The 72,089-nt window shown below is 42.9% G+C and overlaps 2 protein-coding genes and 1 long non-coding RNA gene across 3 annotated transcripts; 2 read left to right on the top strand and 1 right to left on the bottom strand.

Moving 5' to 3' along the window:
- Nucleotides 1-24,198: 24,198 nt before the first annotated feature.
- Nucleotides 24,199-32,276, top strand: LOC103717979 (protein DETOXIFICATION 27-like). The gene is made up of 8 exons (XM_008806575.6): nucleotides 24,199-24,544; nucleotides 25,553-26,094; nucleotides 26,949-27,035; nucleotides 27,685-27,741; nucleotides 30,542-30,780; nucleotides 31,030-31,148; nucleotides 31,649-31,735; nucleotides 31,843-32,276. The coding sequence occupies exons 1-8, from the start codon at nucleotides 24,293-24,295 to the stop codon at nucleotides 31,888-31,890; spliced, it is 1,431 nt and encodes a 476-aa protein (XP_008804797.1). The 5' UTR covers nucleotides 24,199-24,292; the 3' UTR covers nucleotides 31,891-32,276.
- Nucleotides 32,277-39,026: 6,750 nt separating this feature from the next.
- On the bottom strand, nucleotides 39,027-41,062 carry LOC103717978 (E3 ubiquitin-protein ligase ATL31-like). The gene has a single exon (XM_008806574.6). The coding sequence runs from the start codon at nucleotides 40,463-40,465 to the stop codon at nucleotides 39,311-39,313; it is 1,155 nt and encodes a 384-aa protein (XP_008804796.2). The 5' UTR covers nucleotides 40,466-41,062; the 3' UTR covers nucleotides 39,027-39,310.
- A 5,309-nt stretch (nucleotides 41,063-46,371) lies between these two features.
- Nucleotides 46,372-47,283, top strand: LOC149753494 (uncharacterized). The gene is made up of 2 exons (XR_016395584.1): nucleotides 46,372-46,672; nucleotides 46,860-47,283. It is a non-coding gene; the product is annotated as an uncharacterized LOC149753494 (long non-coding RNA).
- Nucleotides 47,284-72,089: the final 24,806 nt, after the last annotated feature.

The following is a 72,089-nucleotide window of genomic DNA, read 5'->3' as shown; positions in this document are numbered from 1 at the left end:
TCCCCTTTTACATATTTTACCATATTTTATACATATTTCTCCCCCTTTTTGTCATCATACCAAAAAGGAGGTAATCACACACAATCAATGGCACAATCAACAAATGGCACATCAAATGGCACATAATTGAAGATAAAATGTCTACTCATTGTATTGTTATGAATGTGAATACATTTGAGAATACAATAAGTAAAGCAAAACAAGACAAAACACAAAAACATCTATGGCCTCCTCGAGGATGAGGCTCCCCCTCTCGAGGATGCATTTCCTCCTCTGGAGGATGTGGCTCCTCCTCTCAATCGGCTCTGCTCCATGAGGAGGGTGACTGCATCTGTCACATGTCCGAGCTGCGTGATAATAGACGTGGTGGCTCTGCTATGTGTAGTGGAGAGCTCTGTCACCGACGCCTGAAACCCAGTCACCGATGTCTGAAGTGCGTCCAGCTTGTCGATGAGTACATTCGACAAGCGCTCGGCCTCCTCGGTGGTGGTGTGCATGTCACGACCTATCTCCTCTCGCATCTGTCGAGTGGAGCTCGTGACCTCACTCATGCTGTGGAACTGGGCCTGGACCAAACTCCGGATATTGTAGATCTCTTTCCGTACATGAGCCGTCATGTCAGTCACGGCTGTCAAGGAAGGGACCAACTGAGAAGATACGGGTGCAGGAGTGGGAGCAGGCACCGCACCTCGGAGCTCCCGAAGCAGTTCGTCCCTCAGATCTCGGACGATCTCCTGCCGCAGCTCCCGGAGCTGCTCTGGATCAATCCAAACCTCCATAGATGGTGTAGCTGAGGAGGAAGGTCCGGCAAAGGTGGTAGGAGCAGGAGGAGTGGATGGGAGGTCTGGATGGTCTGGAAGGTCTGGGAAGTCTGAATCTGGCTCAGGACTGGGTGATGGTCTGGTGGTCTGAGCAGTGAGAGTAGACTTCCTAACCCAGATCCCTTCTCTCTTCCGAAATCCCATCCTGTGCATAGTCCCCGTACACAAGCGATCAGTCCATCGCAAGGCACGAGAGGGTTCCCTCTCAGGAATGGGAATCTCGTACTGCCTAAAAAGAAGAGTGAATAACATCCCGTATGGGAGTGAGAGCCTAGGTCTATCTAGGGGCTCACACATATACCTGTAAATGAGCTTTGGGAAGTTGATCGGGGTGTCCTGAAGGATATAAGACATAATAGCTAAGTCCCTCTCATTCACAAAATCAAATCTCCCTGTCTTAGGGAAGATGGACCTGGACAGAATGCTCAAAAGGATTCTCACTTCAATAGGAAGTGAGCTAGCAGATACCTCATCTAGGGGGGACTGAGGTGGATGCCCTAAGACGACCGTAAGGGCCGCAACTCTATCCTCAGGGTGTGCGGGAGCCACCCCTACTAATGGAAGGTGAAGGATATGGGCAATGAGGTCCTCTGTGACACGCAACGGGACACCTACTACCGTACCCTCGATACCTCCATCTCCCCGATGGACGGTACTGTAAAACTCTTGAACTAGGCCAGGATAGGTGGGAAGGTCCAAGGTGAGGAAGTACTCTAGGCCCTGGGCTCTAAGCCTATCGCCTATGGTGAACCCCTTCCGGGAGAGATAGTCGAAATCGACAAACCTCCCGGAGGTGACGGCCTTCCCGGCCAACGGCCTAACGAGAACCACCCTAGGCGGGGACCGATCCGGAGGTGGTTGCCTCGCGGGATCGTGCCGCGCCTTGGAGCGTCGCTCGGGACCGGCCTCGGGACGGGACCTCTTCCTAACGACGGTCTTACGAGTCATCTTGACTTAAACGGGAAGAAAAATACCTAGAGGACGGTGAAGAACCGACAGAGGAAGCTCGGGACGGACCGAAAATGACCTAGGAACGGACGGAAACTCAATGTCCGGCGAAGAATCGACGGAAAAAGGGCTTGGAGACGATCGGGGATGACCTAGGAGTCGGCTCTAGGGCTTTGTGAACAGTGGCGGCTTGAGGAAAAGTGTTTGCGAAACGACAAACCTAGGGTTAAAAAGTCGGATCCCGACTGCGAGTCGACTCCCCTGAGTCGCGAGTCGACTCGACCTCGAGTCGACTCCAGAATATGCGCGAGTCGACTCTCCCTTAGGAGCCGGCTCTGAAACTTACTCGAATCGTCTCTAACCTTGGCACGCACCTAAAAACCATGCCATAATCGTGCCAAATGAGGGAAAATCACCTAATTAAGGACTGATTTGATGATCACTGCATAGAAACTCTATTTTAACCTCATTCTAATCATCAAAATCAATTAATCTAGTGAAAAACTCCCACTAGGATGGATCAATCACTCCTAATCCCCTTCTAAGCACACTAAACCTCTCTTCACTTAGGGGTTTTGTAAAAATATCTGCTAATTGATTATCAGTACACACAAATTGGAGTGACACATCACCATTCAATACATGATCTCTTATGAAGTGATGTCTTATCTCAATGTTTTTAGTTCTTGAGTGTTGAATTGGATTTTTAGTTAGATTTATGGCACTTGTGTTATCACAATTAATGGGAATTTTATCTTGTTTAATGCCATAATCTTCTAATTGTTGTTTAATCCATAAGATTTGAGCACAACAACTTCCGGCTGCAACATATTCAGCTTCTGCAGTGGATAATGCAACCGAGTTTTGTTTCTTGCTAAACCATGAGATTAGGTTTTCTCCTAGAAATTGACAAGACCCGCTGGTACTTTTTCTATCAAGCTTACATCCAGCGAAGTCTGAATCTGTGTACCCTATTAAGTTTAGGCTAGATTCTTTAGAGTACCACAGCCCTATGTTCTTAGTTCCAATTAAGTATTTAAAGATTCTCTTAACTGCAGCTAGGTGTGATTCTTTAGGATTAGCCTGATATCTAGCACACATGCACACACTAAACATAATATCAGGCCTACTTGCAGTAAGATACAGTAAAGAACCTATCATACCTCTATAAAGTTTTTGAGCTACAGATTTACCTGATTCATCTTGGTCTAACTTGCATGATGAGCTCATGGGGGTGCTGATTGACTTGTTTCCCTCCATATCAAACTTCTTGAGCATCTCCTTGATATATTTTGCTTGATTGATGAAGATGCCTCCTTCAGATTGTTTGATTTGAAGCCCGAGGAAATAGTTCAGCTTTCCCATCATGCTCATCTCAAACTCACTCTGCATCAAATCAGCAAATTTCTTGCAGAGGCGATTGTTAGTAGCACCGAAAATGATATCATCAACATAGATCTGTACTAATAACATATCCTTATTTTTTTTTTCAGAAATAATGTTGTATCTACATTTTCCCTAGAGAATTCATGTTCTAATAGGAATTTACTAAGTCTCTCATACCATGCTCTAGGTGCTTGTTTTAGTCCATAAAGCGCTTTGTTCAGTTTATACACATGATTAGGGTATTGATGATTTTCAAAACCAGGAGGTTGTTCTACATACACCTCCTCATTAATAAACCCATTTAGAAAAGCACTTTTTACATCCATTTGATATAGCTTGAAGTCCTTAGAGCATGCATATGCTAATAGAAGTCTAATCGCCTCAAGTCTAGCTACGGGAGCAAAGGTTTCATCAAAATCTATGCCTTCTTCTTGATTATACCCCTTTGCTACTAGTCTAGCCTTATTCCTTATAACAATTCCATTTTCATCTAGTTTATTTTTATATATCCATTTTGTACCTATTATTGGATATTCAGAAGGTCTCTCTACTAGATCCCACACTTTGTTTCTAGTAAATTGGTTTAGTTCTTCTTGCATTGCATTTATCCAATTTACATCATTCTCGGCTTCTTCTATATGTTTGGGCTCAAAGTGTGAAACAAAAGCTAGATGGTTATTCAAATTCCTAAGAGATGCTCTAGTCCTAACCGGTTGAGATGGATCATCTAGAATGAGTTCCTTAGGATGCCCGTGAGCATACCTCCAAGCTTTTGTTAACCCATGATCCACAATAGGCTCTTGGCTTGATGATGCTTCTTCAATCAATTTTTGATTATCATCTTGTAATCCCATCTCATCTATCTTTTCTTCAAGTATTTCAATATCATCATCAAGATTGGCTTTCTTACTAGAGGAGATGTCACTAAAGTCATCAAATACAACATGTATAGATTCTTCTATAACTAGTGTTCTTTTATTAAAGACTCTATAGGCTTTACTAGTTGTAGAATAACCTAAGAATATTCCTTCATCAGATTTAGGGTCAAATTTCCCTAGATTATCTTTTCCATTATTATGTACAAAACACCTACATCCAAAAACATGAAAATAGTTAACCTTTGGTTTTCTGTTTTTCCACAGTTCATAAGGTGTTTTCTTTATGATGGGTCTTAATAGAACTCTATTTAATATATGGCAAGAAGTATTAATGGCTTCTCCCCAAAAGTACTTAGGGAGGTTACTTTCACATAACATCGTTCTAGCCATTTTCTCTAGTATTCTATTTTTCCTTTCCACAATTCCATTTTGTTGTGGTGTCCTAGGTGCAGAAAAATTATGGGTTATCCCCTTTTTACTACAAAATTCATCAAATAATTGATTCTCGAATTCGGTACCATGGTCACTTCTAATGGCTATGACTGAAGACTCTCTAGCATTTGTTACTTCCTTATGGAACTTTTTAAACATGGAAAATGCTTGGTCCTTATGTGCTAGAAACATGACCCATGTGTACCTAGAGTAATCATCTACTATGACTAGACCATATTTATTTCCAGCTAGGCTTGTTGTTCTAGTTGGACCAAATAGATCCATGTGTAATAATTCTAGAGGCCTAGAGGTAGAGACACATTTTATGGATTTAAAAGAGTTCCTAGATTGTTTGCCAAATTGACATGCCTCACATATTTTGTTCTTTTCAAATTTTAATTTCGGCAAACCTATCATGGAGTCTCTTTTAACTAATTTAGTTATTGTGTCCATGCTTGCATGACCTAACTTACGGTGCCATAACCAACTAGCATCATTATCTTTAGTTTCATTAACAACTAAACATTGGTTATGTTTTGCAAGGTCTTCTAGGTCTACCACATATACATTTTCACGTCTAATCCCTTTAAAAACTAAACTATTATTATTAGTATTTGTTATAATGCATAGTGATGGTTTAAACATAACATCATACCCTTTGTCACATAATTGACTAATGCTTAACAAGTTATGCTTAAGACCATCAACATATCTAACATTATCTATAAAAGTAGAAGGGGTGATTTGAACTTTACCAATACCAATGATGTGACCTTGGTTGTTGTCTCCAAACGTCACAGCACCTTCCTTCTTAGCTTCAAGGGTGAAAAATTGGTCTTTATCATCCGTCATGTGCCTTGAGCAGCCACTATCCAAATACCAGCAATTTTTGTTGACCTTGGCTGCAAGACACTCCTACACAAGCAAATCATGTCATCTTAGGTACCCAAGTTTTCTTGGGTCCTTCATGGTTAGTCAAGTTGGTTCCTTTTGGAACCCATACCCGTTTAATTTTTCTTTTAGTTTTCCTTTTCCTATAGTCACATGCATTTGCCTTATGTCCTATATTTCCACAACAAAAACAGGTCATTTTCTTAGTTTTATTTTTCCCAGCTTTGACAAAGAAGTTACTAAGAAGTTTTTGTTTATTTTTCGGTTTATACCCTAAACCCGCTTTATTGAATACGGCTCGTTGACTGTTAAGTATCATGTTTAACTTTTCAGAACTATATGTGAATTTTTCAACTAAGGGTTTGTATTTGTTAAGTTCTTTAGTTAATGTTTGATTTTCGGCTTTTAGATCATTTAGTTCTTTTGTTAGATCCTTGTTTAAGACTTGTTTATGGTTTTTGAGTTCTGAAAGTTCCTTAGTTAGTTTTTCATTATCTTTAGTTAAGGTATTAGTTTTCTTAATTAAGAGTTGGTTGCTTGTCTTAAGTTCTAGATTTTCTTTGGTAATAGCATCTTTATCCTTAATTAAAGAATCATACTTATGGATATAAGTTTGGTTAGTTACTTTTAGTTCCCTGTTTTTAACATTAACATCCTTATATTCAATCATTAGTTCGTTAAACGCATCATAAAGTTCATCAAATGAAAAATCATAGTGCGTATCGGAAGTTACCTCATTTTCGTTAGCCATGAAACAAAAATTGGCCTTCTCTTCTTGTTCTTCATCCGATGATGAAGATGATGCGTCGGAGTCCGATAGGGTGGTGACAAGGGCTTTCTTCTTCTTCTTGTACTTGCTGCTCTTCTTTAGTAAGGGACACTCAGCTCGGATGTGTCCCGGCTTTTTGCACTCATAGCAGCCGATCCCCTCACTTTCCCTTTCCTTACCTTTGTCCTTGCGGTAGGAATTTGAGGGTCCTCTCCTTTGATGATAGGACTTCTTGTGGTTGATGAATTTCTTGAACTTGCGCACAAGAAGAGCCTCACCACCATCTTCCTCATCTTCTTCTTCTTCACTGCTGCTGCTGCAAGACAAGTCCTTGTTAGAAGAAGTAGATTTAAGGGCTATTACCTTTTTCTTATGGGAGGACTCTTCCTCGTTGTGTTGTTTCATGGTGAGCTCATGCGTCATGAGGGATCCAAGAAGCTCCTCAAGTGGTAGCTTGTTCAAGTCCTTGGCTTCTTGAATTGCTGTCACTTTAGCTTCCCACGACCTCGGTAGACACCGAAGGATTTTCCTGACAAGCTCACTGTTAGTATAGTTCTTGCCAAGGCTTTTTAGGCCATTGACAATATCAGTAAACCTAGTGAACATGGATGTGATTGTTTCATTTGAATCCATTTTAAATAGTTCATATTTATGAACCAAGATGTTTATTTTGGATTCCTTGACTTGATTCGTGCCCTCATGGGTCACTTCAAGTCTGTCCCAAATTTCTTTTGCTGAATTACAAGTTGAAATCCTATTGAATTCATTACGGTCTAAGGCACAATAGAAGACATTCATTGCTTTAGAGTTTAATTGTGCCTTCCTCATGTCATGTTCATCCCATTCCATTTCAAGTTTAGGTACCTTAACACCATCTACGTATATGGATGGGATGTATGGCCCATTTACTACAATGGACCACATCTCATAGTCTTGGGCTTGGATGAATATTCTCATCCTAGCCTTCCAGTATGAGTAGTCAGATCCATTGAAGAAAGGGGGTCTTTGGGTGGACTGACCCTCAATGTGAGAAGATCCAAATGGGGTTGTCATTTTGATCTTTTAACTCTTGAGTGGAAGAGTTCTTGGCTCTGATACCACTTGTTGCCCAGATAGACAACCCAAGAGGGGGGGGGGGTGAATTGGGTTTTTAATATAATTTGGCTAATTAAAACTTAGTGGATGATTAATTAAAAAACTATAGCAAGTTATTTAATTAAAGCCTAGTGCTGTGAGTAATGTGCGGGGAAGAAGATGAGAGACAATGCACTACAAACACAAAGTTTTATAGTGGTTCGGAGCTAACCCTTGCTCCTACGTCCACTCCCCAAGTCTCACTTGGGAATTTCACTATAACCCCCTTGGATTACAGCCGGTTGTTTTGCAAGCTCACAACCAAACTTGTTGTTTTACGAGCTCACAACGAACTCGGTCGGTTTTCCCAGGCTCACCGACTAGAACTAACCCCGATTGTTTCTCCGGGCTCATAATCAAACCCTTACACACGTTGGTTTTAACTTGGCTCACCAACCAACCTTAAACCCCTTGATTCAATCCCCCGATTGAATCAAGTAGATACAAGAGATAGAAGAAAACAGAAAGTAGCTTCTCAAAAAGCAGATTTAAGACAATATAATCGTAAGGGAGTTAGAAGCCCTCAAACGCTTTTAAGCTGGTGAAGAGGTATGGCTTCTGGAACTCCGGTCTCCTCTTGAAAGAGTGGTCGACTTGAATGCAGGAGGAGGAAGCTTTGATTGTTGGGAAGAAGTTGTTGGAGCAGTAAATGCAGATCTCCCCTTTTTCGTTTAAGAGCACTTGGAGAGCTTGAAAACTTGAATGCTTGGAGTGGAATGTCTGTTCTCTACCTTGCTACAGTCCTCTGTGGCTATTTAAGCCAATCCCCACGGAAACTAGCCGTTACTCTGCTTTTTCTGGCCATTCTGCACACTCTGCGCAGCCTGACAATATGACCGTTGGTGGGTTGGAGTCGACTCGCGCGATCAGGAGTCGACTCGGCTGTAGCAGGAGTCGACTCACGCTTTTTCGGAGTCGACTCGGCAACTGTTCCAAATTTGAATTAAAGTTGCCGTCTTGACTGGGAGTCGACTCGTCTTGACCTGGAGTCGACTCGCCAACTTCTGGAGTTGACCTGGCAATTTTTGGAGTCGGCTCATCCACTGAAGTCCGTGGATCCAAATTTGAATTTTGTCCACTCGAGTCGACTCGACTGTCCTGGGAGTCGACTCGAATCTCAGAGCCCGAACTCTCGATTCTCTGTCGTTTGGCTCATCCAGTCTTGGAGTCGACTCGAACCTCCTTGGAGTCGACTCGGCTCTCAGTTTTCGAAAGTTGGTCTTCTGCCTTTTGACGTGAAGCTTGTCTTGGAGTCGACTCGAGCTGTCTGTGAGTCGACTCGAATCTCAGAGGCAGTAACATGGTCTTCTGTCTGTTGATGGTCGCTCAGTCTCGGAGTCGACTCGTGTACTGCGGGAGTCGACTCGAATCTCAGAGTCCGAAAATCGTTCTCTGACTTTTTCCTTGTGTTCCTCTGAGAGTCGACTCTTACCTTCTTTGGAGTCGACCTGCCAACCATCGGAGTCGACTCGCGTTCCACTGGAGTCGACTCGAATCTCAGACCCGAAAACTGCTCTCTGACTTTTCTGCCTGTGACTGCTTGGAGTCGACTCTTACTTCCCTGGAGTCGACTCGGTGAACATTGGAGTCGACTCGCGCACTTCAGGAGTCGACTCGTTGACAGGTTCTGAGATGAAGCTTTCTGTTCTTCTTTCTGTTCTCAGTCGGAGTCGACTCGTACTAATCTGGAGTCGACTCGAGCTCGTGGCAGTGAACTTGATACGCTTGAAGTCGACTCGTGATACTCGGGAGTCGACTCGAGTCTCAGACATTGGTTCATGCAGACTTCTTAACTTATCCAAAATACTATGAACCAAGTCTAGAAACACTTGGACAGGATTTTCACTGAAACACTCAATTGAATTCATTAGTAATCACAAGATATACTCAATTGCTTTGAGCTCATCAAAATCAAATGGGGTTTTAATCAATCACTCCACACGGTCTCCATCAAACATCGAGTTCGGCTTGATCTCCATCAAAATACCTCGACTACGGTCGGGATGCCCCGATACTTCGGGATGACGGAGCACCTACGTGGTCTCCCTGAAGATGTTCGTGATCAGTGAAACATTCGTGATTGGCGACAATCTCTGATGGCAATTGGCTTCTATTATGCCGGCGTCCCCAAAGAACGGACTCCGAGCAGAAGAGCGTCCTCAAAATCGCCGAGCAAAATTCACAGTCTCGACGTAAGACGCTCAAGGTACCAGGTACCCATTCGATTAATGTCTTTACATTATTTCATTTACTTCATTTACTTCATTCCTGATTAATTAATTACCTGAACGAAACCCCGACCAGCGTCGAGGTACCTGGTCGGGCCAATCATTGCTCGGCCTCGCCCATCCCACATGCACTGTTCGACAGCGAGCTATAGCCTAGTTTATACCGGCAACTCGATGAATTTTCATCCCGAGCTTCGGGACATCCGATTCGATTTTGTCGGAAGAAGTCCGACAATCCGCCTCGGCAACCTAAGGTCCGAGTTGGAAGTCCGAATAAAATCCGAGTTTAGTGACCTTTGGTCCTGGGGCTCGGCCGAATTCTGAGCTAAGCTCGAGAAGGCTTGCCGAGCCTAAGCGTATCCTCTTAGTCATAAGCATCGCGATATCACTGGTCGAAGGTCCGAGCAGCGAAAATTCATACCTAAGCTCGGACTAGACAAATATGCCAAACTTGAACGCAGGTCTAACTACATAACGGACGAAGCTGGGGCAGCAGAGCCCAGGTCCTTGGAACCTAAAGCGGATCCAAGTGAAGAAACCTAGGTCTACCGAAAATCAAAATACAAGCCAATTGCGAGTCACGAAAAAATATTTATTCAAAGGTATTCATTTAAAGGAGCCCGTAGGCAAAGTACAAAGTTTGGGCTCGGCCTTAACAATATGGAGGCCATCCCAATTTACAAAAGTAAAGAAAACGAAGAACTTTAAGGCTCGGCTCTACTATCCTCGGCGACTTCAGGTATGGCTGGTTCCTCTGCGATCGAGGTTCCTACCTCAGCCTCGGCGGCCTCGGGAGCAGCCTCGGCGGCCTCGGGAGCAGCCTCGGGCGCCTCGGCCGGGCCCTCCTGGGCGGCCCCATCAGATGCCGGAGCTTCCGTCTCCGCCTCCGACTCCTCGACCCCCGCTCCTGGTTGAAGCAGGTTAAGGTCGAAGTCTGGAAGAAGTCGCCGCAGTTGGTTGCGGAAGTTCTTGAAGCCCTGGATGAGCCCGTTTACGCCTTCCTCTTCCAGTAAGTCGCGAAACTCTTCCGATTCACGAAAGAGTTTAACGGCGTCCTGGGCCTGCTCCCGAGCCTCCTTCTCCCGAGCCTCGTGGTAGGCGGCCTTCCGCTCCGAATTTTTTATTTCCCGTTCGCGATCGACGAGCAAAGATTGCGCGTCGAGCAAACAGGCCTCGAGCTCTTGGGCCTTGAGGTGAGCTTCCCCCACCTCCTGCTCGCGGATAGCGAGCGATGACTCGGCCTCCGCCAGACGAGCCTCCGCGGCGCGCACTTCAGATCTGACAAGTGCGTGCGCGCCCTTCTCCTCTTCGAGCTCGGCGGTCAGAGCCCGAATCTCGTCCTCGGCCGACCCCATTCTCGCCTGGAGCTCCTGGCGCTCGGCCTCGGACGCGAGACGCCTCGCCTTGGCCTCCTCGTGCCCCCGCTGATGCCTTCGGGCTCGCTCCCGATAATCCTGATTATATGCATCAGCGTCTCCGTCTCGTGCAGATGCTGTAAAAAAGAGACGTGAGAAACGAATTTAAAATAAAACTTGCACAAATATAGTTGCACGAACGAAGAGATGAACTTACCCGGACAACAGAGCAAAGGGCAGAGTCCATGAAGGCGCCATAATTCATGGACCGGATCTTGGCCTGGTCGGCCGGGAGCAGCGCGACCCGAAGAACCTCGCGCGCTACCTGGGGGTTATCGAGGGCCGAGTCGCCCTCGAAAACCGCCCACCCGGGAGCGTAAGGCACCCGCTCCCGAGGGCCCGACGAGCCCGGAAGGCCGGCCTCGGCTGGCCTGGGCGGAGCCGACCCCGCAGCTCCTTGACTATTCCCCGGCTCGGGACTGGGGAATTGGGGTCGGACAGGCGGCCGATCTGACTGCCGCAAAGTTGGGGCGGGGCGCGCAAGCGCCAAACCCGCCGAAGAACTCCTCCCCCCCTAGTCGGCGCTCGGGGCTTCCTGCCGACCAGGAATTTGTGAAATTGGCGCCGGACACGGGAGCGCTATCGTAGCCCCACCGGAGCTCGCGCCCCTGGAACCTGGGCCCTCCCTCCGACCAGCTTCAGAGTGCGCGGTGCTGGGAGCGCCCGTCTCGGCCGCCGCGGTCGCCGAGACCTTCGCCTTCTTCTTCGGCTCGGTCGGCTCCCCCGCGAGCTCGGCCGCCCTCTTCTGAAATCGGGCGTATAGGACCTCGCACTTGGTCACCATTTTTGCGATATCTGCAAGGGCGAGCAGGATTAGAACACAGAATAATAGCAGAATAAAAAAGTGACTTTCTATTACTACCCTTACCCTGAGGACGCGCCGAGCTCAGGCCAACATTCACTAAAGCGTCCTAGCTTATGCGGCCACTCAGCAGAATACCGTCCCCGAGGCTGCGAACGGTGTCAAGGATCCCCTGCTCGCGCATAGAAAGCTTGGGGACTTTGTTGACGGTCCTAAGTCGGCTCAGCCTCCACCTAGGGTCAAACCCCCATGTCCGCTCGGAGCCCAGGAAGAAGAATTTCTTCTTCCACTCATGAATGGACGATGGGGCGCCCTGGAAGAGTGGCCGACCCGCGCGAAGGGCAACGTAGAACCACTCTCCGTCTCCCGGGTTCGACTTCAACACGAAAAGTCGCCGAAAAACATTCATAGAGGTCGGAATCCCGAACGCCAAACACAGCGACAGGAAACCGACGATTGTCCTCCAGGCATTCGGAGCGAGTTGCGCCGGGACCAACTGGTACTCCGTAAGCAACTCGTTCACGAACCCGTGAAAGGGAAAACGTAGGCCGGCCCAGAGTGCCTCCACGTACACTCCGATCCGGCCTACCGGGGGATTCGTTACTCGATCCCCCAATCTCGCGGGCTCCAAACGGAACCCTCGTCGAGGAAATAACCATTCCTCGACCATTTCGACCTCCAACTCGCTCATAGTGGACTCGATATCATTCGGACCGGGACCCATTAGGAAGAAGAAGGGTTCTGAGAAAATAGAAAAGGAAAAAAAGGGGGGGACCTGTGGAGGATGCCGGAGATAAGAAGCTTCGGACTGAGAAAAGCTGGAGGAAGAAGACAATAAGAGAGTAGCTGGAGGCCAGGTGAGGATTTATATAGATCCCTCCAACGGCCCAGATCAGCGAAAAAAACGCTGCTCCCCGTTCAGATCACGACGCGTGTTGGCCCGAAAGACGAAGCGCCACATTCAATTCGGGCTGACGCCTCGAACACAGAAGCGCCTCGTCGGATCGTGCGGCCCTATCATGAGCCCACGACGCGAGGACACTTCGGAGAAGGCACCCTAATAATGAGGCGTTTCGGGAAAGAAGAGACGCCGCCTATTAAAAGCACCTCGAAGCGCGCGATAATTCGAAATGCGCGATAATTCGAAATTTTCTTAACTCATAATGGCCCGACTAAAACTACTTCCCGCGCTCAAGCTGGTGGCCAGCTGGAACTCGGAAGTCGGGGGGTAGTGTTGGGGGGAAAACCCAAGTCGTGCCAGTTCGAAGGCGCTCGGCCAGGGAGCGCCGACCAGAAAGGCGCTCGGCCTCACAACGCTCAAGCTGGAGGCACCCCGATGAGCAACTGGCTCGGCTCGGCACCCGTGTCGAGCCCCTGCCTTAACCAAATATCCAACCCCCGCCTAATCCTCTAGAGGATCTGACAACTAGATACCCGACTCCACCGTACTCAGTTACCGTCATCAAACCATTAAGGCACGTGACATCCGCAGGCCTTCGGCACGCCCTATCATTAATGCGTGTGACCCCTACGGGCCTCCAATGCACTCAACCATTAAATGAACATGGCTCAAGATGATCTCCGGATCACTAGACCATCAAAGCGTATGGCTCTCCCTAATCACCGGTTCACTCAGCAATCAATGCACTTGCTATCTACGAACCCCAGGCCCACCACGGCCGGCGGTTCAACCACTCCAACAGGTCCGATCAACCATGACAGTTCGCTGACTCCGGTCTGATCCGGTCTTATTCTCCACTACGCCATTAATGAGCATGATCGTGCCCAATTATCACGAAAAAGACAATCTACCCTGTCACCTCTCAGGTAACATAATATCCTTCTATAAAAGAGAACCTGGGGGGAAAGAAAACGGAAACACACAGGAACAAACATTCTCCTCTTTTACTCCACTCATATACTAGCCCCCCTCTGACTTAAGCATCGGAGGGCCGGCGCCGGAGATCCCGGCCACCGGCTTTTTTGCAGGATCCTCCAGGAGGACGCCACCAGCCGACGCGCCGCCATCTACCGTTCCATCAGCGGAGCTCCTCCCCTCTCGGCTCACGGTCGCCCCCGGGTCCAATTTCCAGCAACACCCCCGATAAAGATTTTTAGTTTTTTCAATTAATTTTTTTATGAAGCAAAATGGTGATATGGGTCCTTTCTCTGCACATGCACAAGCGTCTTAAAATAATTTTTCAAACTTTTGCGGATTTTTTTTTGTGTGGTTAAAACAGATATTTCATGCATGCATTACGAGTACTGATACATCCAATAAAATTAGTAAACAATAGATTCCGAAGTGTTCTAAGTAATTTCTTTTCTTCAGTTCACAGAGTACCTTCTGAGTGGCTCTTCGTATATACAGCTATCCAATCTACTGTTTTATTGGCTTTTTATACATATGTTGGGCCTGAATTGCTACAAGTCGAGAAGGTTGCCCGATGATTGTGGTACCATTAATTGATGTATGCCGGACTTGTCATTTATTTTACAACAAATTCAAACCTTTTTGGGGCCCACTATATTGGCAGGTCATAATCTATACATCATGAACGAGGCCTGCCATGAACAAGACGACTTGATTGGCATGGTAGAATATAATTTTTTTACTATATTTAAAGTTAGTTTTTTTTCCTACAAAAATAAGGAGGCAATAAGAATTAGATAGAGGTTAGCACCTCTAGTACGGCCCAAGCCTGTCGTTAGAAATGACAAGCTGCCTATAATATAATCCTCCGGTGCCATTGGGCCTCCTAACACTTGATTTGTTCTAAATGGAGGCCCAATTTCTATCTTTTCTCCTCGCACTTGCATTCAAGTAAGAGCAGAACCAACTCAAACAACCCTTCAGAGTTATCATCTATATTATTTTCCGATGCTCATAGATATATTTATTCTAGAATTGATTTAATATATCCATTTTTATGAAAAATACAACAACTCAATAGAGATCTTAGGTGATGCAGAATTAATTGTCCCTGAGGAGAATCAATCTATGATCGTGGTGCAATTTTTACCTCGTCAATGTTCATAATATTATTGGATTCTCTAGTTAGAGTAACCTTATTACCTTAGCCATGCAGCTTCTCTTTATTCAAATATGTGTTGCAGTCACTTAATTACATAATTGTATGTTATTAGCAAAAAGTCATCTCTCAAATAAACTTTTCCCCCTTTTTTTTTTTTTTTTTGAGAGAGAGAGAGAGAGAGAATCTGCTTATAATTGCTTCTAGTGAGCTTAAAGATATAGAATAAATTGAAGGCCCCTCTTTGATTACCAAAGCGTTGAATTATTTTTGTTCCTCGCCATTAGTGGATAGGATTTGCCAGTAACTAGATTTCTCGATGCATAAAGATTCCACAACATATTGTTCTTGGTGCGTAGTATAATAATTCAATACCTCACTCAAAAAATAATAACAAATATTATTTAAAATTTTTAATTTTATATAAATTTTGTTAGTATACTGTTGGAAAAAAATACAGTCAAGAAATAATGATGCTGCAAACTTTTTTTTTCTCTTTGTGTAATTAAATGAGATATTACTCACAAAGCAACAATAATCTCTACAATGTGTTCAAGCAATTAATAGGCAAAATAATCAAACAATCCAGAAACAAGAGACGATACAATTTTTAACGTAGAAAATCTTTCTATATGAAAAAAAAACTACGGAACCTAGTCTAGCAAAAAATTTTCACTATTTAGAATAATAAGAGTATAATAGATTATCTCTAGATTAACTAAAGGTTACAGAAATATCAACAAAATTTAATCTTAGCTCCCACAACAAGAATATTCATCACGAATAAGATAGATTTTATTAATAAACAGCAAAATAGAGGATAGATCTCACCAAGTATTGATATTTGAAATAATTAATGGAAAAGACTTTTCAACGGTTCAAATTGTTCTATTTGTAGTTGCCGGTGCCGGATACAAAATCTGAATTCAATTTTCTCACTGAAGCGGCGATTTTTTTTCTTTTTTTTGTTTTGTTAAATCAAATAAAGTGGGTTCTATAGGAGGAGGGACCACGCCAAACTATGCATCGGTCCTCATCCACGGCAACGTGCTTAAGCGGGCATTTTATAACAATTTGGCGTCGTACTGTGTGCAGCGTTTCAGCCACATTGCTGATGCAGAGTTGGATCGCGTGGATTGTTGTTTCTACAAGTCGATATCTCCTCTCTCATCACTGTAAGCGATTGCTTCGCTCTCATCATCAAATCTTATGAAAGATCCGAGGATTTTAGAGGCGGAGATGTCATGGGTCATGGGAGAGCGTAAGTGGCAGATATGAACTTAATGGGAGGAAATTATTTACTTGCCACAATTTGGCATCGTACTGTGTGCAGCGTTTCAGCCACATTGCTGATGCAGAGTTGGATCGTGTGGATTGTTGTCTCTGCAAATCGATATCTCCTCTCTTATCACTGTCGGCGATTGCTTCGCTCACATCATCAAATCTTATGAAAGATCCGAAGATTTTACAGGCGGAGATGTCATGGGTCATGGGTCATGGGTCATGGGAGAGCGTAAGTGGGATTTCCTGTGCCAAGCAATGACCCGCGGTCAATACTTAATGGGAAGAAATTATTAACTTGCCACAAAAACTTAAAAGCTTGAGCTGTTGGAATGCGATGGCTCACATAAACCAAGCCGTGGCAGATATAATAATACATCACGGTGTCATCTTGTCGGCTCCACGTCACGGAAAGGCGGCAGCCATTATAGAGAAGTTATGGTCCCAGTTATCGCTACCGTTGAGGTAATTGGGAAGCTCGCATCCTCGTCGGCGGGAGACTACATTATTTCTATGTACTACCTTTCTTGCTAGCCTCTCTGCAATTCAAAACGGTAAAAATAGAAAAATAAGTAAAAACTAAGATAAGCAAATAGGGTGGACGGTCATTCTAACTTTTTAAAAGAAAATTATGAACGGAGAATGTTTTTGCTTAAAAAAAAGGGAAAAAAAAAATCTGAAATAGCTAGTCTGCATTATTTGCTATCGTGTTGGTAAAGTGACAGCTTTATTTTAAGATTAACGATCGAGGACATGCTACCTTTTCTGAATCAAATTTGCGATCTCTCTCTCCACAACATGCATCATATATTGATACATAGGTATATATAAGTTACTTTTTCCTACTTACATTAAACCGGGCCTAAAAGGGACGGTTTCCTGCACGCACGCGCATGCGCACGCACGCGCATGCACGCGCGCGCGTGCACGCACACACGCTAATCAAACCAATGTCACAAGCCGAAGGAAGTTCAGAAAAGTTGGTAACCTCGTAAGTTTTGGTGATGGCTCAAGTGTTCCGCGACTTTCCTCTTAGAACTTGTTTGGTCTATTTTAAAAAAATAAAAAAATATGGTCAATAAAAAAATAAAAAATATATATTTAATAAGAGTTTAAAAAAGAGAAAAAAAAGTATTTTTATGAGAATATGATTTTTATATTTTATAGCAAAGAAAAATTTATGAGAGACATAAAATAGCTACTCTCCTGATTCAAAATTGAGGTTTTTTTTTCCTAAAAGTACCTTTACGCCATCAAAATTCGTAAGTAAGATCTTTTCTTTTATGAAAAGTATAATATGTATTTTATACAACTTTTTTAAAAAAGTAGATGCTCAACTAAACATTTCCATTTTGAAAATTGCTGCCAAAATTATTTTCTCAGGCATCAGAATCATCTTTTCAAACTAGTCCTTAGTAGTGATGCATGTCCCTCGCATGTAAAATGGATGCACATGGGGCCATGTGAGGTCCTTGAGCTGTGTTATTGTCAAATATAAATTATTAAAAATGGGGTGATGACATAAATCACTTGTAGCACGTTGTGTCTAAGTAAGAGATCTTTTTTCGTAAAAGAGAAATTACATCTTACACCAAATGTGGCAGCGATAGTGCACCATAAAAACAATTCAAGATGAGATGAAAGAGGCAGCAATTCGAAATGAGCTGCATAGTGAATAAAATTTTTAGGAATGAAAAATTTGATTGATGTGTTGCACCGATAAAGCCGTGCATCCCGTGTAAGGTATTTACCCTTATAAAAACTACTTTGGATTTTTTTAATTAAAAAAAGGATAATTGATGTAAAGTGTCTATGGTTGAATGCGAGTACACGTGGTGCTAATTTAATCATGCACCCATAGTGGCAACATCTGATGTAGATTTGCCCAGCACTAAGATATGACACTTGTTGGTCCTGGAAATTGGTAGTTTCCATGTGAGCAACCTTGCTAGTTTTCGTGGCTGTACTAACCAGATCATATCAATGATCGTAAAACACCAAACAATGAAGACCACCAAATACAACTTGATGGCGTCACGAATGATGCGGTTGGTGATAAATTGGTTATTAAATAATCAAGTGATTATAGTTGTTCCGTCTGAGAAAAAAAATTACAAATATTTTTGAGGTAAATCATCATGGAAAAAAAAGAAGAGAAAACAAGAGTAGTAATAGAGGTATTTGATTTTGGGGGTTAAGCTAGAAGATGTGTATATCGGAGGGAATTCCTTGTGTGTATGGATTGAGCATGTTGTTCACATTTGCGAAAGTTATAGACTAAATTTTGCATGCAAAATATGGGGGAAATGAACTTGCAATGACAGGCAAATTTTGCTAATAATATTGACAACATGCTTGTTTGCCTTGGGACTCCTAAAAGCAAGGCTCCAAGTATAAAGCTATAAGTTTAGCTACAGATCTGCTCTCGGAATTGTAGTCCAATCATAGAAATCTCCGAATTTCATATGGTTCCAAGCTACTTCATGGAGCTTGTCCTTCATATTTTCCTAGCCTTCAGTTCGATGAGACTTGGGTCAGGCACTTGCTTCTTTAACATCCACTCTATGCTGAAATCACCGCCACGGTTGCCATATACAAACTAAGCTGAATGGACATTTATTGATGTGATTGTGCGTTGGGAGGAAGAAATCAGCTGTTGGCTTTACATGAGGTGGTTGTTTCTTTTACGAAAGAAATGAGTTGGTATTTCGTGTTTAGTGGAAACTTAGTCGTTGTTCTTTACATCAGAGTTTTTAAAACAATTACAAGGCCATGGTTGTTGAAGGTATGCCTATCAAACCGAGTTATAATTTTTTCAGACTAGGAAGAGCCAATCCCTATCTTTCCCTATCTTTCAATCAGTATTCCCAAACTATTATATAAGGGTGACTTCAATTAGAGCCGTAGCCTCAACCTCTTCGTAAAGATAACGGGAGATGTTACCATCCAAATTAATATATATATATATATATATATATATATATATATATATATATATATATATATATATATATATATATATATATATATATATATATATATATATATATATATATATATATATATATATATATATAAAACCAAATTATAATATTAATATTTTTTTTTTATTATTTAGAACCATGATTCACTTCTTTCTAGGCCTTTTAATAATAGAGTGCAGAGTAGTTGTCCTGGGCATTGTTTCGGGTGACTCCATTCTAGACCAATATTCTATACAGAACATTTATTAAGAAGATACATTCCCTTGATCCAATACTTTTTCATTCACTAAAGACGTCTGGCATGTACAATCATTAACAAACTGCCATTAGTTATTTTGGCGATAAATTTAAATAAAGATTCCTTATTGATTTGTCTCTAAATTGCCTATAATTTATAAGAAGGTCCAATCAATTAAAATACACTACGACGTCAATATATGGTGGATTGAGAGCGACCACTGAATGGATCCAGTGTCTTATCTCGAGCTTGTATATCGGGAGCTTCCCAAAATTCACCGCATTCTAATCGAGAGATTCAGTGATCATCTAGATTCTACCAATATGACAGAGAGGACGTTATCTGCGTGCGAAGTATCTATGCCCAATATCCAGGCCGTACTCAAGCCAGTCACTTCTGGTCGATCAACATATCATAAACCTCTAGTGGTATGAGGCTCCTCCACCGGACATATACAAAGAGGGGGAAGGGGGGCAAAAAAGGTAAAAATGAGAAACATCGTAATAGGCAACGGAGGGTTCCTCGTCAAATACGTCCTCACTAGAGGACTTCTTTGTTATATGCTGTTTCAAATCGGAGGACTACTATCCGATGAGGATCTTGGCTGCATCAATCGAGTGCTGTTTGCTTCCTTCAATTTCGACTAGGGCAGCCAACCACCGAGTTTTCAGTGTCATCGTACTTCTCGCCATGATTCTGGGGTCGGTCAGTTCCTAGCAGCAACAATATCTCTCGTGCATATCACTTTGATAATTTTGCACGACTGCTTTAATGGTTTTAGAAATCTCGTACCTCAAACATGTTGTGATGGTTACAAGTTGCTATAGATGGATGCTTAGAGACCCAACCTTGAAATCAAGAGGGTGAAGAATGTTTTATCAAGGCTCGTTTTTCCAATTTTTAGAGAGAGAGAGAGAGAGAGAGAGAGAGAGAGAGAGAGAGAGAGAGAGAGAGAGAGAGAGAGAGAGAGAGATTTATTTGTGCTCGCTTAACTTAGATCATCTAGCTGGCGTTTTACGCAACTACTCTATTTCCACCGGTTCTACCAATTGCGCGTCGCCAACCGCTACCGGGCACCGCCATGTTACTTGCCTCAAATTTTCCGTACTTCAGCCTTTTTTTTATCATGAGAGAACAGTGATTCGATACTTGATGTAATAAGTGCGATGCCCTGTAGCTGTACCCCACGCTGCTTTCAGTGATGCCGTCCATTTGTACCTATCCTCTGTATTTTCTGGTACAAGAAAGAAAAGAAAAACAGGCCATTTGTACCTTTTTGCAGGTGAATTTTTGGCGCATGTGAATCCCCGTCAAAATACGCTTCGTCGCTTAACTATTCGGCCACCTTTTGTTCTCTGAAAAGCAAGGGCAAATGCATGGACAGTATTCAAAGCACTGAACAGGCCATGATATTTCCTGTGAGTCAGCTATTGTTGTGCATGACAAGTGTACCAGGTTACATGAGATTCGCTGTCCGTTCCTAAATATGTCCCGGCCCATCAATCAGTCTATCCGACATCTCCAGAAACTCCTAAAGTGGATATCTTAATTCTATATATAGATCACATACATTCGTATATAAATTATAGATCACAAGACATGGTTTGTACTGATTAGCTAATTAGAGGGAACAAGTATTCCGGTGTCTCCGTTGAATGCTACATCCTTAGGTAGATTAACACCTTTGAGGCAGAAAATGAGTCCTTGGATCATCAAAATTTTAGCTGAAGACTGCGACACAATTTTAAAATGCCATGTTGAGATTCAGTCTGTGATGATAAATAATTTTTAGTGCATGTGATGCACGTGAAAGAGCACAAAGCGTTCCGGGGGAAAGACAGAGTGGAGTGGGCTTCGGCAGGGATGCCCGTTATCTCCGTATCTATTTATTATTTGCTCTGATGTCTTGTCTCGGGCATTGCGGGCTGCGTGTGCCGCCGGTGAGTTGGGGGCCTATGTCCCAGCTCCGGGGGCCCAGCCGATATCACACTTACTATTTGCCGATGATTGTCTCCTCCTGACCAAGGCGTGGCGGGTGTGACCATCCCTTGCTCCGTGACATTTGGATTATGGCGAGGGATGGATGGGCCTTTCGGGCCAAGCATATTTACCGTGAAGGTAATGGTGCTGCGGATTGGGTAGCTGCGTATGTAGCTTCTCACTCCGGAAGCACCTTATGGAGTGGCGATGGGGAGTTGCCTTTGGCACTCCGAGGTATTTTATTTTCTGACTTTATTGGGTGTATCCGGTCTCGTCAGGTCTGATCCACCCGCATTAGCAAAAAAAAAAAAAAAAAAAAAAAAAAAAAAAAAAAAAAAAAAAAAGACAGAGTGGAGTGCATCATTCCGTTGTCGTGAGAAGTTTCTAGTTGGCAAAAGAGCCAAAATATATAAAAAATAAAAAAAAAGGTGCCAAAGAGTTCGAGTGTGGTAGGTTTGAAGATGGAGAGGATTCGACGACAGAGTTGCACCTCCCAAACATCTTCCATATATTAGTGCACAAATATTAATTTCTAGCATCTAATTTTGGACCGTCAGCTAAGGTGGAATACTTTATGTGGGACCGTGCCAAAAAAGTATGTGAGGAGCCATACAAGCGTGTGTTTAGTTTCTACATCGGCTATTCGCTGGATAGATTTTGAGTACTTATACTGGATCAAAAAATCTAAATAATATCTTCCGACTAGCCATTTTAAGTGAGGTCTTGGATTATTATAAATAGTATTAGAGTGGATCGTAGCCGATTATAGTGTTTATTGTTAGATTTGAATAGACTTGAATTCGTAGTCTGACGAAAATGTTAGGACATAGATGAAGAAAGTATGTGAGGATTAGAACTGATCACGGGCCTTCTGCCCCGCCCAGCCCCGAATTTTTCGAGCTTGGGCATTAAAAAAAGGCCAATGGGTCGGGCCTGGGCAGAAAAAGTGGTCCGACCAAAAAATCGGCCTGAGCCTGGGAACTTTTAAAAATGGCCCAGCCCGGTCCGGCCCGGCCTGTGTTTTATATAAAATACATCCAGTTTTAGAGAGCCCATTAATCTGTTGGGCCATTCTGACTCATTTACAGATTCCAAAAAAAAAAAAAATTCGGGCCTGTTAGGTCGGGCCTGGGACCAAATTTGTAAAGTCGGATCGGATCGGGCCTGGGCATAGCCATCGGGTCTAATTTCTGCTGTAGAGCCCAGCCCGAGTCTGATCCGGTGCAGATTTTGATCAGCTCTAGTAAGGATCGCTTATACTGGGGAGAGCCTTTTCTTCTTTTACTTTTTTTTTTTTTTTCAGGTTCAGAATATCTTGGCCTCTTTCATGGATACCATTTTACGGCGGCTAAGAGCCATTTCATTAGAAACAGGAGCAAAAAGACCTCTCAACGAACTCGCAACGGTCCCAACTCTGAACGCAGCGGAGGGAAGCACACACCGGAGCCCACCGAGATGGGTCTCTTCCAGAACCTCCGGAACACTTCAATTTGAACACGAGAATGGCCAGCTCATGGCTGACGGAGGCCTTGTGTTCTGAATTTTTCAGCCACATCCCTTTCTCTCGTCTTATCCCAAAACAACCTCCTTTTATATTTACAAAATAGCTTAAATTTTTTATTCAAAAGCTAATACAATTTTTTTTTTCTAATTCGAAGCTAATACTGGTTATAATGGAGCATTCTTATCATTATGCTAAAATTTATTCTAATCAATTTGGATGTTAAGAAGCTCTTTATATATTTCCTTCTGTTATAAACTCTTTTTTGAATAATTCAGTTTTTTAACTAAAAATTACAAAAAATGCGAGTGAAAATCAAGTTGCAAATAAATATCACATTCATAATTTCCATTACCCATACAAAAAAATTAAGTACTTTGCATTTTTTTATTTTCTTTTTCTTCGATAAATTTGAATGGGTTTCTCTCTCTCTTTTTTTTGTTAAAAAAAATAATAATCGGGGGATCATCAAGTCCTGTGGACGCGCAGTCGCTGCACTTATCATTCACTAATAAAACAGAGACTGATACCTACCAAAAATATTTAAAATTTACTTTTATACACTAAATTGACGCCTCACAGAACTTTTGGAAGATAGCACCGTGGCCGCTCAGAGAGGCAGGGCGGATTCAGGAGAGGTTGGAATAGCTGATATAGATCATAAATGCAGCGCGACGAGACGAAGATAACGTTCGTCAGTGCTCATGTCACCAGAGGGGGACTCCATTTGGCCCTTAACAAAAGTCATCCGCCTTGGACCAGTTTTGAAGCTTAAATGCATCTAATTAAGTACCGAAAACGTGGACAGAAATAAAAATAAAAAATATAGTATTTAATAAATTAGAAGAAATATTTGTCGAAGCAGTCTATACTATAGTTTTCGTATGATTAGCTATATATATTGCCTTACAGTACTATTAGCTTCATGATCGATATGTGTCATCTTAAAAGCTAATAAATTAGTCACCAGTCTCCGACAATCTTATCTCAGAGGACACGGACTAGTTTCTGAAGATGCTAAATCAATTAGTCGTCTAACAAGCATCAAAGAGTCATCCTCAAGTATATATATATATATATATATGCTGAACCTTAGGCCTAAATTCTATTAATTTTTAATCAAATTTTGGGCTAAATTTATATAAAATTTGATATTTTTGTTCTCAGACTTGGCCCATGATCAACTCTACTACCATTATAGCATTAATCCCACTTTTATTATAAAGTATAAGCTATAAGGTATAAACCATGCATAAAAGGGGTTTGATGCTTGCTTTTTCGTAACACAAAGCTCTAATATAAATGTGCGGGTGTTAGGTCAAGTCAACAAGCGTGCAATGCTGTCCATACGGCGCCAGCGTCTCGCACCCATCGGTCAGACTTGACCACGTCCGTTGGAGGTAGCGCACACCAAGACGGACACGGAAACTCCCTCCCTTGGTGTATCCATCCGTAGGCTTATATATCTCTCTCGGTAGCTCTCTCTCCCTCTCTCTCTCTCTCTCTCTGTGTTTGTGTCTGTCTTTGTGTGTGCTTTCTAATAAAGCGATAACAGGGGAAGGAAAAGGAGACATGGAGAAAGGAGAGCTGAGTGCTGCTCTCTTAGAAGAGAAGGAGTTGGATGGGGGGGTGGGATTGGCGAGGAGGACATGGGAGGAGTCGAAGAAGCTCTGGAGAATTGTTGCGCCGGCCATTTTTAGCAGGGTGGTGACCTATAGCATGAACGTCATCACCCAAGCCTTTGCCGGCCACCTCGGCGACCTCGAGCTAGCTGCCATGTCCATTGCCAACACCGTCGTCGTCGGCTTCAACTTTGGCCTCATGGTATCCCATCCATTCCTTTCCTCTTCCTTTAGGATCTCGCTGCCCCTGTTTTCCATCCATCTTCAAAACTCTCTCTTTTTTTTAGTTTTTTTGGGAAGAATATGGTGAAATTCATGGGACTCACTCACACTCCCAATTTTTTTTTCCTTTTTTTTAATATACCATTTATGCCCGTCCACAATATTTATTCTTACCATGTTTTGGAATTTATTTTCTTCCATTTTTAACTTTTAAAATCATGTTTCCTTTTTTTTTTTTAAAGAAAAAAACTTTTTGGCGTTCTATTCCTCCGAGGGGATCGCTGGTTCAATGAGTTCAAGACAAACTAGGAAGGGAGCCCACTACATTAAGTTCCTTTTGTACTGTTTTCATTTGACAGCTTAATATTTATGACTTCGTATGCTCGCTTGGTTATAAAAAAAATATCCTAGCCCATTTTGACTAGTTTCTTGAATGTGACAATGTGGGGGCTTCCATATACACTGAATGTCTAAGCCAAATCTCTCTTGGCAAGATACAGTGAACTTTTTTGTTTATTGCTTCTGGAGCCGAATCTTGGCAAAAATTGGGACTTCCAGTATAATTTCATTTGTTCGATGGAAGTGGTTTGCGGCAGAGCGTCTATCCAGATTATGATGTTTGAATTTTCTTAGCTATTTTTGGTGCATCAATTGATTTATCTATAGCATCTTTCAAGAAATTAACAAGCTCATATTTTTCCTCGATTCATCGGATTTTTGGGAGCATCTTGACATCTAGTATAATGCACTGAAGTCATAATGTTCATGTGGTATCTCATTAATTCAGTTTGATGTTTGATGGAAAAATCCAAATGCAACTCATCTTGTAGCAGTTCAGTTGGTTGATACTTTCAGTGAGGGACATGTTTGATACAAATTCACCAATGATTAAGAGCAACCGATCACAATTTTCTTGGTTGTGCTTCCAATCTCTTTATACTATCATCGAAGAGTAGATGTTTGAATTGATACGATCGAACACTTGCAGCTGGGCATGGCCAGTGCACTAGAGACATTGTGCGGACAAGCGTTCGGTGCTAAGAAGTACCACATGCTGGGTATCTACATGCAAAGATCATGGATTGTGCTCTTCCTCTGTGCCGTCCTCCTCCTGCCGATGTACTTCTTCGCGACGCCGATCCTAGTTCTGTTGGGACAACCGCCGGAGCTGGCGGCCCTCGCCGGGAAAGTGTCGATTTGGTTCATCCCCCTCCACTTCTCCTTTGTGTTCCTCTTCCCCCTCCAGAGGTTCCTGCAAAGCCAGCTCAAGAATGCGATCAATGCTTATATATCTGCTATTGCGATGGTTGTCCACATCTTCATCAGCTGGCTCTTCGTGTCAAAGCTTCAGTTTGGCCTCACCGGCACCGCTGCGACGCTCAACTTCTCTTGGTGGGTCGCCGTAGCCTGCCAATTCTTATACGTCAGCTGCGGAGGTTGCCCTCACTCTTGGCATGGATTCTCCATGGAAGCATTTGCTGGGCTCTGGGAATTCTTGAAGCTTTCTGCTGCTTCTGGTGTCATGCTATGGTCAGTCTTCTATGCTCACACTTTGCCTTTTCGGAACATTACTGTGCTGATTGGCAATAATGTTATGATCCATGGTTTAAGACTTCGATTCAATCTTTTTTTTTTTCCTCTCATATTGGATATCCAAAACGAAAAGCCATACTAATTATCAGCAATACATGTAGCTTTGGCATGCATGGGGCTTCCTTTTTGGCATTCTAAGTAGCCTGCCTTAGCTTTTTCTATGCTGTTTCCTTGTGAGAGCTCTGATTGGACTGCTGCGAATTATTTCAAAGAAATGATACAATAATTAGCAATCACTTCTCGTCATGTGCTTGATCGCTAATTGGCACCCGTCTCTCCAATGAGATTGAATAATCACAATAGTCTTAAAAAACTCGATCCACACCAAACTAGGTTTTGATCCTTACATGACCTCATGAGGTTACTTTAGACCAGGTTTGGTACATAATTGTCGAAGAATCTTGATTACCATGTGCTTGATAGATAAAGTTTTGATCCATATATCAACCTATCACCTTAGACCTCAAATTGCTTCTTGACGTAGCACCAGGAATTTGTGACGGATTGAGTGACTGAAAAGCTCCTTGGCTTAGCGTGTATCCTTTGGCTTCCGCTACCTGCATTCTCTTGCAACTTGGAGTCCATCTAGGTCCATCTGGAATATTATTATTACGAACTTTGTACCATGCATATAAGCTATTTGATGTGATAGAGGTGACATGTCGTAAAAAAAACAATTGGATCTTTTTTCCACTCACAACATGAATATGGTTCTGGCACCAAGTTTTGGTTCTATCCATGTTTTGACTCGTTCTTTTTTCTTTGTTTTTTTTATTCTTTGATGCCAACAGTTTGGAGAACTGGTACTACAGAATATTGATTCTTCTGACTGGAAACTTAAGGAATGCCGAGATAGCAGTAGATGCGCTCTCCATTTGGTAAGAAGCCTCATCCTCAGCTGTTTCTTTCGTTGCTGGCTTGTAGCTTTTGGAGTCAAGCGCATTATGTGAGACAGATGCCATGGCCGCTATTGAATCACCTTTTCTTTTGTGGCTCGAGACTTTGCGCCCACAAGCTTACCTTGTGGTCCCACATTTCATCGTCATATACGAAAAATTTCAGAAGTTGGTGACTTCATTTCTCCAATTATTTGTCCCACTTTCTCATTATCTATTTTTTTTGTCATAAAAGTATTTGTGTGACATAAATAGTGGCAGTTATTTGACAATTTTTGCTAGTTATCCAATTAAAACATATTTTATAAAGAAAAGTAAATTTATACATCAGTTGAGAAAGTGCTGTTCTAGTAAACTAAATATTAAATTTTTCAAATAGTTTGCAGGACTTGAAAAGCTTTAGTCATTTAGTACAACTTACAACAACCTGATGCCAATCAACGTATTTGACAAGAAAAGATCTAGATGGTTCAGTACAATTGTCGCTCTTTGTCCTTAAACTATGTAGCTGACTTTCTTTAATTTTCTCCTGAGTATTAATGTTTGTATATATGCGGCTAATGCGGTCGGTTCGAGATGATGGCGAATGTTTAATTAGATTTTGATCACTATTATTTTCTCCTCTGAACAGCATGAGCATAAATGGATGGGAGTTGATGATTCCTTTGGGTTTCTTTGCTGGTACTGGGTATGTAATTTTGACACACTCCCTCCCTTTCTTCTTTTATGTTTATCTATGGACTGCAATTTCGATTTCATATTATCTTGTGCTTAAGGAGCCCCTAAAATAACTTCTTTTTGACATAATAATATTTTAAATATTCTTACATATTTTCATTGAAAATTAAGCTTTATTTTGTTTAATTCATATTACCTTTTTTCCAGAGGCTTAAACTTAACTATTTAAACAAATGAACTTAGACAATTTGACTATGCATATGCATTGAAATTCCTACCTTCTCATCTATAAGGGAACCTTGCCCATCCAACTAAACTCCGAAATAATCTTTTAGATTATAGTAATTACTTTTTGACAATAATATTTATAAAAATATTATTAACCTTATATTAAGCAAAATGAATAATTATTCCATTTTTTTTAAATTTCTATTTTTTAAGGGAAAATTTAGCTCCATGGATGTGGCTCCGGGTATTCATTTGTTTTGTGAAATAGTGTGGACACAGATGATAATTCTAACTGCAATGCAGGAATAGCATAGATATGTAGTTCGTATATGGGTTGGTTCATGTAAGCCTAATTTTTTTTTGGCCCGGCGTTTGTCTTTGCTGGCCTGTGCGCTGGGCTCTGCTCTTTATAAAAGTAAATACAACTTTCGACCGAGAAGGCAATAAAAAGGGAAGCAGTGAGTAGGAAGCAGCAGTTTCCCCTTTCAACAGCTTTGAATCCATGGTCATGGTTTGGTAGCCTGCAAAGGTTCAATAATAAGGACAAGGTATCATCATGCAGCAGAGGACAGTACTCCTGTAGCTCTGTGGTGCTGGAAAGAGCCAGGTCCCTCTTGGCCAGGGAACCAGCGGCATTCACAGACGCAGGCCCCACAGAGTACGCACAAGTGATGAATACTCAATGACATGGGTCTGAGCTCTGATATTGCCATCAGCCTCACCAGTTTTGGAGCCATCCTCTAGCTCTGATATTTTGCGTTTGTCCATTCTTGTTTCTTCTCAGAAGATTGTAGGAAAAATAATGTTTGGACTAGCAGAATTTACCCAACTTTTGACCAACCCAGCCTTTGTTTCTGTTTGCCACAGGGTTTGGTGCATGACTTCTTTCCTTGTACTAGAGGAACATTATGTTGCTAGACTAGCTAAATCTGTAACACCTGTGCATGTGGCCTTAATAGCTAACATGTTGTCCTTTCCAATTATTTGAGAATATCGGTATTACATAGTTGCTCATAACATGCTTCATTTGGAGTTGTAGTATGGGAGGGATGTCTATGAGAAAATGGTCTTAATTCATTCCATGGATCTTTTAGCAAGACGTTTTTTTTTTTAATAATAATTTTGTTATATGATTGTGTTAGTCTGTATGCCCTCGCTAGCAAACTAATTCATCCATTAACTTCTAATATTGTAACATATTCCCTAGCAAACTACTTCTCATATGGAACATACTGACACATGTACCTTGGATTTAGGCCCAAACCTTCATTTACCATCTTCTAAGTTTTAGTAGTTTATTCATCTTTTAGGCATGTTTCGTTTCTTGATTTCTTGTATGGAAAATTGCTACTTATCAAGTCCAAGGAGCTATGCCTTTGTCTTGACCAAGGTTCGCTGTACCGGTCGGTACCGAGCGTACCGTACCCGTACCGATGGGTACCGGTATCGGTAAACCAATATCGGTACGGTCGGTACCGAGCGTACGGTACCGTACCGACACTCGGTACGCCTATACTAGTGCGGCACCGGTACGGGGTTCGGTACCGGTACGGCGAACCTTGGTCTTGACTGTTCAGTCCATGTGGCTCCCATCTCCAAAATGATAGTCTTTCACATTATGGAGAAAACAAATAAGGATTTTATTTTGAAGAAATGATTCGACAATAATTCTGAAATAATTGGATCATCTCACTCGCAATTCAATTATTGATGTATTTTGCAAATCATTCATGCATCACTCATAAGGGCAAATCAATTATAATAATAATAAGGGCTTTTTGCATATATACCCATGCAGAATATGTTATTGCATATTTACCTTTTGATACTCACTAACGTATACCCTTCAAGCCATCCTGTATTTGTATGGGTGCCCTTCATCATAGATTTTTGGCTCACAGCACTAAAAGAGTATATCTGTTTTGAGGTTCAATTTGACACTACTATTCTTTCATGTCAATATCCCTGAAAAAATTAACTTTTAATTTTCATTGAAAAAAAAACAATATTTTTATTTAATTTTGTCAAGAATATTTGTACATAGGGGCAATAAAGTTATTTTACCTTTAAATTGGTAATTTAATAATACCATCAGCCAAAAATCTAATGGTACGACGACTATGCAAAAGTTAGATGATTTAAGGTATATATATACAATAATAATGAAAAGAAACTTCTCATGCATTATTGAGTTATCCTTGTTTGCTTATGGCCTTGTTAATAATTCTATGAATCCTTCAGGCATGCATAAATAGTGTAACAGTGCTTGATTAACTGCTAGATTATTTGTCCAAATAAAGGTTGGTCATACCATTGTCAACAGAAGGTTGTGCATGTTATCTTAATTTTACACTTAATGTTATAGAATATAGCGCAGGACTTTTCATAGTGATTATGTAAATTGGGTTGTTAAGATTGCACTTGTGCCATTTCATAATCTGGAAGCATGTTTAGATTTTAATCTTATCTTGCAAGATATGTTCTAAAGATCAAAATCTCATAAATTTTTTGATTATATATCTTACTGCTATTTTCCTTTTTCAATCTCCATGCTAATTTAATGCTTGTTCTAATGAAATAAGAGTGCGGGTTGCAAATGAGCTTGGGGCAGGCAATGGCAAGGGGGCTAGGTTTGCGACCATCGTCTCGGCATCGACCTCCGTCGTGATAGGCCTTTTCTTTTGCACTTTGATCATGTCCCTCCACGACAAATTCGCTTTCATCTTCACCACAAGCACTGTGGTTCTTGACGCTGTAGACAATCTGTCCATTCTGTTGGCATTTACCATTCTCCTTAATAGCGTTCAACCAGTTCTTTCTGGTAGGCTCCTCTCTTCTAAATAGCTCGAAAATCTTTAGTGTAACTTGATTTATTTTTCATGTTTTCGAACTAGGTTGCTACACTTTACTGAAGAAAACTCACATAGCTTGATGAAAGTGGCAAGAGGCTCCTTGCAAACTTCATCTTCTGCGAACTCATAAACCTCTTTAGTAGCACCATGTTTGATCTTTTTTACTATGATTAGAAAAAGGGTGTGCATGTTTTCTAACCATGCTGCATGTCATGTAGGTGTGGCTGTTGGATCGGGGTGGCAAGCAATGGTGGCATATGTTAACATTGGGTCCTACTACCTAATAGGTGTTCCTCTTGGGGTTCTCATGGGATGGCTCTTCAACTTGGGGGTTCTGGTATGCTTGTTCTGCCTCATATATACTGTTAGCCATACATCTACTTCTATGTTTTTTGTGAATTGAGAATTGGAGTTAGTGGCTACACTGAATGGATTTTATACAGAAAATAGTAAGCCAAAACTCATTGTAAGGTGCATGAAGTAGTGATTGAACTTTCGGGATAATTTTTTTTTCCCTCAGAAAGTTAAAAAGGTAATTGTTTCATGGTGGGAGCTTATAATTAATGTCAAGTAATATTTTCTCAATCATTTACTATTTTGAGTTTATTTGAGGTCAGTAGTTGCCATCCTAGTCATTCACATCTACTATATTACATGAAACAATACACATACGTCAAATTGGATTTCGGCTTAGGGTTTTACATATGTAACTATATTATTCGTTTTAAGAAAGCTGATCTGATTCTAGACCATTTTACTTCTTACATTTCTTGTTTATGATCTCATGACACTTTAAAGTTTTATCTAAATGCGTACTAACTAAAAACCAAAATGTAGGGTATTTGGGGTGGAATGATTGGTGGAACTGCTGTCCAGACATTGATATTGGCCTTCCTGACCATCAGATGTGATTGGGATAAGGAGGTGAGACCTAACACTCTTATACCCTATACATTTCTCAGACTTCTCATTTGAGTTCTTTTTAAATTCCAAATGCATCTCATTATGACTCCTTTTGGGTTCGTCTTCAGGCGATGAAAGCTATCAATCGTGTTGAGAATTGGGATGGTCCCAGATGATCATGGAGGATTGGTTATTCAGAAGCAGAAATAATCAGAAAAAGTTGATCCATTCTGTCGATAATTTCTTTTACCAAAAGAATTGGACTAATAAATACCAGTTCTCTCTCCTCTCAGGTTAATATTAACATTGCTTTTTTTGTTTTTTTTGTTTTGTTTTTTTTTTTTTGGGTGGGGTGTGGGGTTTTGCTTTTACGTTATTTGATTAAGCAGAGGCGAGTTGGTTGCTGAGATTATGGTAGTACATGTTGCTTCCAGGAAGCTAAATGGCAAGGTAAATGCTTGATGAATTTATTACATTGTTACATCATTGAGAAATCTGATTGATCCATTAAAATTAGGATCGAATCTGTATACTTGGATTTAAATCCAGATCTTAACCGAAACGTTTATCTTTGCGTATAAGTACATGGATATTGCTAAGAAAATAGTCATTTCTATATCCATAAGAAGTTATTTAGATCAGCACTCCTGGATTTTTCCCTCTGTTGCTTTGGCCCTCCTTTTCATGTACACTCCAATCCATTTCAGAATTTTCGTTTTGAGGAACAAGTATTCAGCAAAAGCTTAATATAATTGCTATTAGTAATTATCTTCTAATTGTTTCATTTTTCACTAATTATCTTCTGCAGTATAACTCATTCAAATTGCAGCAAACAAACTAGAGAACTCAGAGAGCAATTTAAGCAAGCCAACCCTTGGAAGATACCTAGATTTCATGTGCCCCTAAAAGAGTTTCATTTTCTAGTACTGGGTAACGATAAGCATCGGCAAATACTAAGCAAACAAAATCATGGGAAGATCTCAATGGGGTTTTGACATGGTATGTTTGAGATATTGTCATGCTCCGGATCCAGCACTCGGGTCTAGAACACAATACAGTTGGATACTCTTTAGAGTAGAGGCCTAGAGAATATGCTAGGCCTAAAACTTTATCACAACCTCAACAAACGTGAACCAAAACGATTATATTTTATAACAGATAACTTCCAATTATAAAATTTAATCTTCCAACTAGTATAAGTGGTGCTCTATTTAATCATCTCCTACACTTGTGATTTCTAACCATAGTCATGTATTATACAACCTGTAACTCTGAAAAAGAGAAAGAGGAAGGGTGTTCTAATCTTTCAAGCCCGGTAAGAATTCTAAACTGCTACACCATAAGTAATAAAAAATTAATTAATTAATTAATTATACCAAATAAATAAATATCATATCAATAGTATAAAACTCATAACAACATGCACATAAGTTCTCATTATTATCTTTTCAAAGAGCACATATATACAAATATACACACACACACACACACACACACACATATATATATATATATATATATATATATATATATATATATATCATATATAACCAGTTGTTCAACAATAATTTCTTATGTCATGTCATCTGTTTCTCATTAACTTGATTTTAAGGTTTTTTATCGATTTTCTTTTTCGACTGTGGACTAATTAAGATCATGACTCGGTCCCAGATTAATATCGTATTATGTTATAGCCAGTAGAGGTTATCCAACCCACATGATAGCTCGTGGTGGCTATCTGGCCCACGTTATAGCCCGTGGGGGCATTCCATGCATAAACTCATGGAGGCTTTCCATATGTCAGCCCATGGGCGCTATGACGAGGTTAGTCCAAACTATATTTTATCATTCTGATTTATCTGTTACTCTTGTCAAATCAATTATTATATATATAATAAATTTATCTCAACTTCAAGGTATTTTTGTTCACATAATCATGTTCTCAATATCTGATATGTATAATAACCACATAAATATATTTGTACTTGAATTTGTATAAAAACATATCATCATTTGCCAAACTGATACAAATTTTACAATGCAAATCAACGATACAAACCAATAAACATATATGTATATATGGTGATTCAAGTACATGGATTCCTACCTCTATTGAAGAATGACTAACACAATGATCACTAACCCACTTCACGGTCTATGAGCTGAGGTGCAGAGTACCCTGAACAGAACCTTCTTGCGTAGATAACTCTCTCTCTACAGAATCAAACTTGTTATTAAAAAAAAGTCAAACCTGCTTACTAGCATCCACCGAGGGTCCAATGGTAGCTGATAACGGTCAGGTGCAGGACGGATAGGGTCGAATAGTAGTAGCGTCCGACAATTCGAGTCGGTCAACTCTAGCTAATTAAACTAGTCGAATCATGAAACAAGAATCATACCATAGTACATATAACAAAATGGGGATTCATGATGAGAGAGTCTAGAGGTGCTCGACAATGGTTGCGATAAAGCTAGGGCGATGGGTGGTCGTAGCGACACTAGTCCAAGACTGGGGTTGACCTGAGTCCGCAACGAAAACATCTGGAAACCTCCTGTAGGGTCCATAGAATCATGCGAATAGAGAAAAAAACAAAGAAAGAGTAATCAAGAGAGGGAGGAGAGAGAAAAAGAGAGAGAAGAAAGAGGAGAGAGAAAACTCTCTTTTTTTCCAAAATTGGGGAGAGTCCATTTCTCCCTTCCTTTTCTTAGATTAGAGGGTGGCAGACCAAAGTAGCCCAGTCTCCGGCAACGACGGCCTAGGGTGGCCCTTCGATTGTGGCACCACTGGCGACGGTGGTCGGCCGACGTAAAAAAGGGTGGAAAATCGAGAGATAACATGGGTTGATTTATGGTAACTCAGCCTAGATCATGATCGATCTCCTTGACCAACAGCCACATGATCTTAGAACTCTCGGGAGGTGGCGAAGGTCAGAAATCCTGACGGCCAGCGGCGGCGAGCACGAGAGGAAGAAGCCAAAACAGGGCACCCCTATTTTGGATCAAATTTCGGCATTAGTAGCCCAAATCGGGGTGAATCAAAGTTAAAATACCAAAAAAAAAGGAAGGAGAAGAAGACAAGAAACTCTTACCCCAGTCCGGTGAAGCTTTTGGTGAGGTTTTTAGTGAGGATTCAGGGAGGAGACTCAAAGAAGCAAACTTAGAATCGACGGCGATATCCGATGATTCTAGTGGTGGAAATTAGAGGAGGTGCAGGAGTGTTAAATAAGTGTGATCCTAGAGTTCGTGTCGAACTCGGATTGCCCCGGATAACTCCGATTTCCACAGGAATTAGCGAAGGAAGAAGACTATGATGGTAGTCTTCTTCTCCATCTGCATTGTGCCACAGGGAATGATCGAGCTTGGGCCTAGCTTTTTTGTGCTGGCCCACAAGCCCCCAGGACTTGAATGCTATGGGTTAGGCTGGGCACGGCCACTCAGGCCGACCCACGAGCCTAAAATGTAGGTTATTATTGTTATAGGTATAGTTTTGTTCAAGCCTGGACTTTGGCCTTCAATCGCAAGCTGCATTCCCATGTCAACCCCGGCTTACTCGGCCCAACCTACTGGATGACTTTCTGTCAAGTTATCCGAATACTAGATCTCTGCAGGCGGATATACTAGTTATAGCATAGTCTTCTATAATTATCCAAATTTAGAATTTTGGTTATGTCCCCAAGCCTCAAATCTAGAATCTTTAATTACTGAGCAAAGTGGCACCATTGGGCATGACCCAGTTCACATGGTAATAAAGGAAATTTATTAAGACATTCTAAAATACCCACATTCTGATGTTCACTATTATGCAGCTTTAATGAGTTGGGTCGGGTTGAGGGCAAAGTTAGGCCATTTCAACAGTCTCTCAACCCTAACACCCCCCAGTCTTATCTTGGAATTTCTCTAACCAAATTTAATCCAACACCATTATAAGCTAAATTCGGAGAGGACTAGATTAGGTTGGACTGGTCAGGTTGAGTTGGGTTACGTCATATTAATCAAGTTATATCAAGTCAAATTATAAGTAAAGAAAAGATTTAGAACAATTATAAATAAATTAATATTTGTTAAATTAACTTCTTAATCATTGATAAATTTTATTACACACTTATATATAATTTACTAAAATTAAATGCAATTATTTAAATATATAAGTAATTATACGAAATATAAATATGATTTATTTAATTATTTATATATTGGGCCAGGACAGGTTAAGTTGGTTCGTTTGGGTTGAATTAGGTTTAGGTTGGGCTAGGGTTGGATTCAGGTTGGTACTAAAGATTAGATTTTGATGTTTGAGTCTAAACCCAATCCACATTTAAATCTCAACCGAAGGATGCTCAGTGAGCTGGTCAAGATTTGGTCAACCCAACTTGCACCCTTGGCTAAGAGGAATATTTACTTTTTCTTTGGGTCCTTCAAAAACATTAAGCTTGTTTCTGGCATGATTAGCTGTATGTTCCCTGCACGAAGCATATTGTAACATATTTCAACTCAGTGAGGTGTAGCTTACTTCTATGGGCACTTGTATCCCCTCATGTGAGGTTTAGTAGTAGTCATCAACTTTTCGGCAACTTCGCCATCTTAAGGCGAAAAAAATATTAGAGACTAATAATCCCTTTTTCACCAGTAATTAGAGGAAAAGTGCTCTACTCGCTTTGGTGACAGTTTCTATTGCATCTGAAGTAACATATGGTTACATTTTTTTTTCAGCAAAACGGTGGGAAGATGTAACTTATAATTACATTATCATGCACAAAAGGTGGTCAAAAACCTTTATGCATTGTGCCGTGATATTTCCACACGCAAGAGGTTTGTGCTACCTGCGCTGGTTCTATGGGCCTTGAAACCTGGTTTTTTAACGGTAGCCTTATGAGAGAAGAATCATCTTCTTTAGAGTCGCTCGTGGGAGAAGAACTATGTTTTCTTCAACTCATCATCAGAGCCATTCACACCTTAATTTTGCATGCTCGGCCATGCTAGCTCTAGTAAATGAATTGGGTAGACCCCTATAGATAGAGCTGCCAACGCTACGAAGGGTTGGGGGTGTGTCTTTCAAACGAAAGAATTTATCTTCTTTCGTATAAATCCATAATTGAATTACCCATCGCACATATCAACTTCATCATTCATCCATATACATAAATCTCAAAGCGACTGGTAGATGATCCAATGGAGAATTCATGCAAAGGATTGTTCTTTGGCATGAAAGATACCCCCCCAACCTTGTTGCGAAGCTCACTATTTTACTCAATTTGGGATAGCTCAATTTGACAAATAAGTTGGGTTAGAGCTTGTCCAAACTTACTCAAGCTCAACTTGAGTAGTCCAAAAAATACCAATAAATTATTAATAAATGTATGCTATATGTATGCATATGTATATTGTTATTGCTTTGTCTAAAAAAATATTTTCTTATTTATCTATTAATAACTTACATAATTTATGGAAAACAAAATGCATTTCATTTAAAACTTGGAATTGAGGAGAAAGGAATAGATTGAAAGGGGAAATTAAAAATTTTGATGTTTGGGAGTTTTTTAGTGGAGGAAAAGGAAAAGAAAAGGAGGGAACAGGAGGAAAATTTTTTGGCTCCAATTCTCTCATTTCTTTCCTCCTATAAGTGGGAGGATTTGGAGAGAAAGGAATTGGAACTTAATAAATTTTTTATAATACATATTTTACCTTTAACTTAAAGAAGTACCAAATTAAAAGGACAAATATATCCTAGGGCATCTTTTGTTTTAACTTTTCATATGTCATCTCCATCCCATATATCCATTTGCTGCACCTCTACAGAGCTCCATCTCCACAGCTGCACTTTCAGCTGACCCGGCACTTATGATCCGGTCCGACCCGATCTATTTGCACCTCTACTCATAAGCATGCCCTTTTTATAATAATGGTATTTTAGTAAAAGTGTTAAAAATGTATGCTTTCTTTTCTTTTTTTTCTCCAACCTCTCAAATAAAAGGAAGGAAAGTATTTTCTCTTTCCTCCTAAAACTCCCAAATAAGAGGAGAGGAAAGTCTATTTGATTCCTTTCTTTTCTTTTCCCTCCTCATTAAATTTTTTTTTCTTTTTTTTTTCTCCCCAAAACTCTCAAACGGAGGGTTAAGGAGCACAGAACAGAGTTCCAGGCTACCGAGCAGAGTCACCAAATTTTGCAACCAGGGAACTGAAACTCGAGTCCATTTTTCCATGGCCTTGGGCCTGTTTGGTGGAGCATTAAGGTGATCCTCAGCAGTCCATGAAATGGCAGAGAGCTCTTATCAGTAGAACTCGTCTTCTTTCGAAATAAGGGTTGATCGCATTCTCGCCAGATAGAGGGGCGAGCTGCCATTGCAAGTCGCCCCCATGCCCTTCTCAAAATCGCTGGGGTTCGACGTCTCCTCCATTCTATCCACAGTGCAAGCAGTGACGAAGCTCTTCCCTTGATCTTTGTACAGCATCTGACGGTAGCCCACATACGCTTTGAAGATTAACAATGGAGAAGCACATCTCTTGTGTGTAATCGCCTTTTTGATTGGCAACCAATTAAATATACGGTTGTATATATATACTTATTCCAAGAAGCGTGACAATAAAGATCGATTTGAGATTAAATTGATTATAAAACAGGTCAAGTTTGAGCTATCACCAAACATGGAGCATATACGTCCCAAATTACATCGGTATGCAGTGATTCAAGAGCAGTCATACAGCATAAAGCATGTCGAGTAATGATGCTGAAAGGTTACTCACCCTTCAACCAAGTGGGAAATCAATGGATTGAGTCTAGTCAAGGCATGCATAAGATTTAAAATACAGCTAACCTTATCCTAATCTTCAGACTTATATAGTCTTGCAATTATAGCATATTATGTATTTTAACTTTCAAGAAATGCTATTTACATATATACCCGCCGAGTCTTTTTGTTTTTGCAAGAATACCCGTCTCATCCATTTTATATCGATACCTCTGAAAAATTTATAAAAATTATAGCTCTAGTTTTAGAATATTAGTATAAAAGCATAATTGTATTCTTTGATACGTAGAAAAATAATTTTAACAGCATTCGTTAAAAATTTTAGTAGAAGTGGTACCAGTGCAAAAACAAGATGAATATATATATATAAATAGTGATTGTTCAAGGATAAAAGTAGAATATATCATATATATATATATATATATATATATATATATATATATATATATATATATATATATATATATATATATATATATATTATGAAATACGTGTAATGGTCGGTTAAAGAAGTGCCAACCAACTAGATTCACTATTTAGATGTGGACATTATTAGATGCGGAACATAACTGAACATCTCTTCTCGATCCCAGTAATAATTTCCTTCGAGCCAAAGCTTTCTTTTGCATGATTCTATCTGCGTACACAATACCCAGCCAAGCTGCTTTTGAGTTTTGATTGCTTGCCGACCACCAATGTCGTGATAAGCTAAAATTTTAATATGTATACCTTCGATAGGATATACATATACCTTTGTAAAGATCACGCGGCCTCAGTTCTGCCACGTAATTCACAAAAGCAGCAAATTTTATCATTTAAAAAATTAATAATAAACAAAATCACCGGGCGATTAAACCCGGTCCGGTCCCGCCGTACCCGACGGTTCGGCCCCTTCCGCCGTGGATCCGGACTTCGAACCTCCGGCTCCGCCTCCGCCAACGCCGTCGAGCGAATCTCGGGCGGCGGGGAACACCCGCTTGCTCGACCCCTCCGCTGCCTCCCCCTCCCCCCTCCTCATCCCGGAGAACGTCCTCAAGAAGAATCCCCATCGGCCCGACCTCCCCGCCCGCCCGCTCCGCCACAACCGCCCCACGCCGCCGCGATTCCCCCTCCTCGATCCCGCATCGCCGGCGCGCGGGTACTCTGCGACGCTAGCTGCCCGCCGGAGCCTCCCGGCGGCCTCCAGCTCCCGCTGCACGTGCTCCGGTAGCCGGAGCGTGTACCGGTCGTGCTCCCCCTCCGCCGCCCGCCCCTCCGAGTTCCACCGCCGGAACCCTCCCGCTGGCGGCTTCGGCCTCGCGGTGGGACCCAGATCCGTCCCCTCCGCCTTCCGTTCCTCCCCCTCGACGTCGATCGCCACGTGATCCGGCGGAACCGGGGCGCCAGCGTCGCCGGCGGCGTCGGTCTCGGGCTCCGCCTCTGCCTCGACGGGCGCGGCGGGGTCGGCGAGGTTGGAGCGGCAGACGGGGCAGGTGACGTGGGAGGCTAGCCAGGCGTCGATGCAGTCGCGGTGGAACACGTGGCAGCATTTGGGAAGCAGTCGGAGGGTATCGTCGTCCGAGAACTCGGACAGGCACACCGCGCACTCCAGCGCGCCGACCTTCCCGCCCTTGACCTTCTTCACCGCCGCGTACTCCATGGTCGGGAACGTCTCCAGCACCGCGGGGTCGAGCCCCCGCTCGGCTCCCCTCCCGCCGCCAACGGCGCCGCCGGGCGCGGCGGCGGTGAGGGCGGAGATGGCGGAGTGGTCGCCGGCGCAGCGGCGGATGTAGACGGCGAAGAAGCCCATGAAGAAGAAAGCGCAGATGAAGACGACGATGAGGATCACTAAAGAAGGATTGAAGCTGGTCTTGTAGGTACCGTCGGAGGTGGACACCGACGGTTGGGCGTCGGCGCACAGGGGGGCGACCAGAAGCAATACCACTACGATTGGAAGCATCGGACGGAAGTCGAATGGTGGGCCACCAGTGGGCACATCGATCGAACGACTGTGATTGGTCTCCATTGGAGTTGTGCTTGTAGTTTAGCAGGCGATGGCGCGGGAAGAGGGGGATAGTTATATGGGCGGGCGGTGGCGTGGAGGTTGGCAAAGAAGAAGGTTGCAGTCAAGAGCTGGCTTGCCTCGCCCGTTTGACTTCAAAGGATGACACGTGGACGTCTGGCGAGCCCTACGTTTTTGTATTTACTTGGTCAGAAGCTGAGAATTCTAGTCCTTCTAGAAGGGAGCTGGGGGGGAGCAATGAGGGGGAATGGGATTTATTCTGGAGGGCGTCTTTTTCCGGTCATCGATGGAGAGGTTACCCGGCTGGCTCAGGCTCTTTGACAACAATCTCGTCTTGTTAAGGAAAAATTGAGAATCTTGAGTATTGCTGCAACTTCCAGTCTACTTCTTGGTCAATTTTTTATCATCGATCAAAGTCTGGAACTGTAAGAAAGGTAAGTGGTTGTCATGCCGTAGGATGTGGTGCGCAAGGGAGGGTTGACCGGAAGCTCTTTTTTTTCTTTTTTTCGTTTCCTTCTCTCTTTCTTCATGATTTACCTCATGGTGGCAATAGCAAATTCTTCGATGCTGAAAACAGTATTAAATATTTCTAGGTTGTTATGTCATCATTATTTGAAATAAATAAACTAATATGCACGTTGTCAAACCTGGGCGGCGTCATTGCTTCGGTGGGGTACGTGCTTTCTATCCTAAACAAACCCTCGTGATGACAGCAAGAAATGGAGTATTACAAAAAAAAAAAAAAAAAAAAAAAAAGACAAAAGGGATGGAGTAGATCGGCTCCTCTTCAATCCCATAACACCATGATGAGAATTATGATAAGGTAGGCTCATGGCTAATTAATTCCATGTCGGAAGTTGCATGACATTTTCCCGTGAAACGTCGAGGTAATGCACTAAACTCTTTATATAATGTATTTATAATGTAACTGTTTTAGAAGCCAACCTAGTTATCTACTTCCACAAGTGATCAAATTCCTTACTCTACCAACTTGGCATGTTCCATTTTAAGTAAATATTTTAGTTCAATTCTTAATTTCTTTGAGGGAAACACATGAGAGAAGCAAACCAATCATGATTGTATCTGTTACACTTTATTAATAAATTAAGGCAAAAACATTAGTTGCATAGGGATGACGTATACCCAGTGTATATAAAATGCAAACAGAATTGTGGATTCATTTCCTAGATTGATCTTTTATGTGATCTATGCAGTGACGATCGATAATCCTGTTAGGTTGGTGTCAATCTCCTTGATGTGCTACACTCAACCATCAAGAATTTTAAATGGAAAGTGCCGGCTTAGTAAATTTCTTGGCAGTTGGACTAAGTCACCTATAATTGAATTTCCCATTTAGTAGGATTTGAACGTTAGAGGTATTTAGAGGAGGGAAACCATGCTGTATAGCTCATTGCCTCAAATCCTTCTTTTAAGAGAGTTAGCGTGTTCTAAATTTGACTATCCTTTATTGACTGGTATGATAGATTGAGCTTTCACTAAATTGTTTGCAAGACTTATACTTTTTTATTATTTAGAATCTAAGTGTTCCCGAGGAATGTTTAGTGAGCAAGACCTACCACATAGAAAAATAGTTTGTACATTAAAATTATTGAAGGCCATAACTTAGGGGTTCTTCTTCTTCTTTTTTTCCCCTCTTCTAATTTAGTTTCGGGATAAGATTTATGACATGGTAACTAGCATTTACATTTAGTTGGGTTGAAATGACCCAAATTCGAGATTATTTAGGTTTTTGGAATGTTGATTGGGGCATAACTCTTTATACATAGAAAATTTAGTGAAATAACAAAATCCAGTGTTAATGTAGAAGTTGAGATTTAAATACTTATTTTTTGTAATTTTATTTTTTCTAGGTTTAAAAAAATTTGACATCTTGGAATAGAAAAAAGTTCAATTTACAAATGAAAGATGACTTTACTGGCATAAATAGAGACTATATATCATCATTATACATTACATTTTGAAAATAAAAAAAGGATAAAAACTCTATTTTCAACTTTTTTATGAAATACATTTCTTTTTGAGATTTGAGCTGTGCGAATTGAAAGAAACAATTTTTTCTCCCATCAAATGGATGAGCATCCATACATGATTATTATGTAGCAAAATTGCATATTGAAATAAATTCCACATTTAATTAACTCCGTCGGAATAAAGTATTGAAAGTCGGATAATGTTTCGTTCTTATTGTTTTTTATATTATATTAGAATAAAAGTTGAGCGCGCCTTACAATTTTGAAATTTCTCCCCCTCCCCTGCCACAGTTTTTTGTAAATTTACAAATTATTTCTGCAGAAAAAATTATCTACTTAAATTTCCCATGTAATAACCAGTCTTTTGTAGTATCTTGACATTATCTTTGTTTTTTTTTTTTGAAAAAAAAAAGTGAACATGCCCCATCAAAATTTATTGAAATTAATAAATTACAATAAGGCAGGCCTAAATCCTAGTCATCAATATAAGCTCATGGTGACTTCCTAAAACAATTAGCTAATATAGGGCTGAAGTCAGATCAGCTACGAATCGGATACTGGTATATCTATATTCATGTTTGTTTTGTTTGATGAATATAGATATAGATACAGATATTAGTTGGATACAAAAATTTATATTTATATTTATTTTAAATGGATACGAATACAAATCAGCTATCGAAAGTCTGGATATAAATATGGATACAAATCGGATAATTAAACTTTATGACTACAGCATCAAAAATATTACTAAGTCAATGATCAATCAAATTAATAGCATTCTTGTCACGCCCCGAATTCGGATCATGACACGACCGTACTATTGCAAAGTTAAGCATACAATAACACACAACCACTTTAAAACTTCAAATCAATTATGAACAATTATATTTTGAATGTCATCAAATGTTTCATCAGTAAGGATTGATTACAAAGTATCTAAAATAGCAACATTTAATATTTCATTTTATCCCTATAACCCTGAAGCATGTCGCATTTTTTGCTTTTAGCATCTCCTATTCCTCTATAAGAATATAAATTAACTGGGTGTGAGCTATAAAGCTCAGTAAGTAATCATGCATCATCTTATCAGATCAAGCACAATATTTTTCATATTAATACATTATTTTAAGAAACTAACGGTTGTAACAAAGAAAGCATTTTCTATAATCAAATCAGAAGTAAACCTGTTGTCTTTATTCCATGCTTTAAAGTCCGTACTCATCATTATTCTTACTTTGAAAGCCGTACTTATCATTATTCATGCTTTGAAATCTGTACTGTTATTATTCATGCTTTGAAATCTGTGCTTGTAATAAAGTAAACATTTCATATAATCCAACCAGTCATAAAACTATGCAAGTGCATTTATGCAATTTCATAAATATGATTATGCATCATAAAACTTTTGCTATTATTCCATACTTTGAAATTCATACTCTCATATGGTAGTGTAGCTATGGCCGCTCACTACAAGAAAATACGGTTTTGCCGACTCTTCCCCGCCGACGCTAACAAAAAGCGTCGGCAAATTTCGAGCGGGGCCGAAATTGGACGACGCGTTTTGGTAGCGTCGGTGAAATTTAGATACGACGACGCTTTAAAGCGTCGTCGGAGGCCAAAACGATACGACGACGCTTTAAAGCGTCGTCGGAGGCCAAAACGATACGACGACGCTTTAAAGCGTCGTCGGAGGCCAATAGGGGCCCACCGCCCCCGATCCCTCCTTTTTCCTCCCCGATCCCCTGCCTTCTCTGTCTCTCTCTCTCTCTCTCGCACGCGGAGCAAACCCTAACCCTTTCACCCAGCCGCCATCCCCCCCTCCTTCCTCCCCAATCCAACTTGTTCTGCTTTGGATCCCCCTCCCCCTCCGAGCTTCGAGGACGACGATGGCCGTCGAGAAAGGTGTTCTACCCCTCCGAGCTGGGGATACAGCGGTGACGGCGGGCGGGCTGTGGTCCGACGAGATGAGCGGCCATGGATGTAGGCAAATGGAGGCTGGGTTTGTGAGTTTCAAGACCCTCGTCCATCTCGTAAGTTTCATCTCCTCCTCACCTCTCCATCCACCCTTGCAGCCCCATCTCCCTCCAAGAACTTCTCCTCCTCTCACCCTCCCCTCATCGGAGGCCCATCTCCCTTCCGCTCCCTCCCCCGCGTCGCTTTCCGCCGGGAGTGCCTGAGGACGCGGGACAACGCTGCCGTCGCCCTCGATTGGGTCTCCGGCAAGGAACTGCAGCTTCCCTTTGATCTCCGGTTCTCATTCTTCTGGTTAGCTTCATTCCATTTCTTGAATTCATCTAGTTGTAAGAATTACAGACTTTTGGTTCTTTGGTCATGGTGTCATACTAACATGAAATTTGCTTTGCATCTAATCTGTTTTGTGGTCTATAGATTTCTAGTTAGATTCTCAGGGTCACCTTCGGTTTCGCTTCTTATGTTTCTGGTAACTTATAAATGTTGATACTAGTGCTCTTAAATGGAGGAATTAAAGTTGTTTGCATTGCCTAAATGGATCTGGTGCTAAGAATTAGGACTTCTGACTTCCCTGGTTTTAGTTTGGATTCTACTCTGCACTACAGCATTTGGCTTGGTTATCAGGTGATAAATCACTCGTGGCTAGTTGGATATATATTTAATAAGCAAATAATGTATTAGAAAGAAGTGTTTCAAGATTGTGTGTTACTTTTTATGGCATAGCACTGTCTGTTCTTCTCGATTGCAGTATATTATAGTTTGGGTATGTCTAGTTTTGAAAGAATACTGACGAGATATGTTCATAGTGCCTGAAATGCCATCTGAAGCATGTCAGATAGTTACCTCTGGATAATTTGTTGGGCATAGACTTGTTGATGTGCCAATATAGCTTTGACAAACTTCATCTGAATATAATTAAACTTATTGAAGGTTTTATGGCTATTCAAGTTGGTGTTTGGGATCAGGAATGGTGAGTGGGTAACTATTTTCTTTTATGTTTTAACACATCTAAGACCTTAGTTATGTTTGCATTCATGAGAATCTTATGCATAAAATACACTCTGGCTCTGATAAGCTTATTTGAGGACCATTAGCATGATATCTTAGAAAGAACTTTTAACAATAGTGCTTCAAGGCTTGTGTGAGGGCTACAAGAGGTGATGCCATGAGCAGCTTATATGAGGTGTATCACATACTATATTGGACATTTATGGAAGATATAGATGTTAGGCTTTGATTATTTCCACGATCAATTGTAAAATAGGCATGCTTCCTCTATTCCTCTGTGTGAAGTTAATGAACTCATGTATGGAACTTCACTATCTGCTTAACTGATATTTTTCACTTAAGTAGTGCAAGCTTATTATTTATGGTGACATGACCTATGTGAGCAAAGTACATACATATGTATGTATCATTTTGGTTTATGACCTTTAATGTTTGTGCAAGCCGCAAGCGTGGAATATTTATGCAAGTTTGGTACAATACCAAAGTTGGCGCACTTCCAGTACTTATACCAAAGTTTCCTCTACAACAAACTGATGCAGGTGGCAGAGATTATCAAGGAAGATTTATGGCCCAACCCTTTGAAATATTTTAATAATGCAAGTGTTCTCCCTTCCATCCATTACTCTTTCTTTTGTCAAATATTGATATTTCTTCTCACCGAACATCATTTCTGAGTTCACCTAAGACTCTTCTGCACTTTTCAATAATCTGATGATGCAGGAGGCTGATGAGGAGGATTTTGATGGGGATGAAGATGATGAAGAGGTAAATGTCTCACTTGTTTGAGTTTTAAACGAAGCTAGCCAGTTTCTGATGCTGCTGCTGCTGTTGACTTAGTCAAAGGGGTCCCTATTATGAATATTGGCCTCCCATTGCTTGTCTATTTTGCTCCCAATCCAATTGCTGAGCTTGATGCCGACTTTGAGGGTTCGGCAATGAGGCAAAAGAGTTCATTGCTGCTTCATCGACGGTCGTTCCAGTCCCTGAGCCGCAGTTTAAGAATTGATGGAGATATCATGGTCCCACAGTCAAGGCTGGATCGTCGATTCAGTGTCTGCGAACGTGTCAGCTTTGGGAGCAGACCAAGTGATTTTGATCCCAATTTTAGATGGTGTGGGTCATCTGATGATGAGAATTTTGGCATAGAGTCACCTAGTACAGTCATTTTTTCACCAATGTCATATGGCTATGGTGATTCATCAGTGGAAGAGAGGGAGAGACCATCAGGAAAATCTAGGTAGCCCTTTGCAAGACTTGTTAAATTTTCATAAATTTTTTGACAATTTTGGTCTAATGTTTTTCTAACTCTATGTAAAGCTTTTCCTTCCTTTTTCAATCATGATTTAACTTTACACTTTGTTCTCTATGCTCAAGCCTCTGCCGTTGCTGAAATAGTCTTAAATTTGAACTTGGGACAATGCCAGGTACTGTTCGGTGGCAAGTAAGCAGATGGTTGGGATATTTCTCACAGTATGGGTGAGGAGTGAAATTAGAGACGATGTAAAGAACTTGAAGGTATCTTGTGTTGGCAGAGGTTTAATGGGTTATCTCGGTAACAAGGTAAATGAACTTGTTTAGTTTTACATCAATTTAATCTGATCTCTTTTCCTCTGTCTTTATGATTTGAACTGATGACGTATAGTTCCCAGGTATTTTGTTGAGGCAACACCAAGCTGATGAGGAGGAGGAGGAGGAGGATGATGATGATCACCTTGGTCATGTTTAGAGTAATGGGCCTGATTGTTGGATACTGTGGCAATGAATATTATTTGGCTTGCCACATATTATCTGCAATCACTATGCACATTGGTTATGACATCATATTTTATCTGAACATTTTTATGGAAAGTAGACACTTGTGTTGTTCTTCACTTTTCGATTAGATGGATATGGAATGAGTGATTACTTTTGTCATACTTCAGTTGGACCTTGCAAAGAGAGAGCATTAACATTTGAAAACACCTCATATGGGTGTTGCTGATTAATATAGGTAGATTCAAAGCAAATCAGCCATACAATACATATAGTTGTTGGCGATAAATTTTTGAACCATCTTGGTAACTTAGATGTGTCATGAATGCTTGACTTTTCGGTTGGTGTTTGAGAATTATGTGGTATGTCTCATTAATACTTTAAATCATAATGCCCTGTCACACAATTTGTACTACTTGCTATTGCAGCTTTTGACATTTTTATTTTCTTTTACCCTTTTCATAATATGTATACATATATATTCCTGAGATATTCTAAGGGATGGTTTCCAAATCTTCTTGAGTTACTCTAACCATTCAATCAAAAAGAAGGCCCCATTGGTACCAAAACTTGCAAAGATATCTGCTTTTTTTTTTTCTCCACAGGGAATCCTCTCTCTTTAAACCTGACGACTTAAGCTATTGTTCTGGGATCTTTAACATCAAGTCAAGAAGGTTTTGTTCGGTAGACTGAAATGAATTTGTTTTTGTTGTTTACATCAAATTAATCTGATCTCTTTTCCTCTGTCTTTTAGTTGGTTCTTCTTGATATCTCTGCATGGGGTAAATTTTTCATCAAAGATTTAGGTCCGCCATCTAAAAAATCACGAAATTTTTTTTTTTTAAAAAAATACTATTCTAACGACGCTTTAAAGCGTCGTTAAAATCACGAAATTTTTTTAAAAAAATAATATTCTAACGACGCTTTAAAGCGTCGTTAAAATTACGAATTTTTTTTTAAAAAAATATTCTAACGATGCTTTAAAGCGTCGTTGAAATCAAGAAATTTTTTTTAAAAAAATAATATTATAACGACGCTTTAAAGCGTCGTTAAAATCACATTTAACGACGCTTTAAAGCGTCGCTAAAAAGCGTCGCTAATTTCCGACGCTTTTCAAAGCGTCGGAAAATATTTTCCCCACTGTAGCATAGGCGACGCTTTACCGACGCTTGGGAAAGCGTCGGGATGGTTTTTACCGATGCTTATAAGCGTCGCTAAAGGCCAAAAAAAGCGTCGGTAATGCCCAATTTTCTTGTAGTGGCTCTTATTCCAACGGCAGGGCCCTTACCACTGCAGGGTCATCTTCCAGTTACTATTACCCACTGGCGGGAGTCATAAAGCTAAGTTACTTTTATCCACTGGCGGGGGTCATATGCCTAGTTACTGTTACCCACTGGCGGGGGTCGTGCATAGCGATCTGAGAGTTCTTAAAACATATCATGCTTTTCATAAATCTTTTCTCATAGATACATTGGAAAGTGAATAATGGCATCATGCTAAATAAAACTCATGATCATGCTGCAAACTTTATTTTTCTATGCATCTTTCTACATCATTATAATCATGTGTATATAATATAATAATATTCATGATCCAAAATGTTGCCCAGTAGATACAACCCAAGAGGGGGGGTGAATTGGGTTTTTTAAAACTTTTAAACTACTTCTAGTACTTTTTGATTAATTATGCTAAGTTGTATATATGCGCAGTGAAAGTTAAACTTAGCAACAGTTTGATGTATAGAATGTGACTTGATTAAATATGCTTGCAACTAAAGGATGTCCAGATAAGAGTTAAGCAAGCAGTTTATCTAAGTAAGTGAGTGTGTTAGTTAGACAATAAGCAGAAGCATTACAAACACAACAAACATATAGTGGTTCGGTGCACCCCAGCACCTACATCCACTCCCCAAGACTTCTTGGGAATTTCACTATAATCCTACAGATTACAGCCGGTTGTTTTACAAGCTCACAACCCAACTTGTTGTTTTACGAGGTCACAACGAACTCGGTCGGTTTTCCCAGGCTCACCGACTAGAACCACCCCAGATTGTTTTCCCGGGATCACAATCGAACCCTTACACGTTGGTTTTACCCTCGGCTCACCAACAAACCTAAACCCCGTTGGTTTTCCCTTTGGCTCACCAACAAACCTTACACCGTTGGTTTTCCCTTTGGCTCACCAACAAACCTTTAACCCCTTGATTCAATCCCTTGATTGAATCAAGTTACAAGATATTAAAACAAAGAATAAAAACAAATCAAAGCTTCTTAAACAAGCAAATATAACAATATAAACAAATAGAGTAAAGAGAAGCCCTCAAACGAATTTTGAAGATGGAGGAGCTCGACTTCTTCTTTACTTGACCCTCTTCTGATTTGGCACGAAGTAGAGGATCACCGCGGCAGCACACGGATGGAGAGGAAGCTTTGGGATACACTTGGAAGCTCTTCTTCTCTCTATTTCACTTTGAATGGCCCTTATTGTGCTTATGGGAGATTTCCCTTGGAATCTCTTCCCTAAATGTTTTCTCCCACTTCCATGAGTTCTCCCCTAGCTCTCTTCTTGTTTTTATAGCTTTAGATGGCGTGGAAACAAGAATATAGCCGTTAGAGACAAGAAAAAGAGCCGTTGGACACAGTCTGCATTTCCTGACAATGTTACCGTTGGGATCGGAGTCGACTCGCGCGATCAGGAGTCGGCTCGCTTGTTGCAGGAGTCGGCTCGTGCTTTACTGGAGACGACTCGGCTACTGTTCCAAATTTGAATTAAAGTGCATGCCTTGACTGGGAGTCGACTCGACTTAACCCGGAGTCGACTCGCCAACATCTGGAGCTGACTTGGCATCTTTGGAGTCGGCTCATCCCATGAATCCAGAGGACATACTTTCTGATTTTCTTCCTCGAGTCGACTCGGATTCTCTTGGAGTCGACTCGGCTCTCAGAGCCCGAAAACTGATCCTCTGCATTTTTGGGGTCGCGCTGCCTTGGAGTCGACTCGAACTGTCTGGGAGTCGACTCGAATCTCAGAGGCAGTAACTTGGTTTTCTGTCTGTTGATGGTCGCGGAGTCTCGGAGTCGACTCGTGCAATGCGGGAGTCGACTCGAATCTCAGAGTCCCAAAAACGCTCTCTGACTTTTTCCTTGTGTTCCGCTGAGAGTCGACTCTTGCTTTCTTTGGAGTCGACCTACCAACCATCGGAGTCGACTCGCGTTCCACTGGAGTCGACTCGAATCTCAGACCCGAAAACTGCTCTCTGACTTTTCTGCCTGTGACTCCTAGGAGTCGACTCAAACTTCTACGGAGTCGACTCGGTAAACATTGGAGTCGACTCGAAATCCTCAGGAGTCGACTCGAAGACTATTCTTTTGAATTTTTCCTTTGATTTTACTCTTCCAAATTGAATCCTTTGAACTTTAAGCTTGGGCCAATAAATTGTAGCTTTCTTCCAACTTGAGAGCTTTGGAGGCCTTCTTGTGTTCTTCCAACTTGCTATGTTCCTTGCAAAATAAATATCTTTCTCCTTGCAACATAAACATTAGTGTCTATACTTCAAGGTTTTGTGATCATCAAATCAATCTATGAATCAATCTTTGGGTCATCAATCTCCCCCTTTTTGATGATGACAAAACTTGGAGTATATGCAATATAAAAGATATTATTTTTTTTTAGAAGTAATACATAGCTAAGTTGCATGAAGTAGAAAACATATATATTTAAAAAAAAAAACATACTTCATGATAATGCTTTAGATTTAATCAGCTTAACATAATCAACATATTTCAATTTAAGCTGATTTGTATTCAATTCAAAGCATAAAGGCATTATGAGCATATACTTAGATATTTCTCCCCCTTTTTGACAACATCAAAAAGATAGTGAAACATTAAGCACAAAGATCAGAATGCTCATATATTTCTTTTCCTTATTGTACTCTGATTTGCAAGTCAAATTATTGCAAGGATATGAATCATATAACTCAAGGCAATAATATTAGAATCAGATTAATGAGCATAGATCAGAGCCAATTAAGATAATTTCAGAGCAGAACACATCGAATGTGATACCACAGATAGTTTTCTAAGCAAGTGTAGGTGGAATCTTTCTTAAGTTAATTCAAGAAGTACCACAAATGATATTCAAGGAAAAATATGAGTGAAAATCTAACCTCTCTTCACTAAGTATGAAAGCTTGTTCATTTAAGACCTTTTGCCCAATCTATTAAGTATTTTATCAACATGAGAGTAATTTAATTAATTTTCAGAGTAAAAGATCAAAACTTATATATTTGAAAAAACATATCATCATGTTGGATCATTAATTCTTAATGACTTCAAAGTTCTTTTATGATAATAAGAGCATTGGGGCACAAATACCAAAATATGAGTTTATGCAATTTTTGATACATCTTTGAGCTCTTTTAAAGACTTTCTTTTATTTCTTTAGAAAATAAGCACAATTTGATACATAAAATAATGAATTTGCACAAAATTGAAGTTCCAAAAAGCAAGCCAATTAAAGCTCATTAGTGAAGTTTAAAAAAAAATAGATTTTCTAAGAGATACTCAAGAAAATTTAACACATTATTCTCCTCCTTTTTCATTAAATTAGAGGCTCTTAAGATTTGCAATTTGGTTCAAGAGTGATGCATGAGATATACTAACCAAATAACACGCCTCAAGGTGTATCATAAAGATTTTCAGATTTAAATTTCAGATGATACATATTGGAGAGTATTAGAATCACTTTTTATTTAGTATTCTTTCCCTCTCCTATAGATTCATGTAATTAAGTTCCATAAGACCTCTCCTTCTGAAATTTTCTTTCTCCCCCTCAATTGATCATTCCATTTAAGAGTTTAGAATCCTAAGATAATGTTCAACAAAATTGTCAATCTCAAAAATATATTTTCTATAAGTTTCAGCTTATTTTCATAAGACTCAAGGTTTGAGATAAGACAACCTTTATAGAACTCATCTCAAGGTAACTAAAGCATGTCTTGCAATATAAGGAGGTTCATCAAAATCAATCCATAAAATTCAAAGTATGCATCAAAATAAAGTGTCTTTGGGATAGGATACTGAATATCTAAAGCTCCCCCTCAAAAGATGCATTCTTCTTTAATCATTTTAAATTGTTGAATTTCAGATTTTAGTGATAAACGTGAATAACACTGAAATTCTGTAATATCAAGAATGTAGAGTGATCTAGAATTATTCAGAATTTATAGTAATCACTCTTTCTAATCCTTTAAGAACAAGTTATGCTTTCTCCTAATCTTAGAGAAAATGTATAAAAGTATTAATCAGAAAATGATTCAATTGAAGCTCAATTTCTTTCAAAAGCATTTACATTTTCTTTCTTTTAGAGTCATTTGAGTGAACTGAAATATTTCTAGTTTTAAGATCATTCACTCTATTGATATTCTGATGGAAATCTTTAAGAATGTAGGAGAGAAAAACATATAGATGATCATTGAGGTATATATATTTATAGAACTCAATTTCTTAATCATAGTTTTTCACCAATGTATTCATGAAACACAATAAATCTTTTTAATATCAAAATAAAATTATATATTTAGAAATTTTTGTTTGCAATCAAGATCATCGAAAGACACACAATTTGGACCAATATTAGTACACTTTGAAGATAAGAAATGATATGTTTCGGATGCGTATCGGAGCAATCAACCAAAGGCATCAGAATTAATTTTGTTTTTCTTACATTAAGATTTTATTTAGAAATCATATTGAGTTTAAGCTTGTATACAAAATCAGATTCTGAATTACATAGGATTTTCAATTGAGGCTTTCAAAATCATACTTTGAGATATGTATCTTCCACATTATAGCTCATCTTAAATGATTACGATTGAAAATGCATATTTCAAACATATAAGAGCATATTCAGAATCTTTGTATTAAATGTTGAGTTTTGGTACGAATTTGAACATTATATACCAAATTTAGGCAAGTTGAAGGATAGAATAAAATCAATTTATTTTTCCTAGATAGAGATATCCTTCTCTTCTTCTTTATTCAACTTTCAGGTTTTAATGATGATTGTTAACAACCAATCTGAAAATTTCTTTTCAATAATGCCAAACAAAAATTTTATGTAATATTCCAAACATTCAATCAAGTTGTCCAAGCATGGAGCATTACAAAATATTGAGAACCCATAAATCAAGACATCATACCATATGCAAAATATATCATGTGTTGAGTCATGCATTAAAATACTAAGAACAAGCATGTCAAGAATCAAAATCTATTCCTTTTCAAATAAACTCCCCCTATTTATATATAATCTTGCACTGATTTCATCCTTAAAGTATGTTTTCAAGTGTTTAAAAAATTGACTTGATTCTTCTTATATACTTTTATTAACTTTGTCTTTCATTTTTACTTTCTTATGCTCTATACTCTATTTGCTCCCTATCCGGTGGAGTTGGGAAGGGGCACGAGGTACTACCACTAGCCTCCCTCTTGTGCCGTCCCTAATATGCCCTACACCAAATAGTTGGGTCAAATAGTGCCGGGTACTACCACTAGCCTCCCCATTGGCACCATCCCTATGATGAGCAATATAGAAAGGTTAAAATGTTCACTCCAAACTCTCCCTGTTTGAGTGTAATTAATTATAGATTTTATCCCTTCCAAATGTGCCGAATATATTATGCTTGTTTTGCTTTTCCTTAAGATTGAAGTACTTGCCTTTGCTCAGATTTTTCATCTCTTGAACAATGTCCATTTTCTTTTCTTTATCTCTCTCTCTTTTTGTCATTCTCAAGTAATTTACATGAAAGAGTAGAATAAAGAGATAATCTTATGTATCATATAGATGTATATTATGCAAACAACATTTTCATTATGCTCATGGATTCATAACTTCTCACAAGTTATTTTACATCCAAAATTTTAAGCATATACTTGTGTATTTCATGGTTATGATATAGGCTAAGAAATCATTTAGTTTGGGCAAACCATGAAACAATTTTCAAAAGCATAAGTCAGTCAATACACATATAGATATGATATCAAAAATTAATAATTAAAGAATTTAATCATGCCATAATAAGGTTTAAGTTACTGACTTTGCTCAACTAATTTGTGAGAAAGGTATCTAAATTACCTATTCATTATATGTTCTTCAAGCCAAACTAGATTTCTTATGTGTGAACTTTTGGCTGAAGAAGATCCTCTCTCTTGTTTGCATGTGAATGTTTAGTGTATCTTACATGAAGATATCCTTCAAGTTGAAATTTCTCATTTTTCTTTCTTGAAGGAAGGTCATTAGTTTCTTTAAGATACAAAGCATTCACCCAACATATATATTTTTTAACTAGATGACTCAATATAAGATATGACAATAGTTGCATGTTGAGTCACTTTACTCAAGAGATTGCCTAAATATAAGCAAGCACATATCATTTGAACTAAAGAGATAGTTCAAGTCAATTTAGTTTAGATTCTATTTGCTTAAGATAATTATCAATAAGATATGTTAACTATGTTTTAATCAATTTATCTTAAACATTTGTTTCTATCAAAATTCAGATTATGATTTATTTGTTATCAATAAAATATGATTAATTAAAGTTAGATTGAAGTCTTGCACAAGGTCACATAATAAGCATACATTCAGGTCTACTAGCTTTATGATAAAATAATTATTCTATCATGCTTCAATACAGCTTTAAACAATAGATCTACTTTGCTCATCCTTTTCAAATTCTACAAGATGGGGTCATAGATATACCTTCTTCATGCCAATCTTCTATAAGGGTTTTCTTGTGGACTAACTTTGGTCAATGAAGATCCCCCTTTCTTGTTTGTCTTAATTTGGAGTTTGAGAGAAGAAAATGTTAATTTATTCATTATACATATTTCAAACTCACTTTGCATGAGCTTAGTAAAATCTCCATATAAATTTTCATCAGTAGAACAAAAATGATGCCATCAATGTGTGCTTTGAGCAAGCAAGATATCACAGATTCATCTTTTTAATGTATAGATTTATCATTATTACTTTTTATCAAAAAGTTACTCAAGCTTTTATATATCATGCTTTTGATGCTTGTTCCAAATCACATATTACTTTATCATATATGTAATGAGTGTTTTTAAATAAGGTGGTTGTTTTACATAGATCTTTTTTAATGAAATAACCACATAGGAGTGCATTCTACACATTCATTTGACAGAATTAAAGTTCATAAAGCAAGCAAATGATAATGGTGATCTTTACTTCTAATCATGCAAGAATCAAGATCTATTTCATCTTTTCTTGATTTAGTCTTTTAGTAGTCATCAATTTTTCTTCATTAAGTGCATTTCTGAAAAACTCAATTTGGTTATAATTATTAACAAGTTTTCAGATTGTTATATGTAAAAGATTAACTATATACATATATATTTTAATTTTAGTATCTTGATAATAAATCATTAATCTCATAAGGAACAAAATGAATTGATATTTCTACAACTCGAATCTTTTCATTGAATGTTCTATATGCATTGCTTGATGAATGATATCCAAGGATAGAAATATCTTTATCAGATTTGGTATTTTTTTTTTTTCATAAGAACATATCAAGCATAGTATGTACGACTGAAAAATATGAGAGATATGCAATAGTTCATTTTCTATTTTTCAGAAGATCAAAAGAAGTTTTCATCAAAAATAGATCTAATAGAAGTCATATGTATGACAAGCAGTGATGATAGCCTTTAAAAAAAAAATCATTTAAGTAGATGACTATCATACACAATTGTCTTTTTCATTTTTTCAAGAATTCTATTAACCCTATTTTACTTAAGGTGTCCTTGGTGCTGAAATAATTAATTTCTGTATAAACTTTATCAGGATTTTGGTTTTCAACACTGTGCCATGATAGTCTTTATCTTCACAGTTTGGAAACCTTTATCATTTGAAACATTTTTACAAGATTTAGCAAATACAGAAAATATTTCAATTTTATTTGCCAAGAACACATCCAATGTAAGCTTTCGAAAACTTAGTGATGGAAACAACATATTTAGATTTAGAAATTGATTTTTGTTTGTTTTCTTAGTTAGCATGCATAGTAAACTTTGACCTTTTAGAAGATAATCTAAGTAAGGCAATGACAAGGTCTTTTGAGATTAAGTACATACTAGCATGAGTTGATTTTATATGCCAAAGATGGTTTCTTTAATCTTGGTATTCATAGTGCATATATTCAAAAGCATACCAAGTACACATTATCATTTAAACAATAATGCCATGGATAAAAACTCTCAATCAAGCATATAGAGAATTCATAGAGTTATTCTTAATAAATTGTTTAATCATTTAGCAACTTATCCAATAGTGAGTAAAGTATACTATAAAATGAAATGATTTGATTATATTTTCAAAAGTATTTTCTATATCACAAAATTGATCAATACTAGCAATTCATATCAAATACTAAAGCAAAAATAATGATGAGATGCAAGGATTACTGATTTCATTATTATTATTATTATTTTATTATTTAAAATTACTTTTCATAAGTATGTTTTAAGTTTCATTTTTTGACGTGTGTCTAGAACACCCATTTGTATGAAAGTTCTATTTATTCCATGGGTATCTTGGCACACCTATGTCTACATCCTCATATTTTCATTTTGGGTACCCAAGCTTGCTTGGGTCCTTGAGAGTTAGGACATATGGTTCCTTTTGGAACCCAAATTTGTTTAATTGTAATAACTTTACCACTTGATTTAATTATGTTAGAACGATAGGTAAAGTTGTTATGTCCATTCTTTTCATGTTTGAAATATGTTATCTTATTTAATGATTTGCTTGGTGAATTGATAATCTTTTTCTCTAGAGATTTATTGTTAAGTAAAGGAGTCAAGCCAAGTTTTGATTTATCATAAGCAATATATTGGCTTTCAAACATCATTTTTAATCGCTCTGAACTTACAGTGAATCTGTTAATAAGAGATTTTGATTGGTTAATTTCTTCACTTAACTTTTGATTTTCTTTAATTAAATACTGGTTTTTCTGAATCAATTGTTCTGAATTTAACCTTAAACTTTCATTTTCAGAATTTAGTTTGTCTTGTATTTCAGCAATAGAATTTCTTTCTTTTGAAATTTGCAAATTTAGCTTTTTAAGATTTTTATTTTTCATAGCTAATTTTCTACATTCACCATACAAATCATGAAAAGCATTTAAGAGTTCATCATAAGAAAATTCTTCATGAAGTTCATTAGATTCAGATTCTACTTTATCTTCTAGTGCCATAAAATATAAGTTAGTTACCTCTTGTATTGATTGTTGCTTCTAGCTTTCAATTTCTTGCTTGACTCTTCCTTGGTCAAGACTTTCTTGCTTTTTATCTTTTTCCTCCTTTCTTCTTGCTTCCTCTTCTTCCTTGTCTTTAGGAAGCTTTTGAATCTTTCGGTGTTTGGGAATGGATCCTTGTTTCCATCACCGGACTCTTTGTTTTTTGAACTAATCTGCCTCAGAGTCGACTCGAGCCTTGTTGGAGTCGACTCGGCTAACTTGGAAGTCGACTCGGAACTACTTGGAGTCGACTCGTTCACAGGGTCTTCAAGACTGTGTCTCTGCCTTTCAGACTGTTCTTCTCTAGGAGTCGACTCGGACAAACTGGGAGTCGACTCGGCTACTGTGGAGGATTCTGCAATCTCATTGTTAGTACGCAATTGAAGCACATGTGAGCTAATCTGAGATTTATCATAAATAGTTTCTAAAGTATCCCAGATCTCCTTAGCAGATAAGCATGCAGAAATTTCATTAAACTTCGTTTCATGAATAGCACAATATAATATGTTCATAGCATTAGCATTCAATTGTGCTAAGTCCTTTTCATTAATAGTTTTAGAGAGTGTATGAAGGTCATTTATTATGATTTTCCATAAATAATAGTTTTGTGATTGAATAAAAATGCGCATGCGTGCTTTCCAATATGTGTAGTCTATGCCATTAAACAGTGGAGGCCTATTAATTAACTGTCCTTCTCCTAGAAAACTATCTATTTGAGTTGTCATGATCTTTGGCTCTAGTCGGTTAAGACTACAAATAATATTTGAGCACCTGCTCTGATACCACTTGTTGCCCAGTAGATACAACCCAAGAGGGGGGGTGAATTGGGTCTTTTAAAACTTTTAAACTACTTCTAGTACTTTTTGATTAATTATGCTAAGTTGTATATATGCGCAGTGAAAGTTAAACTTAGCAACAGTTTGATGTATAGAATGTGACTTGATTAAATATGCTTGCAACTAAAGGATGTCCAGATAAGAGTTAAGCAAGCAGTTTATCTAAGTAAGTGAGTGTGTTAGTTAGACAATAAGCAGAAGCATTACAAACACAACAAACATATAGTGGTTCGGTGCACCCCAGCACCTACATCCACTCCCCAAGACTTCTTGGAAATTTCACTATAATCCTACAGATTACAGCCGGTTGTTTTACAAGCTCACAACCCAACTTGTTGTTTTACGAGGTCACAACGAACTCGGTCGGTTTTCCCAGGCTCACCGACTAGAACCACCCCAGATTGTTTTCCCGGGATCACAATCGAACCCTTACACGTTGGTTTTACCCTCGGCTCACCAACAAACCTAAACCCCGTTGGTTTTCCCTTTGGCTCACCAACAAACCTTACACCGTTGGTTTTCCCTTTGGCTCACCAACAAACCTTTAACCCCTTGATTCAATTCCTTGATTGAATCAAGTTACAAGATATTAAAATAAAGAATAAAAACAAATCAAAGCTTCTTAAACAAGCAAATATAACAATATAAACAAATAGAGTAAAGAGAAGCCCTCAAACGAATTTTGAAGATGGAGGAGCTCGACTTCTTCTTTACTTGACCCTCTTCTGATTTGGCACGAAGTAGAGGATCACCGCGGCAGCACACGGATGGAGAGGAAGCTTTGGGATACACTTGGAAGCTCTTCTTCTTTCTATTTCACTTTGAATGGCCCTTATTGTGCTTATGGAAGATTTCCCTTGGAATCTCTTCCCTAAATATTTTCTCCCACTTCCATGAGTTCTCTCCTAGCTCTCTTCTTGTTTTTATAGCTTTAGATGGCATGGAAACAAGAATATAGCCGTTAGAGACAAGAAAAAGAGCCGTTGGACACAGTCTGCATTTCCTGACAATGTTACCGTTGGGATCGGAGTCGACTCGCGCGATCAGGAGTCGGCTCGCCTGTTGCAGGAGTCGGCTCGTGCTTTACTGGAGACGACTCGGCTACTGTTCCAAATTTGAATTAAAGTGCATGCCTTGACTGGGAGTCGACTCGACTTAACCCGGAGTCGACTCGCCAACATCTGGAGCTGACTTGGCATCTTCGGAGTCGGCTCATCCCATGAATCCAGAGGACATACTTTCTGATTTTCTTCCTCGAGTCGACTTGGATTCTCTTGGAGTCGACTCGACTCTCAGAGCCCGAAAACTGATCCTCTGCATTTTTGGGGTCGCGCTGCCTTGGAGTCGACTCGAACTGTCTGGGAGTCGACTCGAATCTCAGAGGCAGTAACTTGGTTTTCTGTCTGTTGATGGTCGCGGAGTCTCGGAGTCGACTCGTGCAATGCGGGAGTCGACTCGAATCTCAGAGTCCCAAAAACGCTCTCTGACTTTTTCCTTGTGTTCCGCTGAGAGTCGACTCTTGCTTTCTTTGGAGTCGACCTACCAACCATCGGAGTCGACTCGCGTTCCACTGGAGTCGACTCGAATCTCAGACCCGAAAACTGCTCTCTGACTTTTCTGTCTGTGACTCCTAGGAGTCGACTCAAACTTCTACGGAGTCGACTCGGTAAACATTGGAGTCGACTCGAAATCCTCAGGAGTCGACTCGAAAACTATTCTTTTGAATTTTTCCTTTGATTTTACTCTTCCAAATTGAATCCTTTGAACTTTAAGCTTGGGCCAATAAATTGTAGCTTTCTTCCAACTTGAGAGCTTTGGAGGCCTTCTTGTGTTCTTCCAACTTGCTATGTTCCTTGCAAAATAAATATCTTTCTCCTTGCAACATAAACATTAGTGTCTATACTTCAAGGTTTTGTGATCATCAAAATCAATCTATGAATCAATCTTTGGGTCATCACAAAATCATGTAATCATTTGCTAACACATGCTTGATCCTAATTTTGTGAAAACATAAATAATCATATACAATTTCATAATCGAGTAGTCGCAAGTATTTGATAAAACATAAGATTATATCAGGGTTACTTTTTCCACAATTCATATACACCACTCCAATTGCATAAATAATACTTTTTCATCTTATAAAATGTGATACATGATTCATAATAAAATTAAGACAGGTTACTTGCCTAATTTGCTCACCAAATGCTAATTCTCCAATACCTAGCAAGATCATCAAATTACTTGTTAATTGCATGTTCAACTTCATTTAATTTACATTCTTTCTTAATTACCCATTTACAATCCATTTATAGGACTTGTTGCTGGTGGTCCAAACCGAGAACGATTGACACAGCGGTGTGAACGGGGTTCCGTCTGAGTTGTCTTGGTTGGTGTTGGTTACGCTCCACCTTCCACCGGGAAACCTGCGAGCAAGCCTCGCACCACCACTGGGGTAGTGGGGGCCCTCCGACGATCAAGTCAGAGGAGATTGGAGGAGAAGGAGAGATAATAATCGCAAGCAAGAGAGTGCTCTGGAAGATATTGCTTACCCCTCCCCCCTTCTCCCCCCAGCCGCATATATACCTGGCTGGGGGGTCTCTGAGGGGGGTTTGTCATCGTGGGCGCGACGGAGTGGCCACTGACATGGCCGTTACAGGGCGTCGTGGAGCAGCGCTGGGTACGGCCATGACAGGGCGTAGTGGAGTTCCGCTTTGTACGGCTGATACAGGAGATCGTGGAACAGCATCGGATACAGCCGTTGCAGGGAGTAGTGGAGCAGGAGGCCTCGGCGTGCCTCTGGGAAGCAGCCTGTCGTTATCAAGAGATCTCCGACTCGGGGTCGGAGTGCTGGATCAGGGGGCAGCCGACCCGGGGTCGGGCTGCGGTGCTGAGGATATCCGACTTGGGGTCGGATTGCTAGATTAAGGGGCAGCCGACTCGGGGTCGGGCCGCGAAGCCGAAGATGTCCGACTCGGGGCCGGACTGCTGGATCGAAGGGCAGCCGACTCGAGGTCGGGCTGTGGAGCCGAAGATGTCCGACTCGGGGTCGGATTGCTGGATCAAAGGACAGCCGTAGTCTTCATGGGCGCGCGTGCCGGTCACGTGGAGCATGGCGGCTTAGTTCCCCCGTAACAGTAGCCCCCCACTTCCGAGCCTGGAACCAGAAGGGGAACGGGTGAAGGGAGTGATGCTTCGAGATTGCCGCCATCCCTCGGAGAGGCGCGCGCGCTTCGAGCTCCCCGCCTTCTTTATGGCGTATGGCGGTTGTTGCTGACCTGGCAGTCTGAGGATTTCGGCGGACATCCTTCCTTAATGGTGTCGATTTGCCTTTGGGGCGCGAGCGACCCTTCGGCGGCCAGGCGTCCTCTGGCGTCATCGAGGCATCACCCGCCTTTCCGCCTATTTAACCGGGGGCCCTCCCCCGTCCGTCTTCCTCTTTACAGACATTTTCGAGTTTCCCCTTTGCGCTGCCGTTGTTGCCGTCGGACTGTTCGCTTGCTTCTCCTTTGACGCTCTCGGAGCCGTTCTTCCTTCTCTTCCGGTGAGTTACCCCATTCTTCTACTTAGGGCTCTTCGTACTTTCTCCTTTTGTACTAGTGTACCCCAGTCGTTCCGGTCTTTTCCCCCTTCTTGTCCCCGTCCTGACCGTAGGTTTATTGGCCATTAGGAATGGGCGAAGTGAGAGCAGACCGCATTAAGTCGGAGCTGGTCGCCGAGGACTTAGACAAACTCGTGGCTCGGTACCACCTTCCCGAGGCCTGCAACGTTACGCTCCCGGGGCCTGAGGAGAGGATGTCCCATCCTCCTCCAGGGAAGATCGCCATCAATGAGGGCATTCTCCAGGCCGGGTTCCGCTTCCCCCTTCGGACTTAGTCGTGCAGGTACTCCGGGGTTTAAGAGTTGCGCCGACGCAACTGGTGCCGAACTCGTGGCGTGCCCTGACGGTCTTCCAGGTTCTCTGCCGCATGCACGAGATTCCCGCCACTCTGAATGTTTTTTGGGAGTTCTACAGCCTGAGTGGCCACCCCCAGGACAAAGGGTGGTGGTGCTTTGCGGCGCGGTGAGGGTGCGGCCTCGTCAAAGAGGCTCCTTCCTCCATTCACGGCTGGAAGGAGCGTTTCTTCTTCATCGATGTAGATCCCTCTTGGGAAATCAGGGCGACCTGGGAGACGCCGATGAAGTCCCCGATCGGCCTATCGAGACTGTCGAGGGAGGAATCCGATGGCTTGGCCGCCTTGAAGGGGTTGGTTGCCGAGGGCCAGCTCCCCCCGGTGGCCCGCCTTATTTCCGAGGATACCTTGGTGAATGTCGGTCTGAGCTCGGTCCCCACCGACCGTGAGCCCGCCACCATTTCTTTTTTGACTCTTTTCTCCTCTTTCGTCTCGTTCTTTCCTTCGGTTTCTCAGCCCTCGACCATCTCGTTCTGGTTGCAGAGATTGACGACGTCATGCGGTCGGACAAGGGACCGGCTGTTGGTAGGTCGTCCCTACTGGAAGCGGTCCGGAGGAGGAAACGAGCTCCTCCGAGCGGGGCCCCGCCGGCGAAGAAGTCCCGCAAGGAGGTGCCTCCGACGCCGACCGACGAGTCCGGGCCCACCGATCAGGGAGACGCCGTGGGCACGGACCGGCAGCTGACGCTGTATCAGCCCTCCGATGGTGAGACTGCCGCTATTCCGGACGTATCATCCGAGCCCGCTCGAGACGGACGGGTCGGGCGTGATCGGTCTCCGGTCCGGCCTTCGACTCAGCCGGCTCCTGATGATCCGAGGAGGGACGCGCCAAGGCCCCGGCCGAGCGGGGCCCTATCAATTCCTGGAGTGACCCCCGTCCCGAGCACAATCAGCAGGACTCTTTCCCAGGCGATGGATAAGGGTAAGGCTGCAGAACCACCATCCGGCTCCGGGGAGAAATCGGGATCGGCCTTCACTACCGATGGCGCCCGAAACCTCATCGAAACAGTGCTGCTGGAGAAGGACCGTCGGCGGGTCCGGAAGTTGGGGGTCTCTGACGTCGGGGCTGCCAGCTGTGTCTGTCTCATGTCGGTGAGTGTTCTTCTGGCCGCTTTTCACCATTTATTAGCTCTGTTGTTCTCCGCCTGACGCCCTCACTTTTCCTATCTCTTAGCTCGCCCAGTACATGATCCGTCTAGAGGAGTGCTACAAGGAACAGGCGGGGCTTCTGGCGAAGGCCGAGGACCGACTGAAAGCAGTGGAAGAGGGAGGCCAGGCCGTGGCGGGCAGGACGACCGGGGACCTCGAGGCGAGGCTCCGGGAGGCCGAAGAGCGGGCACTCGGCTTCGCCGCCCTCGAGAAGCAACTGTTGGAAGCTCGGGAGCAACTCAAAGTCGCCTCGGGCCTCGAAAGCAGGGTTAAGAAGGCGGAGGAACGAGCTGAAAAGCAGTCCCGGAAGGTCGCGGACTATCGAGAGAGGTGGGAGAAGGCTCAGCGGTCTGCCGACAGCGCCCGCAACCGAACCCGGTCTCTTGAAGCCAAACTGGGCGAATTGGAGTCAGCCTTGGAGAGGTCCCGCGCGAACGACCAAGAGCTCCGTTCGCGCCTGGAGGAAGCTGAGGCCGCTCGCACTGCTGCCGAGGCGGAGCGTAAGGAGGCTCAGGCTAATCTGCTGAGGGTCTCCTCCGAGGCTGAAGACCGGATTGTGGCGAAGGTCTTGGAGGCTAAGGCTCAGATTACGGAGCGAGCAGAGGCGGCGCTGGCCGAGAAGAGTGCGGAGATCGGGCGCCAGGCGGTACAGGCTTATCGTCAGTCCGCCGAGTTCACCCGTGATATGTCGGAGGCGGTACGGGCCTATCGTCAGTCTGACGAGTTCGTCCGTGACGCGTCGGACGCGGGGTCCGAATCCTTCATCTTAGGCTTCGAGGAGGGCCTGGCAAGGGTGTCGGCTAAGTACCCCGAAGTTGACCTGAGTGGGATTTCCCTTCTCGACTCCTCTCCGGCGCCATCGCCTGCTGATTCTCCTACCGCCTCCCTACCCCCTGCGGACGAGCCCGACGCTCCCGACCCGGGGGTTTCTCCAAGCTGACCTCTTGTACCTTTCGTTGTCCTCTTTTTTTGTATGTCGGCATTTTGCCAAATTGTATGGGCCTTGGCCCTGAAACAATGAAAATTAATACAAGTCGAATGTTTCTTCATCTCGCTTTCGTCCTCCTCTTTTTTTTCTTTTTAACTCTTGGCGGCGTCTTGCCGACTCCTGACTCTCGAAGTTCTTCCGGCACTAAGCCAGGCATCCGAGGGTTAGGCCTCAGGAAATTCTTCCGGCACTAAGCCAGGCATCCGAGGGTTAGGCCTCAGGAAATTCTTCCGGCGCTAAGCCAGGCATCCGAGGGTTAGGCCTCAGGAAATTCTTCCGGCACTAAGCCAGGCATCCGAGGGTTAGGCCTCAGAAAATTCTTCCGGCGCTAAGCCAGGCATCCGAGGGTTAGGCCTCAGGAAATTCTTCCGGCGCTAAGCCAGGCATCCGAGGGTTAGGCCTCAGGAAATTCTTCCGGCGCTAAGCCAGGCATCCGAGGGTTAGGCCTCAGGAAATTCTTCCGGCACTAAGCCAGGCATCCGAGGGTTAGGCCTCAGGAAATCCTTCCGGCACTAAGCCAGGCATCCGAGGGTTAGGCCTCAGGAAATTCTTCCGGCACTAAGCCAGGCATCCGAGGGTTAGGCCTCAGGAAATTCTTCCGGCACTAAGCCAGGCATCCGAGGGTTAGGCCTCAGAAAATTCTTCCGGCGCTAAGCCAGGCATCCGAGGGTTAGGCCTCAGAAAATTCTTCCGGCGCTAAGCCAGGCATCCGAGGGTTAGGCCTCAGGAAATTCTTCCGGCACTAAGCCAGGCATCCGAGGGTTAGGCCTTAGGAAATTCCGCTCGTTGGTCGGCCAAGGCTGGCGCAAGCCGAGGCGACCAGTCGGGGCTTCAGGCTAGTCTGGTCCCGGGATGGTCATCGGGTTAGCCTGGCATCCGAGGGCCGAGCCTCGGGAGATTCCGCTCGTTGGTCGGCCAAGGCTGGCGCAAGCCGAGGCGACCGGTCGGGGCTTCAGGCTAGTCTGCTCCCGGGATGGTCATCGGGTTAGCCTGGCATCCGAGGGCCGAGCCTCGGGAGATTCCGCTCGTTGGTCGGCCAAGGCTGGCGCAAGCCAAGGCGACCGGTCGGGGCTTCAGGCTAGTCTGCTCCCGGGATGATCATCGGGTTAGCCTGGCATCCGAGGGCCGAGCCTCGGGAGATTCCGCTCGTTGGTCGGCCAAGGCTAGCGCAAGCCAAGGCGACCGGTCGGGGTTTCAGGCTAGTCTGCTCCCGGGATGGTCATCGGGTTAGCCTGGCATCCGAGGGCCGAGCCTCGGGAGATTCCGCTCGTTGGTCGGCCAAGGCTGGCGCAAGCCAAGGCGACCGGTCGGGGCTTCAGGCTAGTCTGCTCCCGGGATGATCATCGGGTTAGCCTGGCATCCGAGGGCCGAGCCTCGGGAGATTCCGCTCGTTGGTCGGCCAAGGCTGGCACAAGCCAAGGCGACCGGTCGGGGCTTCAGGCTAGTCTGCTCCCGAGATGGTCATCGGGTTAGCCTGGCATCCGAGGGCCGAGCCTCGGGAGATTCCGCTCGTTGGTCGGCCAAGGCTGGCGCAAGCCAAGGCGACCGGTCGGGGCTTCAGGCTAGTCTGCTCCCGGGATGATCATCGGGTTAGCCTGGCATCCGAGGGCCGAGCCTCGGGAGATTCCGCTCGTTGGTCGGCCAAGGCTGGCGCAAGCCAAGGCGACCGGTCGGGGCTTCAGGCTAGTCTGCTCCCGGGATGATCATCGGGTTAGCCTGGCATCCGAGGGCCGTGCCTCGGGAAATTCCGCTCGTTGGCCATGCGCCTGTCGCTTGCAGCCCGACGGGGTTTCTCCGTGGCCAGCTGCGATCGTGTTTCTCCTCTTCTCCAAGCGTTGCCTGGGGAACACCAGAAGGGCATTAAACGCTAATTGATGCGTTACCTGAGAAATCAGATCGCCAGTTGCTGCTTGCGAGGAGTGTCAGTTAAGCGGCCGCGATGCGCGCGTTCTTCGAGGCGGATGCGGCCTGGGCGCGGGCGGAGATACGTGGACCTAGGGGTACAGGGCACCCGGAGTGTCCTGCACAAAAAATGCGATTAAGGAGAATGACGCTTAGGAAATCGCGGGAAGATACGCCTTGAGAGCCGGATCGGCTCCGGATTCAATGCGCCCGCATTTATTGGAGCCACCCGTAGTTTGGCTATAAATATAGGTGCAGGTGCGATGGAGCCTGCCAAGCCGGAGCTGTTCAAGTTGCCATGGATCGTGGACCTTCTCTCTGGCGCATGGCTGAGAGACTCCTGCCGAAGGAACGGGAGGCGCGCCCCTCGCGACTTCAGCCAACTAGCCGTTTCATCTGGGATCAGCAAGGAGGGTCTCCCCGGCGGAACTCCGCTCTAGGCGTTTCATCCGGGATCACATCTCCCCTCCTTGAAGTTCAGCCTCCCGATTGAGCTCTGCACCAGACGCCTGATCCGGGACCGCGCCTCCATATGCTCTTCCCCCTCGTATTCCTTCTCTCCCCTAACACTGGGGAGGACCGGAATATCCCTTGGAGGTGGCGTTCCTCTGGAGGCAGCGGGAGCTTCGTCGGCGGCGGCTCCTCATCCTCTTCGTGGGGCGTGGATGGCGCCTCCGGTTGGAGGCAGTGTGGACTTCTCCTTCGTCCACTTCTTCTTCATCCGCGCCGGCTCTTCGTCTCTTTCGTGAGACGCCGATGGCGCCTCCGGTTGGAAGCACCCACTTCCGACGGGATTGCAACCGCTTCAGATGGAGGTTTCGGGATCCCAGATCTTCAGCTCCTCGGAGTCTCCACCTCTTCTTTACTTTCTTTACACCCTAATTCCCCCCTGGAAATTCCTTGTAATCACACGAGCACGCCGTTGTAACCAGAAATTATTGAAATGCAGAGCGTTATACATTTTTGAACTGTCTTTCTGGCATCGTCGTTCTACTGGTAATACATCCGCAGGTTAGCGGAATTCCAGCTCCTTAGAATTTCTCGACCATCTAGGGCCTCCAACTGGTAGGAGCCAGGTCGGTTTACCCAGCGAACCTTATATGGGCCTTCCCAATTTGGCGCTAGCTTCCCACCTTCCGCAGGTCGAGATGCTTTAGCTCGCCTTAGCACCAGATCTCCGATTCTGAAAAGCTTCGGTCGGACCTTGGAGTTGTAATATCGGGCCACCCTCCGCTGATACATCACCATCCGAACCTGCGCCATTTTCCTCGCTTCTTCCAAGAGATCCAGGTTCCCTCGGAGTTGTTCCGAATTGGCCTCGGGTCGGTGCGCGGCCACCCGAGGTGAGGGGAGTCCGAGCTCCACGGGGACAACGGCTTCCGTGCCATAGGTTAGGCTGAAAGGCGTCTCCCCGGTAGGGGTCCGATGCGTGGTCCGATACGCCCAAAGGACATTCTCGAGTTCTTCGACCCAAGCTTGCCCCGTCCGACCGATTCGCGCTTTGATTCCTTGGAGGATTGTCCGATTTGTGACCTCGGCCTCGCCGTTGGTTTGGGGATGCGACACAGATGTGAACCGATGTTCGATCCCGAACTCCTCGCAGAAGTCACGGAAATGCTTGTTGTCGAACTGTCGCCCATTATCCGAGATGAGGACCCGAGGTACCCCAAATCGGACAATGATGTTCTTCTTCACGAACTTTCGGACTTGCACCTCCGTGATAGTGGCCAGCGGCTCTGCCTCCACCCACTTGGTGAAGTAGTCGATTGCAACAATCAAAAATTTCCGCTGAGCTGAAGTGACGGGGAATGGTCCGAGGATATCCATTCCCCACTGGGCGAAGGGCTAGGGTGCAGTGATTGGTGCCAAGGGGACAGAAGGGACTCTCTGGACGTTGGCGTGGCGCTGGCAGGCGTCACATTTCCGCACATGATCCTTTGAGTCCTCCAACAAGGTAGGCCAATAATAGCCTTGCCTCATGATCTTATGCGCCAAGGACCTAGCCCCCAGGTGCGATCCGCAGATGCCTTCGTGGACTTCGCTGAGGGCGTAGGCCGCTTCCGAGGGGCGGAGGCACCTTAAGAGGGGGGCGGTGAACGAGGTCCGATACAGCCTCCCTTCATAGAGTACGTAGTGGGCGGACTTCATGACGAGTCGCCGAGCTTGATCTTCGTCCTCTGGGAGGATTCCTTCGGCGAGGTAGGTGACGAGCGGGTCCATCCAAGATGGCTCCGGATCAATCGCCATCACCGCTCCGGCCTCGCCGATGCTCGGGGCATCCAGGGTCTCCAGGTAGATCGCCCTCGACAGGTTGTGCGCGTCTGCGCCCACCAAGCGGGACAGCCTGTCGGCCCTGGCATTTTTGCTTCTTGGGACCTGCTGAATGTCAACACTGCCGAGGTCGGGAATGAGTGCTTGCACCTTCCAGACATAGCTCTGCATGGTCGGGCTCCGAGCCTCGAACTCCCCTCGGACCTGCCCGACCACCAGCTGGGAGTCGGTGAAGACCTTCAAACGCCGGATGCCGAGCTCCTTGGTGAGTTTGAGTCCTGTGACTAGGGCCTCGTATTCCGCCTCGTTGTTGGTCACTGGAAATCCGAACCTCAAGGCATACTCGGCTATCACTCCATCGGGACTGGTGAGGACCAGCCCAGCCCCTCCACCTTCGGGGTTCGACGACCCATCAATGTGAAGCGTCCAGATTGGGAGGTCGAGGCTGGGTGTTTCCGGCGGCCTAGGTTCCGCCTCCTGCACAGTGCACTCAGCGAGGAAGTCCGCGAGCACCTGGGCCTTGATGGCGGGTCGGGGCTGGTAGCGGATGTCGAACTCACCAAGTTCTACTGCCCACTTCACCAGCCGTCCCGCATTCTCAGGATTGCTGAGGATCTGCCGCAGTGGTTGATCGGGCAAGAGGGTGACAGGATGAGCCTGGAAATAGGGGCGAAGCCTCCTGGCCGCAGTGAGCAGCGCGAAGGCGATCTTTTCCGCCTTCGCATACCGCGTCTCGGCATCCCGTAGGACCCGGCTGATGTAGTACACAGGCTTCTGGAGCTTTGCCTCTTCCCGAACCAGTACTGCGCTGACTGCGGTTGGGGAGACCGCCAGATAGAGGTAGAGCATCTCCCCCTCTTGCGGCTTGGACAGCAGGGGAGGAGACGCCAAGTACTCCTTGAGTTGGTCGAATGCCACTTGACATTCGGCCGTCCAAAGGAAGTCTTTCGGACGCTTCAACACCTTGAAGAACGGTTGGCAGCGTTCGGCCGATTTTGCCACAAATCGTCCGAGCGCGGCGACCCTTCCAGCGAGCTCCTAAACCTCCTTCACTTTGGTCGGAGGGGACATATCTTGGATGGCCTTGATTTTGTCCGGGTTGGCCTCGATCCTCCGCTGGTTGACAATGAAACCGAGGAACCTCCCGGCCGAAGCACCAAAGGCGCACTTCACTGGGTTCAGCTTCACGCGAAACTTCCGCAAGGTGGCGAAAGTCTCCTCCAGGTCCGCAATGTGCTGGTCTGCATGGCGACTCTTCACCAGCATATCGTCCACGTACACCTCCATGTTCCGGCCAATCTGCTCCTTGAAGATTTTATTGACGAGGCGCTGGTAAGTGGCGCCAGCATTCTTCAGACCAAAGGGCATTACCTTGTAACAGTACAGCCCCCGGTCTGTTATAAAGGCAGTTTTCTCCTCGTTCTGTGGAGCCATCATTATTTGGTTGTAGCCGGAGAAGGCGTCTATGAAAGACAGCAGCTGATAGCCGGAAGTCGCGTCGACCAGTTGGTCTATCCGTGGAAGCGGAAAGCTATCCTTGGGGCACGCCTTGTTCAGGTCGGTGTAGTCGACGCACATCCTCCACTTTCCGCTCGCCTTCCGGACAAGTACGACGTTTGCCAGCCACTCGGGGTAGCTCACCTCCCTTATGAAGCCTGCATCCAAGAGTTTGTCTACCTCCTGGTCGACCACCCGGATCCGATCCGGGGCACAGTGTCTCTTCTTCTGCTTTACTGGTCGGTGGGTCGGGTCGACGTTGAGGGCGTGAGAAATGACCTTCGGGTCGATCCCAGGTACATCGGCCGCCGACCAGGCAAATACATCAGCATTGGCTCGGAGGAATTCCACTAACCTGAGCCGAGCTTCCGAGTCGAGGTTGGCACCGACCCGGACCGTACGGTCCGGGCGACCCTCTTCAAGGGGAACTTCGATCACACCCTCGGCCGGCTCCCCGTGCCGCAAAGCCACCTCGTCTCTGGCGTCAAGGGACTCGACGCTTAGGGCCTCCACGGGCTTCTTCCCTTTGAGAGTTGCTAGGAAGCATTGCCGCGCGGTCGGTTGGTCACCTCGGACCTCTCCAATCCCGGCCGCCGTGGGGAACCGCATTAGCAAATGGTATGTAGAGACTACCGCGCGAAGGGCGTTCAGTCCGGGTCGTCCGAGGATAGCGTTGTAGGCCGAGGGAACACGGACGACCAAGAACCCGAGCCGCACCGTGGCTTCTGCGGGTGCAATGCCCGCAGTCACAGGCAGCTCAATGACACCTTCGGCCGAGATAGCGTCTCCAGTGAATCCTATGAGGGGGGTGGATGTTTTGTGCAACACTTGTCGGGACAAGCTCATCTTTTGGAAGGCCTCGTAAAACAAAATATCAGCTGAGCTTCCACTATCCACAAGAACACGCCTTACATCATAGTTCGCCATAGTGAGGGAGATCACCATGACATCATCATGGGGGGTCTGAACCCCCTTTACATCCTCATCACAAAAGGTGATTACATTTCCGACCCGCTGCCTCTTCGCGACGGCCACCCCTGATGCTTCCACCGAGCCCCCTGCGTTCCTCACAGGCCGAGAGCAGCCCCCAGTGATGGTGTGGATCATGCCCGCGACGGGTCGATTCTGCTCCCGAGGCTCCTGAGGGGCCGGGTCGGCCGGGCGCGGGTCTGCGGGGGGACGTCGGTCGTTTACATATCGACCGAGACGCCCTCGGCGGATGAGAGCCTCGATCTCGTCCCGAAGCTGGAAGCAGTCTTCGGTGTCGTGGCCGTGGTCTCGGTGGTACTCACAGTACGCTCGAGAGGGCCTCCTCCCAGGGATTTTCTTCATCTGCCTCGGGACCGGGAGGTTCTCCCGCCCCTTGACCTCCATAAGGATCTGGGCCCGGGGGGCCAGGAGTGGGGTGTACCGGTTGAAGCGTCGGTGCGGAGAACGAGGGCGTGGGGCGCCGTGGTTCCTCGCCGGTGACGGGCTTCTGCGCCGATGTTGAGGCGTCGGGCTCCTCCTCTGGGGTGCCTCTTTTCGCCTTTTCTTCCCGAGCTTTAGAGGGGCCTCGGCGGCCTCCTTGTTCCGGTGGGCGGCTGCCTCCTCGGCGTCTGCATACTGGTTCGCCCGAGACAACAGCTCCTGGAAGCTCCGCGGCAGGCGTTTGTCCAGGGAGAAGGTGAGTCTGCCCTTCCGGAAGCCACGCTTCAGGGCTGAGAGAGCCACCTCCTGGCTCAGGTTCCGGACCTCCAATGTAGCCTTGTTGAAGCGGGTAAGGTAATCCCGCAGGCTTTCTCCCTCGTTTTGCCGGACATCAAAGAGGGAGTCGGAAACCAATCGCCGCCGGCTACTGACGGCGAAATGGCTGATGAAGAGGCGAGTGAACTGGTCAAAGGACTGGATAGAGTCAGCCTCCAGGCCGGCGAACCACGCCCTGGCTGGGCCACGGAGGATCGCCGGGAAGGCCTTGCAGAGGAGGGGATCTGATGCTCCATG

Source organism: Phoenix dactylifera, chromosome 5 (genome assembly GCF_051530095.1).
Source record: "Phoenix dactylifera cultivar Ajwa chromosome 5, Ajwa_hap1_PhDact_Kaust_v1.1, whole genome shotgun sequence".
NCBI lineage: Eukaryota > Viridiplantae > Streptophyta > Magnoliopsida > Arecales > Arecaceae > Phoenix > Phoenix dactylifera.
The sequence above is the reverse complement of the archived record's forward strand: the minus strand, read 5'-3'. Positions and strand labels throughout refer to the sequence as shown.

Bases quoted from the DNA above. Each gene is read 5' to 3' on its own strand.
- LOC103717978 (XM_008806574.6), bottom strand. From the start codon at position 40,465: ATGGAGACCAATCACAGTCGTTCGATCGATGTGCCCACTGGTGGCCCA.
- LOC103717979 (XM_008806575.6), top strand. From the start codon at position 24,293: ATGGAGAAAGGAGAGCTGAGTGCTGCTCTCTTAGAAGAGAAGGAGTTG. The intron at 27,036-27,684 runs GTAAGAAGCCTC...TCCTCTGAACAG, and splicing joins GTAGATGCGCTCTCCATTTG to CATGAGCATAAATGGATGGG. The intron at 30,781-31,029 runs GTAGGCTCCTCT...CATGTCATGTAG, and splicing joins CGTTCAACCAGTTCTTTCTG to GTGTGGCTGTTGGATCGGGG.